This window comes from Chenopodium album, chromosome 15 (assembly GCF_948465745.1).
Source record: "Chenopodium album chromosome 15, dcCheAlbu1.1, whole genome shotgun sequence".
Lineage (NCBI taxonomy): Eukaryota > Viridiplantae > Streptophyta > Magnoliopsida > Caryophyllales > Amaranthaceae > Chenopodium > Chenopodium album.
The window spans coordinates 4,307,286-4,379,061 of NC_137848.1; the positions used below are offsets into that span (position 1 = coordinate 4,307,286).

Consider the following 71,776-nt stretch of genomic DNA (forward strand, 5'->3'; position numbering starts at 1 on the left):
TTTATAATAGTCCGTATTTCTTCTCGATACTTCATTGCTTCATAAGCCAAGAATTCAGCCTGCCCACGCTTAATAAAAGTCAATGATAAAAATATAATATTTATTAAAATACGGCCGCTAAAATAAGTGTAACACTTATTAAAATACAAATACAAAGAGGATAAACTAGGTCGCCCAACTACTCATAATAAAAGTCCATGACCAAACCCGGGAAAATTCACAATTAAACATCGTCACACTTTAACTACCTCTTCGGAACTTCCAAGGCCCTGCTATTACTACATTTCTGAAATATCTACCCATTTTCTTTCAGCAATTTCGTCGAACACTTTGTGTGCATTGGAGAAAGAAATGGCCACCATTTCTGGAGCTGTTTTCAATTCATTGAGCTCTCCCTGCGACCAAAAGATCTCTCTTTTCAGACAATGCAACCCCATTTCTCGTAAATTGGAATCTTCCCAGCTTAACAATTGTGTGGGTTATCAATGTAGATCACTCCGTTCTTTTACTTCTTCAGGTAATTGGTTTCTTCAATTGTTGTTGCTTTTTTTAAAATTAATTTTTCTTTTTAGGATTTGGGTTTTTTCTGTTGAGGTTGATTCTTTCTTCTGTGTTGTTTATAATCTAACACATGATTTTAGTTTGATTTGAAACTGTTATACAGATCATAATCATATAATTAAACGTATGATTTGAAATTGTTATACATATAAGTTGATGATTATAGTATAATTTAACATATGATCGATCCCTCTAGTAGGTGTAAGAGCTCAAGTTGCCACAGTAAAACAACCAAATATTGAAGTGGTACAAAATGTGGAAGCTCCTGTTGCTATTGTCACTGGAGCATCTAGGGGTATTGGTAAAGCAACTGCACTAGCCTTGGGCAAAGCTGGTTGCAAGGTACTTGCATTTCATTCTTCTTAATGTATGCCCTGTTGCTCTTTTTTTCTTTCAATGATCATCATACTTTTCTGTGTTACAGGTCCTGGTTAATTATGCAAGGTCATCTAAGGAAGCTGAACAAGTCGCGAAGGAGGTACAGTTGTTTTATAGATTTTTCAGCATACTTTCATGGAAGAAGTTGTTCTTTTTGTGATTTATATTCACAAGTGTCTTACACTATGGTTAATTTACTCTCTCTACTGCTAGATAAGGGTCTATAATGCCTCCTCTTTCTTTCCTTCTCTATTTATATAGACTTTGTGATTCCCATTTCCCTCTAACTTATTTCTCCTGCTTGTTTCCTCAAGCTTCCTAACTGATATAATGTGCATTTCCGATACCCTTCTATGGTTGGTTCATTACCATGTTATTTAATGCTCAAAACTTAGATAACCTATTTAATGGAAGAAAGGTAATCAAAAGTGAAGAATCTATCTTTCAAAAAAAAAAAAGTGAAGAATCTATCTTTCAAAAAAAAAAAAAAGTGAAGAATCTAGTACTGTGCTATTGATAATTCCACAATAAAAACCTTGTTGTTGAAGGGCTTTCTTGTTAACTGTGTTATGGTTCTGTGCCTATTGATGTCAGATGATGTCAATGATATTGTGTCTTATAATGCCTTACAAACTTATAGTTGAATCCTAAACTATTCCTAGATTGAGGCTTGTGGTGGGCAAGCTATTACTTTTGGAGGTGATGTATCCCAAGAATCAGACGTGGAGTCCATGATAAAAGCTGTGAGTATATTTTGCTCTTGTCAATTCTCTGTCTTCCCCCTCTGTTGTTTCCTTCCCTTTTGAGTAATCATCTAGTCATCTACTCTATATTACTTAATTACTGTTTTTTATGTTGTACATACAGGCGACTGATGCTTGGGGAACTGTTGACATCTTAGTAAACAATGCAGGTACTGATGTTCATTTGCATATGCCAGGTCAAATTTGCACTAAAGTTATATTTGCTCCTCTTAACAAATTTGTTACTTTCAGGAATTACAAGGGATGGTCTTCTGATGAGAATGAAGAGATCTCAGTGGCAGGATGTCATTGATCTGAATCTTACTGGTGTTTTTCTCTGTACACAGGTAGCCTGTAACTCTAATGAGTTTTGACTTTTCTCATGTCTATGCTTGAAAACTTTCAATTTATTCATGTCTGGGTGTCTTTGCAGGCTGCAGCAAAAATTATGATGAAAAAGAAGAAGGTATCATAACGTACCTGACTTCTTTCACCTCTTTTCCTGATCAGGATTCTGCATGTTTCCTGATTAAAGTTTACTGCTTGTTTCACAGGGCAGGATAATCAATATAACCTCTGTCGTTGGCCTGATAGGAAATGCAGGACAGGCCAATTACAGTGCTGCGAAAGCCGGAGTAATTGGCCTCACTAAGTCAGTCGCAAAGGAATATGCAAGCAGGGGAATCAATGTATATTTTTCATAGTAGTTTTTGAAACTGTTAGTTGATACTTTCTTTGGCAGTTAGTGGTTTAGTAAAATCTCAAATTTTTGTTGACACTTCTGTTATTGCAGGTTAATGCTATAGCACCAGGGTTCATTGCATCAGACATGACTTCAAATCTCGGGGAAGATATTGAGAAAAAACTCATGGCTGCCATCCCGTTAGGTATTGCAAAACATATACTATGTGATATTTTGCAAAACATTTACTACATGATTTTCTTTACCCCCCCCCCCCAATATTTCCCCTCTTGTTGCCTGACATTGTAATATGTTATCTTGTTTTTACTTTCCATGAAACATTCTCTTATCTTTGCCTGATGATTATGTAGAAAACTGTCGTTAACTTGCGTATCCACTGTTCTAGATTTTTCTTGCCGACCATGTTGGATGACACTTTTTTTGTCTGATTTAATTTTCATTAAACAAGGCAAGGACCTTGTCTCCAAAAGATTCGAAGAGACCAATCTAAGATTCATGCTTTTTGCACGAGTCTTTGAATGTTTATATCTCCAGTCTCATCTTTATGCTATTCTTTGCTATGATATTATTTCAAGATAGGTAACAGGGAGTATTTTAAAGTTCTAAGAAGCATGTACAAAATGGAAACTTTATTCTTGGTATGAGAAGTTTGATGAGATCCTTACACTTGCTTCTTTTTGTTGGAAGTTGAAATCTTTATTCTCCGAAAAAGTATCCTACATTTTGGTCTAGTGCTTTTTATGATATGATCAATTTGATTTCTGATCATAAAAATATACCTTCATCTCTTCCTTCAACAAGTTCAGCAGCAAGCGTAACATCCTTGCTTTGACTATGGAGAGAACTTGCAATTAGCTTAAAATACTTTGGGTTGGGGAGATATATATTCTTTACTCTGGTAAGCTATATGGATATATTGGATCATTGATGATCTTATTGATTTTTGGGAAAGATCTTTGACAAGGTGCCCATTAGGACTAGGTTATCCATCATTTTTCATGTATTGTCTTTCTTCAGTACTCAGTGAGACAATGTCAAACATTTGCGGTTAAACTGGTAAAATTGTCAATTGGAACTCTCATAGTTCCATCAGAAGGTATCTTTAAGGGTGGGAGTTGGCAGAGCTTGCTAATCTAGTAGCATGTTCTTCATTCAATTTCGAAACAAGCTTATTTATCTATTTTAGCGGTGTGGTTTGTACTTTTCTAGCTCTTTTTATACTCGTAAAATTTTCTACAAGGAACTTCAAGTCCACATCCTTGTCTGGAAATATAGGGTCTTAATGTGAATCAAGATTTTATGAATAGCTGTGATAGAGAAACTTTAAGGTTTGGAAAGGGTTGATAAATGATTCCACACTTTGATGTTGAGTTTTAAGCTTTACTGGAAAATGTACCTAGTATCTCCTTGGGGACTTGCTCTCTAGACTATCGGCTTTCCAAAAGTTTTTTCTTCAGATGTACAATGACAAGACATGAACATGGGTGCTCTCTTTGTGTTTTCCTGGATTGTGGAGGGTTACTGTTTGTTTTCCCCTTGATCTGAAAAAAGAGAAACAACCAACTATTCCAACTTACTAAATTTTTCTATAAGAATTTGAAATTTTCTTAAATAAAAAAAGGAAAGATAGATTTTGGCTTTCCATGTAGTGGGAAACACTTTGTTAAATTCTTAGTTCATACAAAGTACTAGGTTAGGCTGGCTTTTTCTTTCAAAGTTTCTCAAAACTAGATAATCTTCTTCTTAAGTTTCTTTTGAAAGTCCTCTATGTGTCTTTTTGTTCAAAGATGTTACTTTTACTACTACTGTGCCAACCATTATTGAAAATTTCTTGATCTGTATAAATGCCTCTAAGCTGATCCATGTATTTGGATGCGAAATTGCATTAATATTCTGGCCTGGCATGTCCCTTATCTCTAGTGTCTTGCAGTATATACTGTTAACATTCAAAGCTGTTATGAAGGCTTCCCTGAATTAATTGCAGTATTGCCGTCAAATAATTATCAATTCACGATTGAAATTAAATTTAGTATTGTGAAGAAACCCTGTGTGATTTATATACATCTTGTTTGTGGGTTCAGGGAGGTATGGTCAACCAGAAGAAGTTGCTGGATTAGTGGAGTTTTTAGCCCTTGATCCGGCAGCCAGTTATATAACTGGACAGGTTTGTGGATCTTATGTTTCCCTGTTTGTTTCTAAAGAGTTTCCCCTAATAACTTCCTGCTCTATAATATGTATGAAGTACATTTCTTTGTATCAGTTGCATTTTATTTGCGCCTTGTCTTTAGCCTTTGATTAAAATTCCAAGTTTGCTCTTTTATTTTTGGGGTTTCTCTCTGTCATACAGGTGGTAACAATAGATGGAGGAATGGTTATGTAAAGTGCTTAGTGATCCCAGCATCGAGGCAGAAGGCGTTTCAGAACTCTCGTTAGTGCTCGTATACTTTATAATGCTCTAGCCTGAATTGAATTAACTTCATCCATTGCAATCTGCAACGATATCAGGACCATATTCGTCCTGATGATCAGATGATTAAATAAATCCAGGTGTTACGGGCCATGATTGAAGTTCAGTGAATTTTTTTGTTTTTTGGTTGCAGTTGTTATCACTTACCCGCTAGTAATAGTATAGCTGTATTTGATATTGGTGTTGAAAACTAATTGACAGCTTTTCACTGTATTGTTTGAAAATGACGAGTAATTAAACCTTCAGACAAGTATAATAAAGTCTTTACAATTTAGTTCAACATCAACGAGTACTAAGGCACTGTATTGTTTGAATATGATGAAATGATATTGAGAATGATTAGGAGTTGATGTGCAAAAAAACTCGTCATATTTCTGTACGTATCTTTGTAACTAATGGAAATAGTGCGATAAGTGCATCCCAATCCACAAGTTGAAGACTGCTAATAGACCAGCAGAAATTCAAATTTGATAGATAGCGAAATTCAACTCAACACCATTACATATAATTTTATTTTATTTTATTTATTTATTTATTTTTTTTTTTTTTTTTTTTTTATCGGTCTATTAGCCTTCCGCTGGTACCTGATAGATAATCCACCTTGATTAGCCTGATAGGTAAATGTAGCTATCTCTGTACTTTGGTGTTATGTAAAACATCTCATTCAATAATCGAACATCTCCGACTCGGATAATATTTTTCTTAATTATGTGGCTGAAGACAAACAAGGAAGGAATATCCCCTTAATAAAAAAAAATCCATCACAAAATTTTTAAAATACAAAATGAAAGTGATTGCAATTTGCAAATCTAAAGGTGTTTACTTGACGCAATCACAGTATGAAGACAAACAACCAAGGACTCTTTGATTTTTTCCTAAAATGATTCTCAGGAATCTGACTTTTTATGCGCACCCTTATAAAATTTTACAATTCATTGTCACATCTAATTTCATATTAATTCGACCTTTACCAATTATAACAAGCTAACTTAAACCCCCAAAAGTCAAAATATATCATAGCAGTCCATTTTTTCATTATCTAATCATTGTATTATATCAATTTTTTTTATCATCTACAAAAATTTATTCTTAACTATTTCTCTTGTAAAATTATTCAAGCTTTAATTTTTAATTAGTTTGCATTATTATCATGGATATTACAGCTCAATTATCCTCTTGTTATGACCTTAAACTTCCTCAATTCTTGCTTTTTTTTACATCAATCTATGTTTTTGCACACAAAATCTTCCAAAATTGGGGTCCAAAGCATCGTTATGATGCATGTAGTTGCTTCTTATCATTATCTCATGGAACCCCATCAGTTATTTTAGCAGTTTTTGCGTTGTTTTTGGTTAAAAATACAAATAACCAAGAAATCCCATCAACAATTTTTGTATCAAAAAACACCCCATTTCAAAATTTAGTGCTTGAATTTAGCTCAAGTTATTTTATAATGGATCTTATTCATTACTTTGTTTTTAACCCAAGAAATGTGCTTTTTATTGCTCATCATTTGGCTAGTCTATTTGGTCTTCTAACTTGCAGGTTTGTGGCTAATCATGGGGCTTTTGCTATATTGGTAATCCTGGTTCTTGCTGAGGTAACTAGTCCAGTGCAGAATGTATGGTCATTGGCAAGATTACGAAAGGCCGATTTTCGTGTAGCGAAACAAGTGTATGATTACTTGTCACCAAGGTTTTACACATTCTATACTGCTGTTAGAGGTGTGTTTGCACCTCTGTTTGTGATCAAGATGGGTTTTGTGTATGCTAGTGGCGCGACGAATAGCGTGATGCCAAGATGGGTTTGGTGTTCTTGGATGTTGTTGACTGTGTCTGGTATCATGGGTAGCTTGTTGTGGATTTTGAATCATTGGATTGAGTTTTACAAAGAAAGTTTGTGCAAGAAAGAGAAGTTGAAATGATAAATGATATAATCTACTTGTATTATTTGTGGTGTATATTGTTTTTTTTTGACAAAATGTTATTTATAGTGTATTCTAGTTTATTAGCAAGTGTGTATAATTTACCAATATTTGGTTAGTGTTGACTAGTGTGATTGTACTTTCTGGGTTGTATTAATGAATCTGTAAATATTGTAAACAGATGATTAAATATCGTTAGGTTTTCTTTGGTTATTTAATGTACAGTATGAATAACTCTGCAACTTATATAATCCAAATTATTTTCATTGTTTACATTTATACATTATTGAGAGAAGACTACCCTATCCTTCCCATGTATTTCTTTTTTAACAAAAAAACCACAAAAAAAAAAAAAAAAGTTTATCATTAATTAATTTATTTATTTTTTAACATTACAGGTAGAAGAAGCCTAGGTGTTAAAAGAATTCATTAATGATATAGGAAGACAATAATGAAGTCAGAAGGTTCTAAGGAACTGTATTTGTCTCATAATTTATAAAGCATATTATGATTGAAACATGCCATTAAAGGTTCTTGTTTCTAAATGATAGTACAGAAAGAAACATTAGTACTACCATACAAAGTACATTTATAAGCTAATTCCTAACCCAAAATAATAAATAAAAATGTAGCAGTATATACATAGACTGAAATTTGGGAATTGGACTCGAATTTCAAGTCCAAATCCAGTACCAATATTTTTCGTGTCCAGTCCAATCGACTGGGGTTATACCTCTGTTTTCAACTTCTACATTGGGAGATCTATATGCGGATGATTGAACCGTATGCTGTCTCTGGACTTCCATTGTAGTAAATTTCTACAAATGTACCACCTCCTATACCCTTGGCCAGTCTACCAGGATTTACACATAGGCATTTTACGTGCTCCTGTTCTTTAACTTCTTCATTGAGCGAAAGCACCTGTGTTTTTACAAAAAATATTTTGAGTTGATTACATTCTGATACTCATTGAACTCAAACAAGAAATTTGGGGATATATACCCCTTGGAATCAATACCTATATACTAAAGTAATCCCTAACATTATCCCCTAATACACGTGTCACCCTCCGAGTAAAAATTTTCCCGCCCAAACTTTTTTTTTTTTTGTTATCTTCTAAAAAAGTTTGTTACAAGAGATAAATTCAAAAAAGAAAATTTTCCCACAATACATCTTATTTTATTTTTTGTTATCTTCTAATATCTCTTTGTTAATTTTCTAGCTAGGAGCCATTGGTGTTTCAAGCACACTGTTTGCAACTAAACTTCTTATTAATGAGTTTTTTTTTTTTCTTTTTTTTTTGCAACATGCGTATATTTATTGACATACATCTTATGGTATATCACATACATGAATATGTTTTTTTTTAAGTTTTTTTACTTCCAATGATTATGTTTTGTATGTAACTTTTCTAATAAATAAATTAACAAAATACTACTGTAAAAACTGTGCAGGGCACGAGGTTTGAACTAGTATCCTATTGAAAGACCCTTCCAAAATCCAATCTTACTCCCAGTCAAGTAACGAAGGAACCAAAAAATGAGCAAGAAATGAAAAACCTGCACTTGCACATGAAACTTGGGCATGGAAGCAAGAAAAAAGCTGTTTCTTACATTATTACCTTTACAAAAGGAGCCAAATCAGACGGTAGAATGAGCATATGTGGGATTGAAGAAAGATCTAAAGCTTCAGGAGCAATAGAGAAGTCCAACGGAACACTCTCAGCTGGTGGATATAAAGGGTAGAAGCTGTTATACATAGAAAAAAAAAATGAATAAGGAAACATGAAACATCCATTCCAACTATTTAAGAACACAAAATAAATTAAGTAAAAATTCTTCCAGCAAAGAGAGGCCATATCATGCCTGCGTTGGTTGATAATATGAGTGGCCAATTTGCTCAAACGAGCCCCTGATGTCAGATTCTTGGATATCTCTTCTCCACCCAGATGCTTTATGACATCTACAGAACAGCATCCTACCTTCACCTGCAAATCAGACCATTAACTGATTAACCATCATCCAGAATTGTTTGTTACATAAATTAATATCAAGTCTTGGACCCTAGTTCAATATTATAGAAAGATAATTGACCAATAACACGAAAGATAAATGCAAGACAAGACATTTCTCATCATGGCTCCAGTTTGGTCAGCGATACAGAACCAAAAAGATTAGTGCAAGACAAGACTTTTCTCATCATCACAATGAAGCTTAGGATAAAAGGTGTGAACTCTTTTCAAGAAACTTAATGAATGTGCAATATTAGACAGCAGACAACTAAAACTAACCTCATTCGCATCAAATATTCCTGGATTGGCGAGACACGTAATCTGGAATAAATAAAAAGGAAATCAGGATCTATTTGATGTCAGAGTTAAAAGGGAAGTTCATGGCACACGTTCTGAGAATCTTTATTTACCTGGTCTTTCATCTCAGGGTTCAAGTCAAAAGGAGGCTGCAAGCCAATGTAGGAATTAATATTAATGTTAATACTCACCTAATCATGAATATACGAAGTGATAAAGTACAATAGAAATTTACCTGAGGGAAAACATGATCATGGTTAGCGTCTCGTATAGATGGCACCAAAAGCACACGAGTGGAAGAACCCATGTATTCAACATGATCTCGCAACTGAAAAGAAAAAAATGATCTCACATTGATTACTAGTGCTTATGAATGATTGCTCAGCTCCTCTGGCTGCAGAAACAACAAATTCTGGCATCAGAGGAAAATACCCTTATGATGATTTCATGTTGAAATACTTCATCAAAGCTCCGGTTAAAGGTTGGTTTCTGGATCTCAGGGTGTTCAGAATCAACAAAAGGTCCCAACTGATGAATAGGCCAAATAATGTCATACAAACATTTTTCAACTTCTAAAGAAACCACCAGGACATAAGTACTAATGCTCTTTATTTTTTTGATGGAAACTAATGCTCTTACCAATATAAGCAACTGTGGCTGCTTTCGAGTTGCATATGCAAGAAGCTCTTTTAAAGGCTCGAATAACAAGTTGTCTGTCGTGGTGAAAGGTCCTGCTGCCACAATCTGATAAAATTCCATATAGTAAGCAAAAGGCTGAATAAGTGTCCAACAAGCTTGAAAATCGAACATGATACACCAGATGGAATAACATCTTATGTCCAAATTGACAAAATGGTGACCACATACTGCTAATAGTTCACATTTTTCTTCACGTTCCTTTAGCAACATTTGAAATTTACTCAATTGAGAGATGTGGTAATTTTCAGCTGGTCTCATTAAGATCATGCTCACACAACAATTACCAGAATTTGGTTTAAGGAAAGCAAACTATCGAAGGTGCTTGCAGCACAACAGAGTGATTTGATGTATTTGGTTGTAGCAAACCCATGTAAATTCTAAGAACCAAGCAGGCAAGCATTAATGTATGGAAGTTGGGATATCAGGCATTGCTTGAGTTCATATCAATTATGATCTCAGTCCTTGCTTTAACTCAGTTAAATTTAAAAAATATGGATTTTATGACATCTTGGGATGATGGCTGATTATCCTTGTAAACCATTACTTATAAGTTAATAACTTCATTTTCTCATGAACTTCACAACTGAGGCATAATAAATTTTCTATGTATTACGATATATTATAATCATAAAGGTATTCCATGCTCTTTTTTTACTAAGCAAGATGCTAGAAGCAAATAATACCAATACAAATTGCAGCACACATTTTTCATATGTAAGGTCTGATATTTTAAAGACAGCAATAGTATTCTGTTGCAAGCTTGGAATTGCCCAATCAACATTTTCTTACCACTGATAGTTCAGCCAGTGCAGGTGATTGAAAGTTGGAAAGACCCTCTTCATTCAGAGCTAATTTCTTTGCAGGATGAAGATTAATATCAGAGGAGGGTAACAGAGGAATAGCATCCACTAATTTCGAAGCAACTAAGCAGTGGCCACTGGGGTTGGTTCCAACAACGCCCACCACCTGAAAAACATTTTCATCAATTCAGAAAATCCAAAAATACATGTTAAGAATACACGTCATAACATATTCCATCAATACCTGTCCTGGAAAAATGGAATATTGGTTCACTTTTTCTAATTCAAGGCGTACATGTTCTCCTCCTGAATGCTCAATGCTGACAGAAAGATAAAACAGCCAAATTATATGGAGAAAGTCAGAATTCAAAATTGTACTCAGGCTGCAAAATGTTACATGAACTCACAGAAAATTGAATGCTTGAATTGTCGCATATCAAAATTCTCTTTACCATTTCATTAAAATTTTTAAGCACTAGTATGACAATAAAGAGAATATGAAAGTACCTGCTTTGTAATAAGACTGATTTTTCATTAAGACGGCCTTCTCCGTCACAACAGATCATTCCAACAGCAAACATGCTTTTCTGATAAATGATCCAATAAGATGAGTAGGTGTTCGGAAGACTGTGTGATAAAGAAGTAGAGGAGCCACCGTATTATACATGAAGCTATCTAAAAAACTACAATACCTGAGAGGCTACTGTAGGATCTGTAGGTTCTTCATATTGTCCATAAGCAAGAAATGATGATGTATGCTTTTTGATGCGGTTCACAAGATAAATAAACTGCATCACCAAATAAACATGAATTCAGCTTGATAAAGTATTTAGGTTTTATAATGTTACATTTCACTACAAGAAGCATTAAGTACCCTGTCTTCAATTTTATCATACATAAATCTACAACCAGGTTCTGGCTTGGATCCATGAATCACTAAAGAGCACCTATTCTTTGGTCGAGCCTTTCGAATAAATTCATCTCCCATATCTTCATCTTCAGTTTCTTTGTTTCCCTTTTCCGTGATAGGCTCAGTCTTGGTATGGTACTGAACCACAAATTTGTTGGTTCTCTGTCCAAAGGGTGTCAGAATGCTTGACTGCTTACTGGATGAAACAGGGCTTCCATTTGTTCCATGCCCTAAGTCACCTAACTCTTCATATCGAGCCAAGGGTTTGTCAGTTGGAGTGTCTAAAATACCTTCTTTCGTATCTATTGGTTCATCGTTCAATATCCTGTACAAAAGACTTGACTTCAATATCACATACGTAGACAGATATATTATGCTTGTGAAACAAGATTACAAAGATTAAATGACAAATTATAATCCGGGAGACTTTACGTTTACATATGGAGTAGTTCACTTGAGCTAGTCAATCTTTTAAACAATAATATGAATTTGGATGAAATATTCAAGTGACCATTGATGGCTGTAAAGTGTAAACTGTCATAAGGAGTAGAAAAGGCATCGATCTGTTCAACAAATTAAGTGACCCATGATTTGATTCATATCTTCAAAATTTCTGGTATTTATAACATGTACTATCCTCTTTCAAATAATTAATGTGAACTTGGAAGATATGTTCATGTGACCATTGATGGCTGTAAATAAGTCATACCGATTAGAAAAGACATCAATCTGTTCAATATTAAGCACATAGATGATCCATGATCTGATTTATATGTACATCAAAACAAATGGACAGCAGTCACAGCACCAGAAATCTAGGGATGCCAACATAGCTTGTGCAAGAGAAGGCATAGCAAAATAAACTTTACAAAACTAGGTACAGAGTACAAATAGATCATTATAGTCCAGATACTCACATATCTACATCACGAAAGGAGTATGCATGCCAACCAGGCTCCTCTTTTATAAATGCTTCTTTCTGCTCGTTTTGCAGGTGCAACAAAAATCCATCCATTTCAGCATTTTGTACAGTGGACTCATTCAATTGCCTGTGACACATCAATTTAGTTAGATGTGGCTACACGACATACAAGCTTGCAAAAAATTTGGCATAAAGTACAAATAGCTACTATGTTCACTTTAACTCCCTAATCCAATGAAGCAGTCCAATATTCAATCCATCAAAAGAACAAACATATCAATCCGAGCTCAAGTTGTTACTGCTCCTTTCCACTGATCTCAAGGTCGAGTAATTCATTGATAACTACTGTACGTCCATAAGTCCTCAACAGTGACAACACTAATACTCTGCGAGTTCAACAAGTGTAAAAGGCAGTAGCTCCTCCTACTCTCCTCCCTCCTGTGCTCTTCCCTTGGAAATTACGGGAATACTCATCTTAACTTGATTGCCATCTCAATTTCAAGTTATGTTTTCTTTCCTTAACATTTGACTCATTGACTCCACACTCTTTATACTTAAGATATGCACAAAAAACATATCTTGAAGATAATAGGAAGTTCCTGCTGGCAATACACCACAAGAATATCCATTTACCGGGCACAATTGCAGTCCTCCTTAGTCCTTAGACTACATTCAATAGGAGAGCCACACACTTGTTATAACTAAGTTTCACATAAATATAAAAACCCATAGTTTCTTTAGGCAATACTCCTAGACCACACCAAATTTTCGAAAAAAGTATATAGATAACTTCAAAGAATGATGATTATTCCAAGGAAGTTATAGCTATCAATATTCATTAAGCAAATCAGCTGAAATCATAGCTATCTAATAGTATCACTAAGCCAATTTATAAGTCTTGCATTCCGAATGCGAAACCATTAACTTGGAGCTCAACCAACAATAGAATTAATTCACTGAATCCATTAAATCCCAATAGAAATACGAAGTATAAATTAAAATTTAAAACACTACAAGATTAAAATGGGGTGACCTGTTGAGATAGTAAAGTTCCCAACTTGACACTAGATCTGAAGGGGAAAGCTTGTACTCTGTACAAAATGTAAGACCTGCAACCCAAATAGTAAAAATTAAGGAAAAATAACTTTAAAATCAGCATAATTATGAAAAAAAAAAAAAAAATCCCAGAAAAAATGGGGGGATCGATGAGAAATTGATTACATTTGTTGAGGACGGCATCTTCATCGGCGATATTGAAACCACTTTTATTGAATTCTGCTTTAATTTCAGCTTCCATTGCTAGATTTATTTTTGGGAATTTAGGGTTTGCAAAGTTTAGGGTTTTGGAGTTGAATGAATGAGTGACAAAAAGAGAGAGATTTTGCAAATGGCGGGAAACTTCAGCGGGTAACCGGGTCTATTCCTTTTTATTCTACTCCGTAATATTTATTTTATTTTGGCAAAATTGGCATCAACACTCTGAATTATGGCTTAGGTGCACGTAGCACCCTTTACTTTGCTTAGTGGCCAAAACACCACAAACTAATGACTTAGGTGTAAAGCGTACCTTTAGTAAGTTTTCCGGCTACCATTCTCACCGGAGCTGGCGAATTAAATTTTTATTTTTCGATTTGCGTGCCGAAAAATGTCCAATAAGGTTTCGGGGGTCATTTTGATTCTTAAAGGACATAAATTGAGCTCGAAACAAGCAAAAAAAATAGCGTACATGATTCGTTTAGCGTGTTATAGACTATCTCGATTTGCGTGTCATTGTTTTTAAGCCGAATTGAGTCATTTACACTATTTTTTTTTTTTGCTTGTTTCGAGCTCAATTTAGATCCTTGAGGATCAAAATGACCCACTAAACCTTTACGAGACACTTTTCAGCACATAAATAAAAAAAATTCACCGACTCCGGTGAGAATGGTGGCCGGAAAACTCACTAAAGGTGCGCTTTGCACCCAAGTCATTGGTTTGTGGAATTGTGGTGTTTTGACTATTAATCAAAGTACATAGTGCTGGGTGCAACCAAGCCATAGTTTAGAGTGCTGAGGCCAATTTTGTCTTTTATTTTTATTTCATACCAAGTATTTTTAACAATACTTTTTTTTTATTCTTTTTTTAACAAGAACAATACGATATTAAAGAGTAGAGACTTAAGACTTGTTCTGTTCAGCTTAATTTCAGTTCAGTTCAGTTCAATTTTTAATTTTCTTCTCTCATAAACAATTCAGTTTAGCCCCAATCAATTCAGTAAATCGGAACAGGCCCTTATAGACTTGTAGTTGGGTAGCTATTCAACCCACGATGCCCAAATGACAAACCAAATAAAGCATGGTTTAGCAGTAAGGTTTGCATCTCCCAACTATGAGAGTGTGGGATTAAAAAAAAAAAAACCCTAACATAATTCAATTAGTAATAAAGGACTCATTTTCACTAACAAGTTAATTATGTCATTTGTATTTAATTAATTTATTTTATTCCCTTTTTTATTATAGTGTTATTCTTTTAATTTAAAAATAAATGAATTATATTCCACATAACTATGTAAGAGAAATAGACTAAGGGCATGTTCACATTTACTGAACTGAGCTGAGCTGAATTGAGTTGAGCTGAACTAAACTAAACTGAACTGATTGGAGCTGAACTGAACTGAATAGAGCTAAAATGAATATTTTATGAGAGAAAAATTAGGAGCTGAATTGAACGGATTGGAACTGAACTAATAAAAGCTGAACTGAACTGAAATTAAGCTGAAGTGAATAGGCCCTAAATCATTTCCTACCTCCCGTAGATTAAAACTAAAATTTTCTTACCATACCATTCACTTCAGCAGCTATACAATCGAATATTTGCTTTACCCGTCGTATTCACCAAATATTTAGACACAATAATAACCTTATGTATATTTGACCCACCACTACATACATTTTCCTAAGCAAGACATTGTGTCAAAAACAATTAAAAAATATCCATATAACCAATCAACAACTGATAGAATATACAACACAAATATATAGATATGGATATTGGTTAATTTTTATATGAATGAAAGATATTTATTAAAATTTTTAAAAATAAAAGACAATGCAAATTTCATCAACTACTCTATCATGTATGTAATATATTTTTTTACGGACATGTATTCTTATACTGTAATTATTTAAATTTTGAATATTAGCATTACATTAGTAAGGAAATATGAAAATTTAATGGTTATAGAAATGAGAATATTCTTTATATAAATTTCATTAGAAATCTATGTTAATAAAAATAAAAATAAAAAAAAAATTAAAAAATTGTACGGAATCTTTAATTATTATGTATGCTAGTATGCTAGCGACAAAGACAACTTCCCAAAATATAATCCTAATACTTTCTTTTTATTTGAGAAATAATATTGCTATACTTTTCTATAATACTTTATGTAGTTATTTAGAATAAGATATATAGAATATTTTTTTATATGAAAACTTTCTATAATAAAATTAAAAAAATAAAATACAGCGAATCATAAAAAGACATTTGTCTGTTTCACATTGAGGCGATTGTCTTTTAGTATAATACATATAGATATAGATAGATAATATATTTAGAATATTTATATATATATATATATATATATATATATATATATATATATATATATATATATATATATATATATATATATATATATATATGGAAACATAAATGTATAATAAAAAATTAAAAAAAAATTAAAAAAAGACAACGAATCATAAAGAGACATTTGTGAGTCTCACATTGAGGCGCTTGTCTTTTAGTATAATATATATAGATAGATAGATAAAGAAATAGGAGGAGAAAGTGGATAAAGTACATTAATAAAAGTGAAAAGTGGATAAGGTACATTAATAAAAGTGAAAAGTACAATTATAGACAAAAGTTAGAGAGAGAAAGTGGAAAAAAGTACATGTGCAAAATTCAAGAGTAAATGAGGAAATACAATGAATAAATTTAAAAAAGTGAGGGTATAATAGTCTTTACATACCATCCAGAAATAGAAATAAGAATAATATTTTGGATTTCCAAAATAGGAAATCAGGAACTATATTATGGGACGGAGGGAGTATACGATACTAGTATGTGACTTGTTTTTATGGTTTCATTTTCAAAGTAGCTACTCTACCCCCCTTCAGCAAAATTTTGCCCTAGAATTATTTTTTTCCTGAAGAATTTGCTCTAAAATTTTTAATTATAGTATATTCATATTATTTTAGTAATAAAAATCTTGTTTGTTTGATATAAATGACCAATTTTATACACATGTAAAGTTTTCATAGGTCCAATAAAGTCCAATAATTTCAATAAAATCCAACAAATTGTCCATCTCTTTGGTAAAAATATATTTTATCCATTTAATTAGCTTTATTCACTTTTTTAGGTGCATGATAGAATTGAGAAGATGGAAAACCCGTTTTCATCTTATATTCCAATTTTCAACTTTGTTCAGAGAATTTGCTCTAGAATTTTTATTTACAGTATATTCACATTATTTTAGTGATAAAATCTTGTTTGTTTGATATAAATGACCAATTTTATATACATGTAAAGTTTTCATAGGTCCAATAAAGTCCATTAATTTTCAATAAAATCCAACAAATTGTCCATCTCTTTGGTAAAAATATATTTCATCCATTTAATTAGGTTTTATCACTTTTTTAGGTGTATGATAGAATTGAGAAGATTGAAAACTCGTTTTGATTTTATTGAAGCAATTAAATTCTCCGTATTGATTTCATTGAAGAAATGAAGTTCTTCGCATACATATGTTCACAAGGGTTGGCTGTGGAAGATTAAAGTTATAAATTGACAAATGTGACAAAACATGTCAAGTTTAAAAAAGAAAAAAAAAATTGAAAGTGTTTGAAGTATTATGATGAATTAATGATTGATTAACCACATTATCAACGAAATTGGATTGAGGGAAAGATAAAGATTTCCAAAGATAACTTCATCTTTTTCAACTCTATTAAAATTATAAAGGAAAAGTATAAAGTAGGAAGAATTCCCTAACTAAAATCATAACATCACCTAACCAGCTAACCCTAATGTGTTTCAGAAGACAAGCCTTCTGCAACTGCTGTTCGTTCTTTTGACTGTAAGTGAATCTTCCACAGCCAACCCTTGAGCCCCAAAGCAGAAGTACTGATTCATCAAACTCTTGTTGAAAGAGCTTACCCTTCTATGCTTCTCGCCCACCAATGGCTTTCCACCACTTAAAGGCCCGCTGAAAAATGAGGATCTTCCAGGACTTTTTCTGTCATAGTCGCCTCTCAGCTTATCTACTGCAGTAGGGGAAGATGTCAATGATTCAGTGATTGAGCTTGAAGGAGAATATCGAGCCAACGATAAACAAGATCTGGGCGGTGTTGCTTGCACCACTCCTTGCATTAGGCTTGCTGTGAATTTCTCCCGGGCAGAAGGGCTTGGAGCTGCCCTTGAGAATTTTTGCCTGAGTGGAGTTATACTTTCATCTACATTTCTGCACACCTTAAACATTCCAACATCATTGTGCTCCTCCACCTTAGTACTTGCTAATTTGTGGTGTGGGTTGGGTGTAATCGAGCACATGGCAGTTTTGTCGGGTCTTCGAAGAAACTTTAGCCATCTTGAAGCTTTCTTGTTGCTCTCTAAGCCAAAATGGCTTGCTACTTCGCTAGAGCAAGAGCTGAACCTACTACTAGGCAGTTCACAACTAACCTCAGAGTCATTCCCATCTCCTGCATATGGGAATAACTCGGCATCTGGTAATCTGAAAGAAGTCCCAGGACTAGTTCCAATGCCCTGAATTCTCAACTGTCTAGCCAGAGCACTTCTTGTAGAATAATCTTGACAATCAGAAATCCCTCCAGCTGATGTAAATTGCTTGATTAGAATATTAGATGACGCTGTATTAGGGCATTGCTTGAGGAGATCAAGAGGGGTTAATTCATCAATATCACGAATATTCAAATCGATTGAAGGTACCCTCATTAGGAGCTCCACAACACTGCACTGAATGTTCTCAGCAACAGCTACATGCATTGCAGTTCTACCTTCTTTGTTTCTAATATTGATGATGTCTTCCAAACTGACAATTTCTCTACTTGCTAGGCATTTGATGAGCTGAAGCTGCTGGTCGATTCGATGGAAACCAGGGGACCGGAATCCAGCCACTGCCATGTGTAGAAATGTGTTACCATCATTGTTTCTCGATGTGGTTAATGAGGGTGCTTCAAGGACTAAAATCTTCACTACAGCAGTGTATCCTCTGTATGCAGCAGTATGTAATGCTGTATTCCCTTGATTATCAATTGAGCTAATGATACTACTATATGTTGCTATTAAATCCTTAACCACCTGCATCCCAGAATGATAGGTCAGCGAGATAATTAACCACAAGCAATGCAGCAATTATTAAGTATAAAAAATACTTTATACTCCGTATTTGTTTTTGGTGTGGAGGGAAAATTGTACAAGGAAAGCTCCATGGAATATTTTTTTTTTTTTTTTTTTTTTTATAACCACAGTATAGTACTTTATCCAACCCATACTATTTTCCACGTTTTCCTTTATTGAATTTCCCAAATCATTTTCACACTGGCCTTTTCAAGTAAACTCTTGTACTTTTCTCTCTAAGGTTCCCCCCCACCCCCTCTGTCTATCCACAATTCTTAATCTTCATGCCACGGATAAGATACAATATGATGTGAGACTTCCTAAAAAAATGCTCTAAGAGGATTTTCGAAAAAACCGTTCTACTCCGTACTAAAGAAGGTTAGACAAAGGTAAGATTGTACAAGACAACAGGAGAGATCCATACTAGGCGGTGGTTGTAAATGGGAATGCAGTAAACAAAAGGCAACATGTAATTTATTAGATCTATAACAAAATTGTTCACAAATTCAAGAACCAAAGATAATCCAATAAATCTAAATCTAGTAAAACAGAGAATAATCATGATCAATTAGACTAATTTTTTAGAATTAAACAAAAAGTTTTCACCTCAAGTTGGCCTCTTCCAGAAGCAGAATGCAAAATGGTGGATCCTTGACCATCTCTATAACCCGAAACATCAGAACAATCCAACAAAAGTTCCTTAAGAATCTCTAAGTTCCCTCCTCTAGCAGCAGCATGAACTGCCCTATTCATCATCTCCCCTACAAAATCCTCTCCTAATTCGCCACTACCTTGATTCACATTCATAGCAGATTCAAGCAAGAGCCTAAAAACCTCGGAATTCTTGCTCCGAGCAGCAGCGTAGAGAATATCAGTGACACCATATTCGCCTTCTCCAACAACAAGAAGCGGATCTCTCTCAAGCAAGTCCTTAACAAACTCCATATCTCCTGCTGACGCTGCGGTGTAGAGGAGCCATCCACCATAGCCAGCCCTCATCAGAGAGTTACGCTGCAGTCCTTCACCATGACTGGGTTCACAATCCATGAGGAGAGCCCGGGCCACACGAGCCCTACAATGGGCAACCTCATCATGTGGGCTGGCTTCTGCATCGAGGCTGTCCTCCCAGACAGTCTCAAGGCGGCGTGTTCGGCGGAGGGAGGTTAGCTTGATGAGAAGGTTAGGGTCAATGCGGAGGAGTTCTTTAACTAAGTCACAAAGGCCATTGGCTGCTGCCCAATCAATGGGGGTTGCATACCACCATTGGTCTCCTGTGCTCTCCCAACTAAGAGGGAAGTATGGGGTGCACATTTTTTTATCTACCAAGAAAGAGCTAAAATTCAGAGACAAAACACCAACAAGAAATGAAGGGAGTTACAACTAGAAATATAAGCAATATATAAAACGAGAAAAACAGATACAGTACATTGTAATTTACATTGTACAGGCATTTTCTTGCAGAAACTTTATTCCAAAAACAGAATAAGGATAGTTTTAAAGATTCTCTAATGCCTGTAGATAGTACATAAAGGGTCCAACTATGAAAATGACAGTAAACTGTGAGAGTAAAAGAAAATGAAATATAGTTGGTCCCACTAATATGACTCTCTATTAGATCACGAGGAAAAAATTGTTAAGGGGCCAAGGGTAGTTGTGTCATTCATCAACATTATTTATTTTTAAAGTGAAAAGTGGCATGAAAAATACTGGAATACTATTCCAAAGAAGTACTATAATTTAAATATTACCTGCACATTCAGAGAATAGCAGAACTGAAATCCCATTTACAAAGGTTTCTAGGAGCTTGTCCTAATGGAGTTTCGTTATATATAGAGAAATGCAGATAAGGGATAAAAGTGTAATTACATGTATATACATATTCTGAATTAAGAGTAGGACCATTGGGTGATTAATACTACCATTGGATGATCAAATATTACCATTGAACATTTAGTGGTACAATATATGTATATATTAGTACTATATATGCATTCAGTGATACTAATTACGTGTAGGAATAATATCACTAAATAGACAATGGTATTATATAAGCTTTTATTGAGTGATCCCACTAATCTATCTCTCTCCTTTTTCTCTCTTTCATGTACTTTTTAATATTTTTATATTTGTTATGCATTTATAAATGCATACCAAAACTGTATTAGTTCTTCCTCGGTTTCTGGCTTCATCTTGTTTATTAAAAGGGAGGGGGCAAGAGGCAGATCTAAATTTTCTCCCTTTATCATCAGACATTTTCCTTTCATTAAAAATTGATTGTGGAGTACTAATCTATTAAAGGATAAGGACTAACAAAAATTTACCATTTCCCATTTCAAATTTGAGATATCCCAAAAAAGTATTATACTACGTATACGAAATTACGAACATTTGAATAAATTTAGTCTGATAAAAATCTCCAGCTTCATTTTCTCCTTAGTGAAATTCCGCACAGCACAAAATCACATACAAACATTTTTAGGCGAAGAAGTTTAACATATCAAATAACAGGGAATTCAATGTACCACCAGTAAAAATAAGTATGAAAAAAAAAAAAAAAAAAGAAACTAAGTGAAATACATGTCAAGGGTCAACAAATGCGGCAGATCCACACTAATTGCAATATGATATAAATATGATGATAAATTAATAATACTACTTGTATTATAAATCTAGCGGAAACTGTTAAAATTTTGTCCGACATAGGAGCAAGTTTAGCCCTAAGTCGACTAGAGGTGACATCATCATTTTGAGTCTTAACACTTTTCCCATTTTTTTTCTTAAATTTCAAGCAAATCTCAAATTGAGTCTTGAAATTCCAAGACTCAAATTAAGATTTGAGATTGGGATCCACCTCACTTTTATTTTTATTATCTTTTTTTTTTTTTTTTCTTTTTTACACTTTTCTACATATAATATATCATATATTTGAGTTTTAGGGCTAAAGTGATAAATTTCTACAAGTCTTAGTGAGCTTTTAACAAGAATTTGATAACATTATTTTTAATGGGGACCACCAAAAATAATATCACATTCAAATATTAAAACTTGAAGCTAAACTTGCTCGAACGAGAATCTAATATGGAAGAGCAATTATTTTGGTAGGAAAAAGTAATAATTAAAGGATTTTAATTATCATTATGCTCATCCAATAAAAGACCCCATCTTGGATCAACTACGTTGGGCCCACACTGCACATGGCAGCTTGGCAGAAGAGAGAGAAAAAGAAGTTTCATGGAACTAAGCTAATTTCAACAATCCCTTTGTCTCTACCTTAGTGTCCTATCATTTGGTAGATTATGAAGTGCCCTTAAATCAGAGCAAGAGAATTGATTCTTCATCTTTTTCTTTTTCTTTGTTTGATTACCTTACCAAACAAGCCTCATGTCATGTGACAAAACAAGCCCTGAACAATATGAAAAAAAATGCAGGTATCCTATGCAAAAAAAAAAAACAAAAAGAGATCTGAGTATGACAACACTTGCGTAAAGCTCCATCCAAAGTAATAGATTCGGTTGCGCAATGTAACGAATCTTTGGGCTTACAACATTGATCGCGATTGCATCCGAGATATAAAACCCTGGTTAAGTCATGCCAGAGTTTAGGCAGGTCAAAATAAATGTAACTGTATATTTGTAATTAAAAGCACTTTGGGAAGAAAAAGGAAATAATGGATCTCATTAGACCTAGAAAATCAGAAGTCTGACAATAAGCCACCGACTAAAATCGAAATTTTCAGGCCATACCTAAAAATTTAATAGTAAAAATGTAGTACTAGGAAAGAAGAATGACAGATGTCCAGATACTCCACACCACAAATCCTTTGACTCTGCCGAAAATTTAGTCATTTAGGGCCTACATATATTTTTTAAAAGAAAAATGAGATATATCAGAAACTGAATGTGTTAAGAATAGAAACTGATGATAATTAGTAGCAAACACTTAGGAATTAACAACCGATGTTATAAATCAAACTAATACATTTTTTTATTTTTAGGATGCCCACCCGGTTTACCGGATCTTAACTCCGACTACATCCGGTTTTGACTCGAGTAGCACACTTAGCTTATGGTGGACGAGTCTCCCGACAAGAGTTTCTGCATACGGCGAGGCTCAAACCCGAGACCTCCCTTAAGCGACATCAAGTTGCTTACCACTTGAGCCAACTCTTGTTGGTAAATTAAACTAATACTGTATATAGACTTGTGATCTTGAGAGTTGAAAGAATCACTGGATTGACAAAACTGAAGACTGATACAAGAAACAATAAATAGTTTGAGGGATTGGATGATATTGGCTTCATTGATAAGAACAGACAACAAAGTTTAAGCATTGAAGTATTGGTGAATGGATTATCCAGAGCCTAACAAATGGAAGATTAGCAGAATACTTACTGTTGGGGGGAGTGGCAATTGCTAGAGCATATGTGTTTTAGTGCCAAACTTATCTATCAATTAGATAAGAGAAAGAATTAAAAAGACATGCAATGTCTTAAAAATTTGGTGCCTAAGTTCCAATCAAAATATCATCCAAAAAGGCCCTGCATACATCATTTGGGTGTACACTGTACAGAAATTGAAATCGCAACATTTTGCTACAAATTAAGGCCACACTTCACGAATAAGAAAATATAGAAGGGGCAATTTTTTTATTTTATTTATTTATTTATTTATTTATAATCATAAATCTAATTAGTATATTAGGAAGAAGTGTTCAAGTACTCTCACATCAGCTAATTTTTTTTTTATCTCATCCATCAAATAAAGCAGACAAATCTAATAAGCTACGAGTTTAATTCTTAATTAGGTGGAAAACATAATTTTTGGAGAAGAAAACGTGCCATGAAACAGAGAAAGATGTTAAATATCTTTAAGGCAACAATTATGCTACACTTAAAGAGGTTCATCTATGATTATCTACTATGAACTGGAAGACATATCATTAAAAACAACATGCATTCAAATCAAAAAGTTCGAATGAATTTTCAAGAATACCTTTTGCAGTAATTTCAAGGCGTGTCTGCTGCATGACTATTCTTGCAGTCAGCTTAACACTGTCATTGGAATCATTTGAATTCTCCTCTCTTAAATTTAGCGTGTTTTAATAGCTGTAACAAAAAAATGAGGATGCACAAATAACAAAGAAGATTCCCTGTGTCTCTCAAGAGCAAGCAGTTCAGCTTCCCAGAACCCTTTATTTCTTTCAGACAACATGTATTGTTTCAGAAGTTGAGATTATAAGCAACTTCTACATTCCATTCTACTGCATCAGCTCTGCAAGTTTGCGCTCATTTCATCAATAGGGAGTTGGAGTCCTGGAAGTCCAAAAAATAACAATATAAAGCTTTGAAAACATTTTCCTGTGAATAAAAACAGACTTATTCCTAAATTCTATAGTTGGTAGTTTGTATAAATATTCATGGAAGAATTACTACTAGAAACATACATAAATTTGAGGAAGTGAAGCTCAGGTCAGACATCAGAAATCAGTGACATAAGGCACCAGGCACATACAGTGATGCAATCTACTACATGGCTCTTAATGTAGTTAGCAATACACAGGGGAATCTTATAAGGGATTGTTGGCATCGATTGTATCATCTCCATCACCAAGACTGACAAAGGGCTATTACAGCCTTGTACTACATGGTGGGCATCAGTGTCCAGGGACTCCTGGCAGCTATTATTTTTAAATAGATACATTGCTTTCTCTAGAACCTGCTGAGTAATGAAAAGAATATTAAACAGCGTCCAACTTTAGAAATTTTGCGCGGAATTTAAGATTGCAGCACTAGAGATGATTAACAAAATTACAAGCTAAAATAGGGCAAAATGTACTTCCTTAAAGACAGCCTATATACGATATAAATACACTAACTAGGGCAAAACGTATTCCTCACAGGTCTTAGGTGAGTTTTATCGAGAATTCAGGTGCAGTGCCATCCATCAGTTCATGATTTGAGTGTTGAGTGAAGACTAAAGACCCCATGTGACCTAAGAAGTTGCTTAGAGAACTAGGAAACTTTGCTCCACATTCTTTTCAGAATTTCAAGTTTTCTCCATATTACGTACAAGGTCTCATGGACAAGACAATCAATCATGGGACATCATTACATAATATTCAGGGACATTGGATAATGAACAGAGTCTGAAACCTGCACATTCTAGTCTCCTATCAACATGGCCTACAAACAATTTCATTGGAAATTTTTACTTCCATTCAGAAACAGTCAAGAACCCACACAAGTATGCATGAAAGGATTAATACACCGTATAAATTTTGAAGGCTGTGATTCTCAAGTAGGATACAGAAGCAACAACATACAGCATGCGATCCACTAACAGGAGAATATCACGGAGAATTATATAGTATCACCAAGCCAGAAAGCAAATCCCACTACAATTGCCCCAAGAACTGAAACCAATATTATCTTGACAGCCTTAAATTGAAAACATTCTTGCTTTCTGAAACTAAACTTCACCACAAATCACCTAATCATAGGAATCTGAATACTTACACATATAATAGAAGAAAGCAGCACTTCGGAAACAAGAAAGAAACTGTACTACCTGAAACAGAGCAAGAGTTCCATGATAAAACCTAACAAGCAAAAGTGCTGGACTTATGAACTTCCTCATGGGCAATTGACTAATTGATTTAGGATATACTGTTATCCAATATCTATGGTCTATTTGACATTGAAAGACCAAAGGAGGCTTCCATATAGCTATAGCCAAGTTCAAGACTCCAAAATAGTCACAGAATTATAGCCTTTTGCATGGCAGATGATTTCTTATCAGTTGTCATCAGTAGTTTAAGCAATCCAAGGAGGCTGTTTCAGATTCTAGGAGACATCCTTCCACTACTGTCAAAATATTTCAACATCTTCTAAATTACATATTGCAATTATAGAATTTGTTAAAGATAATCAACATTCACTCAGAGTCTTTTCTTTTACTTGTGCCTTGGTGCTATTAGAAGATTGATAAAACTTCTGTAATGTGCAATCCAAGTTTCATACAATGTTTCTTAGAATTGCCATCAAGCAACAAAAAATTTAACAAGCATAAACGCTTCAAATTAGGAATTAAAAGGAGCCCCTTTAGTATGGTGTGACTTTGGGGATTGAGCAGCTTGGTACTTTGGGAGACTTTCCTCTAGTACTTGGCCCTTAATGGTTTTTGGTAACTTCTCCAAGATTTAGTCAAAAATTTCCCTAAGTCTATGGGCTAGTGGGCTACAACCTAAGTCAAAGATATCTAAGAGTAAGACCCATTATATTAGTTGAGTGCAACAATCTTAGGTCTAAAGTTATATGGTCTTGATGGCCTTTTCTAAAATTTCATTTCAGATTAATCAAACACTCTTGGTCATAGGCATGACCGCATGAGGTAAAATATTCACGATATTTCTGAATTTGGGTACAATGTGTGAATAACTTACATTATTATTCTTCTAAATTACCATAAGAGTATTTGTAATCTCAATTTAGGTCAAGTTTCATCTATCATCCTAAATTTTGGAATAATTAGAAACCAAGGACCACCTGAAGAATGGAACCCTAGGAAGTGGGAGACAGATACATCCCTCCGAATCAAATTTACAACTAGAACAGGATTTCAGGGGCATATATTTTGGGTTGCACCATATGGCCATTGCAGCCATTAGTGGATCTGAAGAGGATCCCCTGGTGCTTCATTAAGATCTTTTGTGGCTTCCTAGATGATTTTACATGGATGGGTTGTAAGCTTGTAGCCTACAAAATTGAATTCACCTTGCCAAATATGCATAATAATTCTTACTAAAATTGACAGCATCCATATCATAGGGAGCACACATCATAATATATTGATGTCTAAAACCAATTCTCTATCAGTCTATCCCAAAAAGACCAATCAGTCACCTCGATTTTCTCATAAAACGCCTCACATAAAAATATAGGTTGAATATAAAAAGTCTAGTAATTTACACAGGAAATTGTACTCGTCACAAACTCGAAGATATATAAAGGACATCTATTAACAGTGAACCAAAAAAAAGTGTTAACAAGATATATGTTGCCATTAGTGATGATTCTGACCTGGAAAACTCTGCCTAAAAGAAGCTTTGAATTTATCAAAATGAAGCTCAACTCTTTCAGCAGCATCATACATGTTCTTTTGTCTAACTTCATCTAGAAGCTGACGATATGTTTGATACCTTGGTACCAGCTCCTTACAAATCATCTCCTCGAATAATTGGAAAGCCCAATCACATCTGTCCACTCTACAAAGACCATGAATCAAAAGTGAATATGTTGAATCATCAAGACTAAGTTGATGCTTGACAGTCATATCATCCAGTAGTCTGCTCAAGCAATTATCTGGCATCCTCAATCTGAAGCACGATTTAAGCAATGGATAGAATGTCTGAAGGTCCGGCTTACAAAGTGCTGCTTTTTCCATGTCTTCCAAAACATTGAAAGCCATCTCTTCTTGGCCATGCCGACAAAACATGCCAATTAATGTATTGTAGGTACACGTATTAGGATGAACATCATTCATTGGCATCTCTACTTTAAAGATATCAAAGGCTTCCGTTATGCGTTGAGCTTTCCCAAGGGTATGAATCAACGCATTATAAAATTGAATGTCAAATTCACATCCAGCTGATTTTGCTTGGTTAGCTATTTGTAGAGCATCTTCAAGTTTATCAGCCTTTGACAACAAAGACATCATAGTTGTGTAAGTAACAACACTAGGTTGACAGCCCTGAGATTCCATCATCTCAAGTAACTCATAAGCCTTATTCCAATTAGAAAGTCGGCAGTATGACTGAATTATAATTGAATAGCTTATAACACAAGGAGTGAAACCATGGCCTTTCATCTCCTGAAGCGTCTAGTAGGCTTCTTCAACCCGCTTAATTTTGCACCAACCATGTATGAATATATTAAAGGTGTGCACCGTAGGAGGAATATGGGATTTAAGGTCCAAATAGATGCCACGAGCCATCTGTACTTGACCCTCTTTGCAAAGAGTATCAAGCAACAAATTCATGGACTCGGCATTCTTCTCCAAACCATAAGTAGGCAACTCATCAAATGTCCTCACAGCATCATTCCATCTACGAGCACCAGCAAACCTTCTCATTATTTTAGCCATAGTTCTAAGAGTGACCAATTTCCTCTCAAGCATTTCACCCTTCAACTCACTCATCTTATCAAACTGCCTCGCCTTTCCTAGTATGTCTACCATTAAATCATATGCTCCAGGCAAATGCTCAAAACAAGACCGCAAATCAGCCCACCTAAAAATGGCATAGGCCGATTTCCAATCGTCTCTAAACCGATGAAGCAACATATCAACAAGGGCATGACTAACACGGATTCCCTCACAAATTTGATCATTTAACAATGAACTCAAAATCTCCTCCTCACTACTACCAACACGAACCTTGTTTACAACTAATTGAATCTGCATAGATAAACCTTCTGCTAGATTATCAAATTCCCCAGTTGATGTCGAAAATTTTGCATAATCATAACCCTTAACACAACTATCATTATGCAAATGCAAATGCAAAGGTACTAATGCAATCACATGTTTTGAAACTCTTTCACTCAAATAATATCTAACTAGGGTTTTCAACAGCAAATTCTGCATTCTAATTAGAGACATATTCAAGCAAATTTGAATTCGAATGAATTAAGCAATCAAAGAAATTGAGGAAACCCAGAGATTGGCTTACCAAAGTACGAAAGAACTATAGAATCTGGAGTTGTTGAATTCTGGAAAATTTTAATCCTCAAATTGAATTGTAGTTGGTAAAACTTTGATTGTATTTGTAGTTCTTTGTGATTGTTGGGGAATAGACGAAGAAGACGCAGAGGAGAGTTACTGTTTCCTATTTAGGGTCTGTTTTCATTGACCGAAATGAGTTGAATTGAACTGAATTGAACTTATTAGAGCTGAAGTGAACTGAATATTTTACTTCCTCCATTATTTTATTATTACACCACTTGCCTTTTTAGGAAGTTTCACAAATATTGCACCATTTCCTCTTTAGGAAAAAAATTATTTGCGTTCACACTATAAATACCCAACATTCCTTGCTTTTTCACACTTACTTTTTAGTTTATCAATATGTCACATGGGCAATTTTATATTTTTACCTTTCTCTCTCTCTTACTTTTTTCCACTACCAAAATATTTGTACCCAACTCCTATGGTGCAATAATAAAAAACCGGAGGAAGTATGAGATAAGGAAATTAGGAGCTGAACTGAACTGAACTGAACTTTATTAGAGCTGAATTGAACTGAACTGAAAATAATCCGATGAGGACAGGCCCTTAAGCCCAATAGCTTTAAAATAAACTCTGAGAAGCCGTGTCGTGTTAACGGGTCGTGTTCGTGTTTGGTTTGTTTTTGTGCTACTTTTTTTTTTGTTTTTGTGCTACTTGTATATTGGGAATTTTTCTAAATTTAGACCCCATTCACTACACCTTAAAAAAAATATTTAGTAAAAATAATTTCAGTTTAGTAAAAATCAGTAAACTTAAAGAAGAAATATAATAGAAAATCAGTAAAAATAATTATAATTCAGCAAAAATAATTTCAGTTCAGTAAATTTAATTTCAATTCAGGTAAAATAATTTAATTTCAGCAAAAATAATTTCAATTCAGTAAAAATAAAGTGAAATAAACCGCGCCTAAGTGCGAGTATACACCCTGTCAAAAAAAAAAAAAAAACGAGTATACACTAATAATTTGACGGAAACAGATTATTGGACTTGATAAAGTACAATAATATAATGTCTTGCTATTGAGTTCGTATGCTATACATTGTTTTTCCTTAGATAAATAAGTGAAGAGACTAATGATTAATGATTGAATTTATTGTGAATGATCAATGGGTTCCTGGTTTATCTGTTCGGTTCAAGAATACAGTTTCATCTCTTGACCAGCCTTCCTTTGTGTCCGATCTTATTAATCCCAATTCCCAGTATTGGGATAGTTCGACTATCCATCGTCTCTTTCCTTCTTCCACTGCTTCTCTGATTTTGGCCTTGGGTAGGCCGAAGGAAAAGATGGATGATTTTGTTTACTGGAAATTCACCCGGGATGGAGTCTTTTCTACGAAATCTGCCTATGCCTTCCTGCTACAGCAGGGCTGTTCGAGTTCTTCTTCGCCAGTTCTTCCTTGCTGGTGGAAAAAGTTTTGGGGTTTCCCTATTCTCCCTAAGTGGAAACTCTTTATTTGGAGAATTATTCACCAGGCTCTTCCCACAGCTGATATTTTATTTCTTAAGGGGATTCCAGTGGAGTCTACTTGTGGGTTTTGCTACCAGTTTCCGGAGACGGCTGCTCATCTATTCCATTACTGTCCTTTTATTTGTTCGGTCTGGCCGTTATTTCATCTAAAGGCTTTGGCAAGTTTGCCTTTGACTGACAATTTCGTTTCCTGGTTGACTACTACTATTACTCACTTTGGGTCGGCTAAAAACTGGCAGGGTTTGGATGCTTTTACGGCATTCCTGTGGGCTGTCTGGTTAACTAGGAATAATTTTCGTTTTCGCTCAGAGGTTTATTCTCCGGGCGGGATTATAGCAATGGCTAATGATTGGATCGCCCGCTGTTCTCATGCTAGAGACTTCTTATATCTCTCTGCTCCTGCCTGTCCTCCAGGATTTGGTCTATTTCCATCTCCTCCTTTACAGGAAACTCCTCCTGGTTCCTATGATATTTTCCTTTCGTTTGATGGGGCTTGGAATGCTTCGGATCTTCGTGCAGGCATGGGTTGGTATCTTTCCTCCGCCTTTTCTTCATCCATTATTAGAGGTGGGGCCCAGGCGGGGTTTGCTTCCTCTGCTCTTCATTCTGAATTGTTGGCTTGCTTGCTTGGTTTGCGTCAGGTGAAGGATACAGGCTATTCTACTGTTCAGATTTATACTGACTGTGCTTTGGTTCAATCTTTTCTTAAGGATCAAGTTCCGGATGCTATTTCCATTTTCTGGATTCTGACGGAGATCCGCAAGCTCATCTTGTCTTTCAGGAAGTTTGATATTCAGAAGGTGCCTCGGCAAGATATAAGTTATGCTCACTTTTTAGCAGGGTTAGCTCGTCGTAGAATGTTACTTTGTTTCCGTTTTTAGCTTTTGTTAGTTCCTTTTGTCAAAAAAAAAAAATGATTGGCAATTATATACTAATAAAACTATTTTCCCGATTTCGGATGGACATACAAAGAAACTTCACACACACAATACAAAATCTTATTAAAAACAATGATATGAATAGTTTCATAGATTTCAAGTTTTTAATGCAATTTTTTGGCTCAACTCTTTCACAAACTTAGGGCCTGTTCTGATTTACTAAACTAAACTGAACTGAACTAAATTGATTGGAGCTGAACTAAACTGAAGTGAACTGAACTGAATATTTTATGAGAGAAGGAAATTAGGAACTGAACTAATTGAAGCTGAGCTGAACTGAACTGAAGTGAAAATAAGCTAAAGAGAACAGGCCCTTAATCACATTAGATGATGAGCTGCCACCAAGTTTCACTACCTCTAATGCCTTTTGTCTCATCACCTTAGCATTCTCCTTCGCTGGTACATTCTCGTCGATCGACTCACTAATGATCCGAGCCAATTCATCCGACTCGGGTATCGTGTGTTCTCTTTCACATAGATGAACATCCAATCTTGTGTACTCTACAAACTGCTTGACATTGTGGAACTGATGAGCTACCATTGGCCAAGCTAAAAGCATCACTCCTGCTATTATACTCTCTAATAACGAGTTTCATCCACAATGACTCATGAACCCACCCACTGCTTTGTGGTTCAGTATCTCAACTTGTGGTGCCCACCCTTTAATCACTAAACCTTGATTAGAGACTCACTCCTCGAACCCTTCTAGTACCAATTGGCTACCCTCTGCCTTGATCACCCACACAAATCGTGTCTTGCTTCGTTCAAACCCTAATGCAAGAGCTTCTATTTGGGGGTTTGTCAGTAATTTTTGACTCCCAAAACATATATACAAAACACTCTCATCCGGGCATCTATCAAGCCACTTGAGCACGCCATAACCAGCATCATAATCCGGGTTAACCCTCTTCGGTCCATTTATTGACCTTAATGGGCCTACACTGATCACCCGGTCATGGCCCAAATCTTTTTTCACTTGATCTATATACTCCCCTTCTATGGAATAGAAAGAATTGAAAACACAACACCAACTTTTAGGATTTGTAAGAAAACGTTCTTTGTCAATCCTCCAATCAAAGTCATCCTCCCTATAGTTTCTAAATATAGAAGGTTGTTGCTCCTTATGTAAGAAAGGAGATCTAGGAATGTCTTGCATTTGTATAATGTCTAAATTACGAAACTTGGCCATGTTTGTCATTAGTCGTTGAATAAAACAAGTAAAGAATGCTCCTCAAGTGAAGAAAGCAATTGTTGGTATGTTGAGTTTTTCTGCCCAACGTTGGGTGTACCCAAAGAAAAAGTCATAGATAATTGCATGAGGAGGAGAAGGGTGGGATTGAAACCATTGTATAACCTCTCCTTCTATCTAGTTTGCTGAAAGCTGCAATAATAGGAGCAAGTCCGTCATTTCCTATATCTTTTATATTTTCAACACTTAAAGGGAGTTTGGTGTGAGCGGGGAGGGGTAAGACTAATGTATGAATTGAATTTATGCCATGGTCTGTACTAGACCTGATCTAGCATATGTTGTGAGCATGGTAAGCAGGTATATGCACAACCCTGGTAAAGAGCATTGGAATGCTGTAAAATGGATATTTTGGTACCTAAAAGGTAATGTAGATACGGGGTTTGTAATACCCCGTATTTTTAATGTATTTTATAAATTATTTATTTATTTTAAAATATAATTTTGGGTCAAATTATTTTTATTATGGGATTTAAATAATACAAGGTTTAATTTTTGGGTTAATAAGTATTCAATCTGAATATAGTCCATCTTCATAATAAACCCAATCATTCTATTTTTACATTTGGGCTACCTATTCTATTATTCAAGTCCACAATTTTTATAAAGCCCAAACCTACCCTAAACAACCCTACACTATAAATACTCATTCAATATCCAAAATTTTTCCACTCAAAGAGGCTCAAAGAAATCAAATTTTCTGACGTAAGTTTTCTTTTATTTCTTTTTCCTATTTTCTTTCTTTTTTCCTTTTCTTAATTTTCTTTTTCTTTCCTTGTATTTTGGGGATTCATGCGTGAAATTTCTTCACGCATGGCATGCCTCCATGCATGCCCCCAAATTGCAGCCACCTCACCCCACGTTACAGCCACCTTGAGGCCACGTCACCGCCGGCCGCTGCCGCCGCCCAGCCGTCGGCCGCCACCCACGGTTGTCCCCTTTTCTCTCCTCTTTTATCTTGTTTTATTTAATACAATTTATATACTTTGGGTTTTGATTTTTGATTGATAAATTATATTACTATATTGTATAATTGTGTTTTAATGATTAAAGAGTATAAATTTCAGATTTTGTATTGTTTTAAATTATGATTTTAGAAGTAACTAAAAGTTAGGGTTTTAATTATTAAAGTGTTGATTTTTAGGGTTATAACTTACAATTGATTTGGGGGTTTTATATACCCATTGATTGTAAGGGATAATAAAGCTTAAAGATTGAATCTTTATAGAGTTTTGATGAGTTTTTAATTAAATTATATTGCTGAAATTTCTACTTAAGCACTACTTTTGTGTTTTAATAAAAAGGGGTTGATTACCCATAAGTAGATAATGTTCTTATTAGTTTTAATGAAATTTTCAGATTTATTTGAGGGGTTTAAACCTTAAAAAGTGTGTTGGAAATTTTATATAAGCACTATAATTATGTTTTTACTTTGGGGTTTTAATTACCCACTTAAAGGAAGGGTTTTAAACGTTTTAAACCAAAATTTCAGCTTATTAGAGAGGTTTTGAAGTGTTTAAAAGTTGCTGGAAATTTGTGTAATCAAGGGATTAATTGATTTTATATACTTAGTATTGTAGGAGACTTTAAATTGAGTAATTTCTAGCATTTTGGCTAGTTGGAAAGACGAAATAAGGTACGTACGCGTACTCGAAAATTTATTAAGCGTGTAAAAACATGCTAGGATTTATTTGAGTGATTCCAAGTTAGTGTCATGCTAGGAATTGGTTGGAATGATTGAATTGAAATGAGATTAGTGATTTGAATCGGATTGGTTGAATTGAGAATGGTTTTTGGTGAATTATTTGTGAAGCATGATTGGTTGAAATAAATTAATTATTGGAATTGGTGATATTGGAATATTGTCATTGAACCATATTTTTTTGTATTGGCACGTTTGAAGGTTTATTTAAATAAACTAAATATTTAATTTGGTTTGGAATGTTGAGAAGGAATTTTATTATGGTTCATATAATTTTTATTGATGCTTTAAGTATGAGGAAAAAACTATTTAAGTGTCTTTGTACACGAGGATTAAATCATATTTTGGTGCCTTAGTATACTTAAGGTGTTTTTAACACTGAGGGATAAGAATTGTGGCGCATTATGCGTTTAAGGTGTCTTTGACACCGAGGTAGCTTAAAAAAGGATTCAACATTAAATATTATGTGGTCAATAATTATTCAAGAAATAAATTGGTATATTGAGTTGTTTGAATAATTATAATGATTGAATTGTGTTATGGTTTGAGAGTCATCACCAAGTCTAATAATATGTAAACAACGTAAAGTGAAAGAGATTACGCACCAAAACTCTTGGAACGTATACACCTCGAATATGAACATATGAGGGGAGTTATGCAACTTTATATTTGACCATAACTTCTACTGGGGGTACAGGATGCTGTACTTTCCATTTTATTATGCTCAGGAATTTCGTCACTTACGAGTGGTTCTTTTATAATGGCACGGTTAGCTCCCGTGTTAGTACCCTTTTATTGGGGCAGGTTAAGGGGGGAAACCCGTTCGATGCATAATCAAGCTAAATAAATTATTTAGTTATTTATTTATAGAGTCATGATGAATGTTCTATATATGCTTGTAAACAGGTGCAACAAGGTAAGTTGTGTGATGATAGGATGAAAGCATGTTAGTGTGTTTTATTTAAGCTTATGTACTCAGCATTGTTGACTGTGTGTTTGTATGTTTGTTTGGCCTTGTCTTTACTTTGGCCCTACGACGACCTATTTCTAATGGCGAGTAGTGGGGACAAGTAGAGAGGAACTTTTCAGGTGATGAAGCATATTCATGGTGGGATGAGTGAAGAGTGAATTATGTTTAGTTTTCATAAACTTATGATGTCATTTATTGCTTTATTGATTATAATATTATTATGCTTGTGAGACTAACGCAAAGGTTTTCAAGACTTATTTGGTTTTAATAAGGGCCTACAATGGTTCTAAGTTGTAGATTATTTTCGTTTGACTTTACTTTCGTTTGGTTGACTTTTAAGTTGACTTATTTTGAATGGTTTTAAAGATAGTCTTCCGTTGTGTGTCTTTGATAATTGCCTTAGCCGTTTTCACGGTGGCGGTAATATCTTAGATTTTCCTATTTTGAGTTTTAAAAAGGGAAAAACGAGTATTTTAAAGGAAAGGAATTTCTAGGGTGTTACAGGGTTGATATTTGATAAGAACTTAACAACTTCTACTGATGTTGTTGGGTTTGTTGACTCTGACTATGGTGGTGATATTGACCGTCGAAGGTCTCTCTCCAGTTATATCTTCACTCTTTGTTCGGGAGCATTGGAGCAATAAGTTAGAAGGCTCAATTGCAACCATAGCTGCTCTTTTTACCACTGAAGCAGAGTATGTCGCAGCAACTGAGGGTATAAAGGAGGCTACATGGTTGCGAGGTCTTGTTATGGATCTTGGCATACCACAAGGAGTCATTGTGGTATACTCAAATAGCCAAAGTGCTATCTTTTTCACCAAGAATGATGCTTACCATTTCAAGACCAAGCAAATCTCCGTCAAATACCACAATATCAGAGATACTATGATTAAGGTGAAATCGCGGTTAATAAGGTTCATACTTCAGAAAATCCTGCGGATATGCTCACAAAGCCACTTTCTTCTGCTAAGTTCGATCATTGCTTGGATTTAGTCGGAGTTTATCCTTGCTAGATTCAAACTCACATGACAAGTACTTAAGGTTTGGTCCAAGGTGGAGATTGTTGGGTATTAAGTGGCCCAAATCCATGAAAAGCCCAAAAGCATTCTTAATTATGCTTCTAAGGAGTATATGTCAGTGGACACACTCAAGCAAGTCTCTTGATTTTTCTAGAAAGTCAACTTGCAATATTTTGTAAGGAAGTCTAGAGAATTCTTTCAAAATATCACTACACTCCACCGACCTCAAACAACTATAAATAGTTGAGGTATTGCTGATTTTTCACCAATCTACTCACAAAATTGCTCATTACCAAATACATAGCTATACTACATAAAAAGCCTTTCTACTAAATCCACTTTCTTATTCATACTTCTTCCTTTGTATAAGTCCACTATTATTTTTAATACTCCCTAACGAGTTTTTATTTGTGAGAGTTATACCTTATAATATTTCTCACCCTATTAACTTAGGGTCTTTGTACTCTGTCAAATTAGAGAGAAGAGTGAATAGAATGGCTTTGTATTGCTTGCTCATTATTCATCAATAGGTTGAGTATTTATACAAAACCTAAGAACATAAGATAGGGGGAAATTTTTTATGAACGGTCCCAAGATTTAACCTGCTCTTGATACCATGTCAAATTAGAGAGAAGAGTGAATAGAATGGCTTTGTATTGCTTGCTCATTATTCATCAATAGGTTGAGTATTTATACAAAACCTAAGAACATAAGATAGGAAACAATCTTCCTAAAAGATATACTTAAATAATATCTTAACATAAATATCCTAAATATATTATTCTCTTAAATGATATATACGGAAAATATATCACACATATATTTTCCGATATCTCTAACATACTCTCATTTTAATATAGTGCGTGGATTTAATTCGTTGGGTGTTATTTTCTTAACAGCTTTTTCTTGCCATTTATACTTTATCAATTTCTCGATTAATTACGTTTTCCCTAGCGCTCCTACCCTACATTCTGTCCTGCTGGAATGATGATGTCAATGCTTGAACTTTCACTGCTGTGATCATTCCCTCCGGGAGACATTTTGAGAAAATTAACCTGAAATATCAAACCATTTATGTAGTTCCTCGATATAATTTTTAGAGTAAAATGTCACCTCAAACTGAGGGCAAAATATTTCTAGTAACTACATTTCTAAATCAAGATTTGTGCGGAATCCGACTTTCAATCAAATTGGGTTAGTCGAATATCCATACTTAACCTTATTAAATCAGAATTAAATCTAATAAAAACACTTGTTTTATCCGATATAAAATTCTTTAATCATTATCTTTTCAAAAACAGGATAATTAGAATTTCAAACAACCTTCTCGAACAAATTACGTAAAACTTATTCATTAATTTACAAATTACGTAAAACTTGTTTGATGTTTATTATACTCATTGTTTACTAAATAACAACTTTATTAATTAAAAATAAAAATTAAATAAATCAAGTAAAGAAATTAACCTTTCAAAAAACCCAGAATAGGAGAGAGAAAATCCACAGCTACTTCCGTGCTGGTGAAGAGAGGAGTGGAGTTAGGGTGCAAGAGAGAGGAGAAGTATGTATAAGGTAAAAACAAAAATGAATAGTGCAGTGAATCACACAATCAGTAATAAGCTAGAAAAATATCCGTGCAATTACACTATTTAATAATCTTACTACTACGTAGAGGTGTCAAAACCGAACCTACCCGAAAAAAACCATCCGTTTCGAGCTATAACCGATCCGATTTGATCCGAGAAATGCAACATTCAAACCCAATCTGTAACCGACCTAAACTCAATTCGAATTTGACTCGATTTGAACGTAACCCGTCATTGATTTGACCCGACTTGAACTCAAACTGAACCTATTTGACCAGACTTGGACTCAATCCAAACCGAAATTCACCCGACAAATACCCGATTCAATCTGATCTGTTTTGATCCGAACTGATATTAAACCAACCTATTTTAACCCGACCTGATTTTGACTTGACATGATTTCAAACCAACCTAACCCAACTTATTATGTACCTTTTTGTTAGGAAAAATACACTTTAATAATCTTAACTTTCGATTATTCTGCAATAAGCCTACTTTCAACTCCGTTTTCCTCCAACAATCCCAAACTAGTCAACAACTTATTATTGTAGGTTACTTGACACGTGTCGATACGTGAGTTGTTCAAAAATAAATAAAAATAAAATAAAATAAAATAAATAAAAAAAGGGAAAAAAAAACTCCCAAACCACAAGCCCCTAACGATGGCTTTCTTCCCGGCCTACCCCAGAACCAACCAACCACAAGCCGCCAGCCACCGATTTTCTTCGCTAAACCACCTCATACATCGAAAATTGGCCCCCACCCTAACCCCACCTCGAAAATCGCCATCACCCTTCACAACGCCGCCAGCCCGCTACTGTACCAATTCCCTCCCCAACGCAACCCCCTAAATGAACCTTTTCCCTTCCCACACCGCCAAAATCGGCACCTCCTGCCCCCCTCCCTTCCCACACCACCGAAATCGGTCGTTCCCCCTTTCCTCAACCTAGAAACCGATCTTCTCCCTTCCCCACTTACTTTAGCTTCGAAGTCTATCCCAAGCTCCCAACGTTGCTTATAGTTTCGGGGCTAAGTTAATCGGGGTGGAGATGTCGGAAATTGGTGGTGGGCGTCAGAAAACAAAAATTTGGGTTCGAAATTGGGCTGGGTTAAGGAGGCTGTGGCCATCGACGGTGGTCATGGCAGGCTTAGGGTTTGATTTTTTTTTCTTTTTAAAAAAATTTATTTTTAAAAAACTTATTATTTTTTTAAAACCAGTAAACAAGTGACACGTGGCAATTAAATTTTATACAAAACTTTAACCCTTTATCCAGGTCATCGGTAATCGGAATTGAAGAAAGAAAACACAGGTGAATGTTAGGATTATTGCAGAATAATCTAAAGTTGGGATTAATTAAAGTAAATTAGACAAAATTGGGATTATTAAATTGTATTTTTCCTTTACAATATATATTTCACATGACCTTTTTTCTCTATGAATTAGTGATTAATTATGATCAAACTTTCTAAAATATGACTCAAAAATTTTCACTAGGACAATTTAAAAGGATGAAGAGAGTATTATACAAAGAATTGTGATGTAGTTTGTTATGAGTAATATTAATGGTAATTAATTAGAATATATAGTCATCAATTAAATACCTCAATTCTTAATTAATTATCCCATACATTTGCACATGAGCAATTTATATTCTATATATTTGGTTGAGCATTTTTATCCTATCTTAAAAATCATAAATCTAATAAGTCGTATACCATGTGTATTTTTTTGAGAAAAGGCAAATTTATACCATGTGTATTGTTAATTTGTTATTCATTATTAACTAGCCTTTTGGCTCGTACGTACAATGCACGAGTTGTTCATAAAATATTGCATTGAGTGATGAGTGAGAAAATACCTATATATATACTAGGGGAGCTCACGCGCGCGACATGGCTAGCCATCACGGGGATGTTATGTATTAGAATCTCAGAGTTTACAGACTTTTAGTTACCTTTGAATTACGTTATAATTTTTTTTAGTATGTGAAAGATTAGTAATGTATCGAATAAAACTATAAAATCATACATAATCCAAAAAAAATCTAATCTGTCAAGTTTATACCCAATTGTCATGTATGTGGTGTGACACTTGGCGAGAAGCTTTTTTTTTTCTTGAACGAACACTTGGCGAGAAGTGAAAAGCCAATATCATTGTCTTGTGATCTGATTGCGTGACTTCACTTAATTTATTACTCGTAGTGATTAATGAATTAGTGATATAATATGATATATCTAGATTTAATTTTTCTAATCAAGTCTGCTAAAGCATTAATTGATTTACAAGTTCAAAGAAAGTTCAAAGTCTAAGCAAAGAACCAAATTAAAAAGTTTATCAAAATCACGAATTCTATTCACAAAAACAAAACAACAATTACAGCAATTCTTCAATATCTGTAGCAAATTGCTCAAAGTCGCCGTTGTCTACATTGATGTATCGATTTAACATCTAATGCAACTTATACTAATCCATTGCCGCAAAATACGATCTCATGGACCCAACAATATATACGGTGCACGCTCGCTAATCAAAGCCCATACAATTAGGGCTGGCAAAAAGTGACCCGACCCGAAAACCCGACCCGAACCCAACCTGAAAAAGCGGGTTTGGGTTGAGATTTTTGACCCGAAAACTTAAATGGGTCGACACGAACCCGAACCCGAAATTAAATGGGTTAGGTTAAGGTTGAAAATCTCAACCCGAAATAAGTTAAATACCCAAAAAAAAAAAAAAAAACAAAATACCAAAGTTAACCAGCCCAAGCCCATATTTAGATTCTAATAAAAACTAAAACCCTAAAATCCTCTCACACTCTCACTCCTCAGCTTCACGGCCCTCACTTCTCACAGCCATAAGAAGCTCTTTCTGTCTCCTAGCTATTTCAGTTTTCTCTCTCTTCAACCGTGGAGATCCATTTGCAATTCAAGAATAGGCAGCGGCAGGCAGTTCCTTGACTTCCTAGTTCCTACGCATCAAATTTATGAAGAATGAGAGGTGGCGGCAGCGGTTTTATTGATAGTAGCAAACTATCAACTAGCAACACCTAAGTTCTAATTAGTGAAATTAAAGGATTTAAGGGTGTGAGGAAGCTGATGTTTGATGATGTTAACAGTACTATTCTCATTTTTTGTTATATATCCTCTAATTTATGATTTGTAAGGTATGGTTTTTAATTAAAAGAAAAAAAATTGGGTTGTAATCATTAATTAGGAATTTAGGATGTTACCTTGTTGTTTATTTTGGTTTGAAATGAAAACTTATGAACTTTTTTTTTACAAAAATCAGTTACAGGACAAAGAAACTTGATATAGACCACAAAAAAAAAAAAAAAAAAAAAAAAAAAAAAAATATCAGGTCAATTTCGGGTTGACCCGAACCCGAAATTATCAGGTTCGGGTCAGGATTTCCAACCCGAAAAAGTTAAATGGATCAGGTCAGGTTGGGGGGTTGCTGACCCGAATTTAGGTGACCCGAACACGAACCCGACTCGACCTGATCCATTTGCCAGCCCTACATACAATTACATTATTAAAGGCAATAATCCATCCATCTTGTCAAAAATAGTCCTACTGATTAATGGTTTTCTTTAAATATTAATTGAAGTTGAGCACTTGAATATTACATGGAAATAATCAAATTAACAGACTAATGTACATGGGGTAGGTGGGTGGTAATGGATGTATTATTAATTGTTTGTGGGAGAGAACCAATTAAGAATTTATACATGTGGGATTAGTGAAATATTAAATTAATAGTGCTCGACCAATCCCAAGCTAGAATAGGAAGCGTATGTTGTACTTGTAATTAATAAGGGATGAAAGAGGCAGGTGTTGTAAGTATTTACAAACAAAGGAGTATTATGAAGTATATACCGTGTACTTATAGAGGTGATCATTGGGTGATTCGGGCTGGGCCTAAGCCTAAAAATCCAAACCATCAAATCGGGTCAGGCTAAGGTTCAGGCCGAATATGCTTGTCCAAATCCATAAATTTTGACCGGCCCTAACATGCACGGCTTTTTGAGCCAGACCAAAAAAAAAATGTGTAGAATGCTTCGGGCTGAATTATTTTAAGTCCATGGCTCGCCAAATCGGGCTAGGCCAGCAGGCCGGGCCCATCTTGAACAGGTTTAATATCGAGTGATACTTTAATTACTTACTGGGGATTTCGACATACGCGATGTGGCTAGTGGCTTGGAAAGAGTTTTCATAATTGTCCTTAATATCCTATCATTCCTATGTATATTTGCATGGTATTTTATTACAATTATTTGAATATAGGCGATAAATGTGTTTTTTTTGTTGTGTAATTGTGCAATTTTTGAAACTTTTATAGAGTTAATTTACATTTATTGAGGAAGCAACAAATTAAAAAAAAAAGTTTTAGAAATATAATTGTTTGATATATTTAAAGAAGTTATTAGGAAGAATCAACTAAATGAGACATCGCACAAAGTAAAAGACATATGGAGTAGCTTTCAATATAATTGAAATGAACACAACTTTTTATTTAAGAATAATCACTCAAATTAGCCTTAATTGAGCTTTTAATTTTTTTTAAAAAAACATAATAGGAAAACATAAAAGAGCTTCTCAAGCTTTTAAATGGGGGCAAATATGTAAAGAAATATTTTTAGGGGGACATATATCCGCACGCACACTATTTATAAGAGTTCTCTCAAACTTTTTTTATCAGTAGGGAAGTAATAGGAAATAAATATTTTTTAGGGTATAAATATTCCCATGCTATTCATCAAAGCACTCTCAAATATTTTAAAAGGTAGTTATTCTTAAATAATAAATCAAGATCGTATGACTAAACCCACAAAATTTTTTAATCCAAAATCTATAATTATAATTAAGAGAATTTGATCATGTGACCTTAAATTTTCAGGACTGCACAAACATGGATACATTGCTGCCATAATTTTGGCTTCAGCTCATCAGCTGCAATGTTCATTTTCCTTTCCTTCTCTACTTATTTGGCCTTTATCAGATACTCCAAATGGAAAAAAGGTACCCACCAAATCAAGATATACTAATCTGTTGCAATCCAATAATCAGATTATCATTCTTTTTACAGTGACTAGGTCCTCATAAAAACTGTTTTTCATACATTTGACAGAAGAAAATGAAGTCAGCAGAAGATTAGCAAAACTTGGTCTAAAATTCAACTATCAAGTCCTTGAGGAAGCAACAAATTTCGAATAAACTCGGCTAAGGTGGAGCAGGAATACTTGTATTCAAGGGGACACTCCCAAATGGTCAAGCAATCGCTGTTAAACGACTGTACGTTTTTCAACACAACACAGTGGGCAAATGAATTCTTCAACGAAGTAAACTTAAATTAAATCAGAGACATTCAACACAAGAATCTTGTTAAGCTGCTAGGATGTAGCATTGAAGGGCCTGAAAGTCTCCTGGTCTACGAGTTCATGCCTAAGAAGAGCCTTGATCACTATCTCTTTGGTATTGCTTATTTTTATTCCCATCCATGTTGGGCTTCTAAGAAAGAGCATATTAAAAAGATGGAGGTTACGGAAATGCGCATGTTAAGGTGGATGTGTGGAAACACTTTAAGAGATAGAATCAGAAATGAGGTTATTCGCAAGAAAGTAGGTGTGGCGGGCATTGTAGATAAATTAAGGGAAAATCGTCTGCGTTGGTTTGGACATGTAAGACGGAGACCCGAGGGTGCACCGGTGCGAAGAGTGGAAGAGTGGGACCATGGAGGGATTAAACGAGGAAGAGGGAGACCAAAGATGACTTGGTTGGAAGGAGTGAGGAAGGATATGAAGTGCATGGATTTACGTGAGGATGAAGTTTTGGATCGTAAGGGATGGAGGAGAAAGATTTATGTTGATGACTACACGGAATAATCAAATTTGGTTCATGTTAGCCGACCCCACTTTTGGGATTAAGGCTTTGATTGATTGATTGATTGATTGATTCCAAATACAGGTACTTGCATGAGATTTTTGGTTCATATATAAATTGTTTATTCTGTAAAAAGGGGGTCAGAATCTGAATTGGAAGCAAAGAGTACAAATAATTGTGGGAACAGCTCAAGGTTTAGCTTATCTGCATGGTGGTACTCAAACGCAAATAATTCATAGGGACATAAAATGCAGTAATATTCTTCTAGGCGAAGATTTTACTCCAAAGATTGCAGATTTTGGTTTGGTAAGGTCTATTGCTTCAGGTAGGAGTCATCTGAGCACCGGAATTGCTGGCACACTGTAAATCATCAAAAACCAATCTATTGTGTAATTTTGTTGATTGAAAAGTTACTTCCTGCTATAACTCCAAAGGAGCCATTTACTTCACTTGCTGATATATCCGGCTTGGTTTCCTTCTCCTTTTACTGAACTGAAATTGTTTTAACAAATTATAATTGATTTTTACCAATAAAAACTAGTTCTTATTGATTCACTAGTGCTTTTTGTTATATGCAATTACTGAGTAAAACTGATTTTTTTACTGAAGTTTTGTTCTAAGTTGGAGAGAATGAGGCCTAAATTCTGCAATTATAAATCTTAAGACATGACTAGCTAGGGATTTTGTACTGTTGATGCTGCAGCGGATACATGGCCCCAGAGTATTTGGTTCGAGGACAACTTACTGAGAAAGCAGATGTTAACAGTTTTGGGGTACTTGTTCTCGAGATAATATGTAGTAGGAAGAACGTTTTCATACAGGATTCACAATCCCTTCTACAATGTATATGCTTCAAATCACCATAAATTGTGTATGAAAGTAATGAAACTATTATAATCATCACTGTTTCTTCATCTTGAACATTGCTGAGACTTCTTGTTGTTTTACAGGTTTGGAATCTCTACAGATTAGACGGACAATATGAATGTGTTGACCCTTACTTGGGCACCGAGTTTCAGAAGGAGGTATTAAAAGTGCTTCAGGTAGGTCTTCTCTGCACTCAAGCTTCAGTCCCTTTTAGACCATCCATGGCTCAGGTGGTTGACATGCTAACTAGTGGAAATTGCGAGATACCAACACCGAATCAACCTCCATTCCTCAATACCAATTTGTTTGAAAGTATCGGCCATTTTAGTGGAAAGCGTCACATTAGCACTAGCTTAGACTCACTTCCCCTCATTCAAAACCAAGATGAGAAAAAATAAATGCAAGTTTCATATTTTTAAACCAAAAGCTTCTGCTATATTTGCTGTCTACTCCTGTATTATTCTTAAAGGTGTTACTATTACGAGTATTAGGGACAGTAGTGTACAGTTTAGGAAAATACAATTCTCTTAAGAATCTTATAAGGATCAAATCCAAGATGTTTATAGAAGGTTTTTAGGAGGATGAAGGTTATTATAGTATACTTCAACATATAATAATAAAAGGTCGTAAAGAATAGGGCATAAACAAGAAAAGAGATGTGTCAACCATATATAATGTAAATAATACAGGAAATATTGTCCTAAATCAGCAGATATGCAAATTGCTAAATGCATACAGAGGGGGTGAGTTATTTGCTAAGCTGCTCATTACTTTGGTTAATCCTGGCAGCTGCCACCACAGAGCCGCAACTCCACCAGGGTATGTGCTTATGATAGGGTTGTTTCTGAGTTCAGCACCAATCACACCTTCTGCATCTTGCCGTGTCACTGGCCTATCTTTCGGTAATTTTGCTACTGCTTCCTGTCATAGCAAAACATGTTTTATACGTCAGATGATCATGAATAGTGAGATTATATGAGGCCTAAATTCTCAGCAAGTTCATCCACTTTTTATCTTTAACCACATATCAATTTCTGTTTACAATGAAGCTAAATGAGATTCATTAGAGAAAGGGTGGATATATAAGGCTGAGGAAAATATAGTAGAGAAAAACAATGCAAATGAAAGTGAAGAGAAACGGGGAAATCCATGTTAAAAACAATGCAAATGGAAGTGAAGAGAAACCCATCATCTGCTTAAAAATCTGATAAATTTTTTAAAAAAACTAAAACCATCATCCAAAAATCTTAGGTTTGAATGGATTAGCCACTGCTCACCTATACGTACATATCGGCATCAAAGGCGTCCACATAAAAAGAAGATCTGATGTCACTAACGACCTCATCACACAGGCGGCCATCATCACATGGAAAACCATCGGGCCCGTATGAATCTAGAATGGCTTCTGCTCTTGATGAAATTATCTTGCCATCCTTACCAAATGCAAAGGCAGCAGGCCAACAATTGTTCAACTTGTGCAATAAAAAATCTACGTGTTCGGGGTCAAAAGGGCATGTTAGCCAATGCATTGGAAGTTGTTTATAATTATCCCTGTCCTTCGGGCGTTTTGATAAGTTAACAAATACCACTTCTAGATCAGGATCTGTTGCTCTCTTAGTACGGTTATACCACTCATAAATCGGACGATAGATTGCAAAACAAAGAAGAACAGTCTTACCTCGTAGTTCTGCCACTGACACTTTCTCAACATTATCACTATTGATATTCCTACGAAGTACATAGTCCTGTGGCCCGTAAACCAGGAAAGACTCTAAGGTGAATGCACTTAGCTCTTCCAATAATCTCCGAACAACAGCCTTCCGACTGAAGGGGTATCCAAGCATACCATACAACTCAATAACACGTTTTCCAGAGAGTTCAGGAAAATTCTGACGGGGATCCAGAATGATTAGCTGATCCTCGTCGAAATCACCAAGCATGGTGCTTACAAAATCATCGAATGGTGAGACCCACCAAGAAGTAGATACATTCAGCTCGTGTAACACATAATTGATTGCCTCCTGGAACAACTGTGGATTCACACTCGAATCCTTACGGATGGGTATATAGACCAGGACAATCTCAAACTCCAGATTTCGAGCTTTACATTCTTGATGAATCAGACTGAGTGTCCGAATAAAGCCTCCATCATAGCAAAGGTATAAGCCCACAAGCTTCTCTTTCAGCTCCGAAATGGACATCTTTTCTACGTCTCCAACCCCTTTAGGACTAATCTTGTAAACAAAATCAGAGGGCTTGCAATCCAAAAGTGCATCAAGCTGGAAATGAATTCCGTGCCCCCACAAATGATGAGTATTAAGACCCAAAAATCCCCGATAATATTGAAATATTGATTGGTGCAACACAACCTTTTGAGTGGTATCAACAAGTAGAGCCATTGCGTCAGAAACAAGTCCAAGGGACTTGCATACATAGTCACGACGCAACGTGTCAGAGAACGGGATTGCAAGGCAGGAGGAAGCTGGGAAGCCTGATAAGAAGTGGTTAAATGCATCCTGATCATCAACCCAATTATTTCTCATTTTTAACACCATAACTATCTCATAATTATTTTTCCCAAAAAGCCTAGAACAAGAAGTCGGTATCCCTTGGATCTGGCTTGCCTCACTTGAAAGCCAGAAAACCGGCACGAAAACACAACAAACTGCGATGTTCTTTCCCTTAAGACTATCAACTGGAACCACTTCGCCATTAGACCGGACCAGGTCACAACCCGAAATCAACGATATAACATCAAAACCCTTGCCTTCCTCAATACTTTTTTTGTTTGTGGAATCAGGATGATATTCCGGAATCTGACTCCTTAGAAAATCTTTGACAGAATAATGATTTTCATAACACCACAAATAACCTCCCATCTCAAAACGATCACGTTTTGTTAATGCAAAAGGAGATTTAATTTTTAAACGATCTGCATTTAAGTGTAGATAGGCGTTGTAAAGATCCTCTTCAGTAGTTTGTTTATAAATAGCCTTGATTTCTTCCGTATATTCAAATGGAATCTTAAGAGGAGACAATATACATCTTTTCGACCTCTCATCTTGTTCGTGTTTAAATGTTAATGCCGTACATCTACACCAAGACGACGGAATACCAGGAAAGCAGAATTTCTTCCCAATTTTAAAACTTGGCCTAAACATTATAATTCCAATTCACAACAAATACGATAATAAGTATAAATATTCACTATAAAAAGAGTGTATGTCTAACCTTTTCACCAGTTTGGTGAATCACAAAAACAATGATGTAGACGAGATCGGATTCGCACGAAATTCTGGAGAGAGGTCTAGGGTTTGGTTTTGTGGAGATGACAGAGGGAGTCAGCTAGTGCTTATCAAACTCAGTCTAGGATTCTAAATTTAGGTTGGAGAACACAGAGCACATCGGCTCTGTTTTGAGACTATGTATTTCTAGAGACGAGACAAGAGGGTTTAATCATCTGAAGGGTTTTTAAAAAAAGGGTTTTGCTATACATAGCCCTAAGGGCTATGCATAAAAAACAGCAATTTCATAGATTTAATGTTTGTTTTCTTATTCCAATGGAATCTAACATTATTATTGAATTAAAAAAAATAATCATTTAATGTAGTGTTGTTGATAGAATAAATTGTCATGACACTACATTTAATAATGCATTGAAACTAAGTATTTTTGGAAGACAATAAAAAACCACTAACATAATATTGTAAAACTGATTATAAACTCCACATAATTTGTTTTCCACTTTCTTAAAAAAAAAACATTTCTGGTCTAATCCCCGGCTACAACCGTCCAAAAAAAAAAATATAAAAAACAAAGTTCCGTCTTCATGACACATCTTGATGTCCAAAATTTTTGTAGACGTCTTTTGTCATAATTTTTCAATGAGACCACCTGTCAAAGAACAAAAGAGAAATCTCTACATTATAAAAGAAGAATAATAGGTAAAAAACAATCTGAAAATTTTTAAAAGTAAAGAATTGAAATATGGAATACCTAAAACTTCAAAGTAAAAATAGGATTTAATCCTAAATCAGCTGCCATCTTCTTTTGTTTTTTTTGTGTTGCAGAAGAAGTACCTTCATTCGTATCATTCAAAGAAAATATATTTTCCTTATTAGGACAGGTTGGTTTAGTATGACCGGGTTGCTTGCATATAGAACAACATTTAGTTTTCTTCTTTCCGGACTCTTTTCCACCCCTCTCACGCTTCTTTGGTGGACGTCCCTTTGTTTTGGATTTAGGGGGACACAGTACATCATCTCCACCGACTCCAATGTCATTGTGTAAAGTTTCGGATTCTTCCTCCAATATCATGGCTTCACTTATTATTTCTTGATTTTCAACTGTAGGTTGCAACCTATCACAATGCCATCGTAGAGGTAGGTAGGAGGAAGGGATCTTGAAACAATCATTATGCAACAACACTCGAAATATATGACGACAAATTATACCCCAAAATTCGAAATTTTTGCAACTGCATGACATTGTTATTCCATCCAAAAAAACTCTACGATTTATACCCTTTTCCCCTTCATAATATCTTACGGTACATACATTACCTTCTATTTGGATTATAGAATATTGACTTGCTTTTATTAATTCATCTTGGAACTTTTTGAAAGCAAATGAAGTGAAGACTTCAAAAGCCTGACCTTCCAATGGTGACTTTGTTTTCATGCTAATGGGTCTGAGAGTAGCAACCATATTGCTATGTGATTGTCCTTGGCAAATTTCTTGAACAGCAAGGGCTACCTAAAAATGACAAGTTGTAACATGAACATTAGAAATAGTTAAAATAGTATTGAAATATAATTTAAAGAAGAAGAATATGAACCTGTTTCACAAAGTCTGTCAAAGATACATGAGAGGAAACAAATCTCTTAATAAAAGCGTTTATGCTCTCTGATCTTCCGGTGGTTATCATGCCTCCAAAAAAATAATCTCTGAGATAAGCCGGGGCCCAAAAATATCTCACATTATACAAGCCTTGAACATGTTTATTCTCTTGCAAATTATACTTCGCAATCATCAAAGTCCAACTACGCTCAAATTCTTCTGTGATAGTCATCTTATAAAGATTGTAAAAATCAGCACACCATTTTTGATAATTCTCTCGTAAAAGTGTTGCAAACCAACAACTGAATTTCGATGTGATATGCCATATACAATAACTATGTTTTGTGGTTGGCATTTCATTTTCAATTGCTTTAGACATCCAAGGATCTTGATCAGTGATGATAGTCTTTGGGGCACTCTTCATTATACGAACAAAAGTCTATTTTACACATGATAAAAAATATAATTGAAGTCAAATAAGTAATACTATTTGTCAATATGAACTACATAGTATAAGATAGACATTGGCAAAATAATACATAGATAGACATTATTATCTTTAAGCAATTATACATGCAAATAATATATACAGATGAATCCAAGTTATTATACCAGCTTAACAATAATAATTAAGATTGTAAGCTAATTAAACTACATATATTAAGTTCATACCTTCATTAACCATGAAAAAGTAGAAGTTGTTTCATTGCGGAGGAGTGCACACCCAAATAAAATAGTCCTTCCATGATTGTCCACTCCAACAAAAATTCCACAAGGCATGTCATATGCATTAACTTTGTAAGTGGTGTCAAACACGACTACATCACCATATTTTTGATACCAATCAAAACTTTCAGCCGAACACCAAAATATGTTTTCTAACCTCCTTTCTCCATCAACTGTATAAGCATATTGAAACTTATTATTTTCCTCATTGGCAGATTTCATATACTCTAAAAGACTCTTGGAATCATTAGCTCCAAGCAACCTCTTAAATCGACCAAACAAATTGCGAACATCTTTCTGAATAAATGGTAGTTCACCATGTCCAACATTTTTTTCTAGCTCCAAGACTCGTATTATCTGTCTAACTGATAGTCCTGCCTCTTTTAATAACAAAATTTTCTTCTCATCTTCACCACTAATGTTCCTGTTTGACGGGAGAAAACGCATCGCTTCGGGTGGCAACATTACATGATTGTGTTGCTTGGAATACTTAGTGACATGCCATTCTTCTGGAAATATATCAAAGCATTTTTTCAATGTAATTCGCATATGAGCTTTGCAATCACATTTTGATGATTCCTTATTTCTTTGAGGTTTAGAAAAATCAACTACCTTCAAAGGTTTTTTCCCTCCACAATGACAGTAAAAATCACGTCTGATAGTCCTACCATGCCTAGTGTCCGAACGATCTTTACGAACAACAAAACCATGTTGTTTAGCATACTTGTTATAAAAGACGTATGCCTCTTCTTGACTCTCAAAGGTTTGGCCAATAAAAGGTTCATCATCATTATTTTCCTCTTCAATCAAAGGTTCATTCAAATCAACATCAAGCATTGTAAATTCTGTAAACATGAAAATAAGTAGTCTTTTATTAAAAAAAAAGCTTATTGTATATTAATTAGAAAAATCTCAAACAAAAGCTACAGAATCTTCTTAAAAATCATCACAATAGCATACATAGTATATAGGAAAGTATATATTACTACCCAAATTTTACAGTACTACCCAAATTGATAAACCTTATAAAATTCGTCAAAAAAATTAGGGCAAATTTCATGTTATCACATGGGTATTATTCAATATGGCAGAAGTTAATTCAATGTGTATTTTCATTAAAATTCAACTCTCAAATCAATCACTTCTCATCCAAACCTCATGATATGGATTACATTGAATTGGGATTATGCAGAAACAAATTCAAACAAATTCTATAACCTTGAGTTATACAATTATGCAAAAGAAGATTAAAAAAAAAAAAAAAAAATTAGACTTTTGGCAAAAGTAATACCTTGGATTGAAGGGGAAACACGAGCAGTTGTCGAAACACCATAGATAAAATGTTATGCGGTATTGTTTTGTACATAATATAGCTGTTCTGGGAAGCTAAACTGAGGCAGGATGATTGAGTTTTTTTTATTGGGAACATGTATTTTCAATGTAATTATTAGTATTCTTGTGAATAGCATTTATTATGTAATTGGGTAAATCAATTGATCAGTTATATTAAGTATTTTCTAGAAACTATAAGAGAATCAAATATGTAATTAATGCTTATATATAGCCCTTAGGGCTATATATAGCATTTGCCTTAAAAAAAATTCCAGTTTTGAAAAAGACTATTTTTACCTTGCAAAAGATCTTGAGTGGACCTGATCCACAATAAATTTATTATAGACCTTATGGTGTCACGTGCTGCAACCCATTCCAACAACAGTCCACCCACAAAATAGTCTACCCAGTTGTACTTTCAAAAATAACGGTAATAAAAAAAAAAACTAGTTGTACTCGATCTATTTCCTCTGCGAAGAAGATGATGGATTAGGGAAGGGGGAAGGTCCACGGCTGGGATGGTTGAGGAGCGACGGCCCAGTGAGATTAAGTTGGGCGGTGGAGGTGCTAATGGAGGGAAGGGCGAAGGGCCGGTGTTTTGGGTTATCTTTTTTTTAAAAAAAAATCTTATTAACTTTTTTTTTATTTAATTTTAATTTTTTAACTTTTTCTTTTATTTTTCTAGACCAATAGAAATGCGACATATGTAATTAATTTTTTTTAAAAAAAATTAACCTGCTTATCAGGTTACTGGTTATCCGGGACTACTAGTGGCAAACTGACCTCATAGTTAGAATTATTAAAAAATAAATATTAGTTGGGATTATTAGAAGTAAGTTGCTCACAGTTGAAATTATTAAAGTTTATTTTTCTTTTTTTTTTAAAATTAGGCCAATCATGTGCTGACATGTGGCTTTTAAAAAATAATAATTTACCCTTTGTTTTTAGGACCATTGGAGGCAAAGTCAGGACATAGTTTTAAAAGTAAACCTTAGTTGGGATTATTAGAAATAAATGGGCGATCGTTGGGATTATTAAAGTGTATTTTTCCTATTTTTAAATTGGGGTTCAAAAATTTTTAAACTTATATAATCCAAAAAGGGGATATTATTTACGTTGATTGATATTATTAATGTTCAATATTGTGTAATACTTTTACTTTTTAATTCATATTTAGTCTGTAAGTCTACATACATCCTCCGTTCATTTACAATGCAATATGGTGGTAATTACATTTCTCAATTCACAATTTAAGCCTTTTTTTTTTAGAAATTTTATAATTATATAATTTAAACCTCTGGTTTTTATTTTTTAAGGAAATTAACTTTTCGGAATAGGAGAGCAAAAGCTAGAATATGAAATACATTTTTTTCACTTACCTTGAAACCTACCTTGAATTTCATAAATTTTTGCAAAACGGATGCAAGTGCTCCCCTTCATAGCCATATATATCCAATTATCCACCCATGCATACAACTTGTCTTTTCCTAGAAATAAAATTAGATGGGGGTCTGGTTTAAATTTTTATTTTTGATTTTAGCCTTTGTATTTTGGATATCGGATAATCAATATCCAAATCCGTATTCGATATCCGCTTTTTTCAGATCGGTTATCCTATTCGAAATAAAAATCGGATCGTATACCCAAAAATTCGGATCAGTTGTGGATCGAATTTTCGGATTCTTGGATAGTTTTGTACAGGCCTAGGTAGGCGAAGGCAAACTGACAGACTAAAGTCGTATCACCTAATCAAAAGTATTACCTAAGTCCTCTAACTAAAGTAGATAGGGAAGTAGGGTCGAATCCATAGGGAAACTAGTCTTTCTATTCCTAATTAATTATTATAATCTAAATTATTAAATAACCAATTTATTTTTGTGAAAGGAATTAAACTAAGGAGATAAAGATTAGGGAAAAATCAATAATAAGGAAGCCTAGGGTCACAGGTTCACCAATAATTAATATTCCGGGATAAAACATAACAATCGATAATTAATATTGCACATATAACATGATTAACATGCTCTCGCAATTTATTAATCAACATAAATCTAACAGGCTCTCGCAATTTACTAGATCTAAGTTCCTATTGAAAATAGCCTTTAATATCAAATTAACATTTGCTCGATTCATCAATTCAATATTGCTAAACTTCTACAAGTGACAGGGTAAATTCGTATCCCCTAATCAAAAGTAATTCCTAAAACCACTAACTAACAATAGATAGGGAAGTAGGGTCGAATCCATAGGGAAACTAGTCTTTCTATTCCTAATTAATTAAAGCAATCTAAATTATTAAGTAACCAAATTATTATTATAAAAAGGGAACTATACTACGGAGGTTAAGGATAGGGAAGAAATTAATAATAAGAAAGCCAAGGGTCACAGGTTCACCAATAATTAATATTCCAGGATAAAGCATAACAATTGATAACTAACATTGCACAATTAACATGATTAACAGGCTCTCGCAATTTACTAATCAACATAGATCTAACAGGCTCTCGCAATTTACTAGATCTAAGTTCCTATTGAAAATAGCCTTTAATATCAAATTAACATCTGTTCGATTCATCAATTCAATATTGCTATACTTCTACAAGCGATCACATCTACTCGATTCATGATTCGGTTGTAAAGCGTTAAAACAATTCAATAAGATATTATCATGCAATGTCAATAATCAATAGTAACAAATTATCCCTTCATATTAATTATGGATCCCCATAAACCCTAGAAAGAAAACTACTCAGACATAATAAAAACTAAACTAAACAAAACAATTAAATAAAGCATAATAGAAGAAAGAAATTAAAGTAAGAGAGAGAAATAGTTACCAAAGTAAAGGAGATAAAGTATGGAATTAAACCAAGAGTTGTAGAGAGAGAGAGAAAAGTTAGAGAGAGAAAGAGTAAGGGAGAAAAAAGATGGTCTAAGGACGATCGTCTCACGCAATGGTCCAAGACTCCCAAAACTAGCTTAACAAAAGTCTATTTATACTAATCTAGAAATCCTAAGCTAAAGCAAATTAAATCTAACGCTTAAGCTTCCTCCAGAGACACGCGCCCGATCGGGCGCGCCTTTTTGCTTGTCTTCATAATCTGGGCATTCGCCCGATCGGGCCCACCTTTTCTTAGAGCCTTGGACTTCGATTGGGCTTCCTTCTTAGCCCACTCCGGATTTCCACTTTGGGGCTTGAATATTCGGTGTCCGTTGCTCATATTTCATGTGTCGAGCCCTTAATCATCGGCTTGATGACTCTAACCGGTCTTGGGCTACGGAAAGTGGTCGTGCTCCTCCAATGCTCGTAGTCGCTTTAAAAAAACACGGGAAAATGCTTCAAAAGTGCAATTCCCTACAAAACTCAACCAAAACTATGAAAACACTAAAAAACACCAATTAGTAATAAAAGTGGCTCTAAAGAGCCAAGAACACTACCAATTATGACCAAGGGACGGGGGTAAAATACTATATAAAATAGACTTATCAAACTCCCTCAAGCCAAACCTTTGCTTGTCCCTAAGCAAAGAGCTCATCAATGAATAAATAAAACATGCCTCACCCCAAATAGTCAAAATCAAGAGCAACCAACTCAAGGCAAATCTAACAAGCATGGATCAACATCAACCAATCTCATCCATCCAATCACTCATCCTCCCTAACAATTGTCAAATAGAGCAAACCACAAGAGCATATAGAATTCAAAACTAGTGCTCACACACTCAACTCTCATTAATGTGGCGAGTAAAAGATGTACTCAATCGCTCTCCATCCCAACCCCTTTAAATGTGAACAATGCCCTCCCAACTCACACTCTTGTGCGTTTAAAAAGACATACACTCAACCTAGTAGTCGACTCGGAATATTTCAAGTCATTCTTTGCATTGATAAACAACTAAATTCACATTCACACAACTCTATGCACAAAGGTCGGAAGGTCTTTAAAGCTTGTAATGTAAGGCTAGGGTAAAAGGTAGGATAAATTTGGGAAAATATGAGTGTAAAGCCATGCTTAAAGGAGCCAAATCCTAATAAAACCAAGGTCAGAAATAATTGATGACCAAACAACTCCAACATACTCAACTCCACCAAAAATTCACCAAACAACCAAATCATAACAATAATTCTGACTCTTACAATAAATAATCACTCATACAAATATGTGATAATTGATTTATTTGACCACTTATTGTGTTAATTTAAACCCGGTTTTGCTTTCATTTCCCCTTTTTCTAACCCGTTTTTGAATGAAAATGTTTTGTCTCGGCCTTGCCCCCTCTTGGTTTGTGTTTGTCCAAGTTTTGCAGGTCTATTTACTCAATTTGGCAAGCATTCGATGCATGGATTGTGTTCAAGGCAAGGAAATTAAAGAATGGAGAGCCCGCTCCAGCAGGAGCGGGCGCGCACACCTCAGGAGTGGGCGCTCCAAACTTTCTGCCAAGTTTCTGCCAAAGTGCACCCTGTAGGAGTTTATAGGTACTACGCAGCGGAAAAACCATGAATCATATTCATAAAAGTACCTAATCCCAAGAACACATGCATAACACACAAGACACATAATCATACCTTTGAAGCGTGAATTCCACGTAGCAATTTGATAGGCAAATCAGGGAGATAACAGAGCCCCAAGCGTTGCTCCTCTACTTAGTCCACGGGATAGGATTGAACCTCCACTACTGCTAGGTAGTTGGGCACGAACACTTCGAACCACCTTCTACGGAGAGGGGAGGAGAAGACCAACCACGAACACCACCACACCACCACCGTGCACCACCTAGCACGGTGCGGCCGTACGGTTGTACGGACGTGGGGAAGGGAATGAGAAGAGAGAGTTTGAGAGGGCTTGGTCTCGTGTTTGCTAATTCGGGTTTTTGATCTTACTGATCAAATGAATTACTTACTTACTGCAAACCCTAGGCAAGGCCTCTATATATACATCATATGTATAATTAGAGTCCAAACCAAGCCCACAATACTCTCCCTTTAATCCCACATGGCCGGTCACTCCATGAGGGCCAATAATGGGCTTCTTTCTGTTGTTCAATCCAGCACCCTTTTGTGTGACCTTATAGGATCCATTCTATTGGGCTTTAGACTATTTGACTAGCCCAAAGATCATTGATCACGTCTAGCAACAGATAATGACGACCCAAAAGAACGAACTTAATTATCTCCATAATTTGATCCATTGATATATCTAGTAATTGCACATGACGAAGACATAAATCCTTCAATCTCCCACTTGTCTGAGACAAGTGTGCAATATTCAAATTCCTTAAGTCAATATGTGTCGATTTGATAATATGATTGCATCACATGTCGAGATCATATTAATCTACAAATCGTTTCTTGAAATCTGAGTTAGAATTACAAAACCAAATGATTACTGAGTAATGCATTTGAACGCGGCCACGTATTTTCTGAATTCTCCCTCTTCAAGCGGCCATGACACATTTCCTAATTTAATAGGTAGACTCAATCCAATCTTGTGGCAACCAAAGCTCCCACTCAACTTCTGAAATGACCGGGAAACATCCTTTATAATCTCCAGTTACGGGAAGACGTTTGACTGTACCACAGTCATAACATCCATTGAATGAAATCAATGTTCCACTCATGTCAAAGGAATCCACTAATACATCCGGAAGCTCTATACTTGAACTTCAAAGTAGGTCAATAGTTCGATCATGCATCATTCATGCATATCCAAGTGATTGATCGAGCATCACTATGCCCCTATAGCCCATGAAACCGAGCTATCCAATAAATCTTACATGCTAGTCCATTCATTGAAATCATTTATGTCCACTTTAATGATTTCGAACTAGGAACATAAATAATATATGGATTTTGTTCACCTGTGGGGTTTCATACACCAGGTCTCTAAAATAGATAACCTGATGAGCCCATCAATCCATAATTATTTTGGACATTTTATTTAATTTCCAAAACCATAATTAAATAAGAGAAATAATAATTTCTGTTTTAAACATAATTCTGCAAATTGATGCATTTCTTATGTAATATGTTTTCTCAAAACATACACAACTTAAATTACATAACTTGCTTCAATCCAAGACTTTAATATGACTCTCATATCTTAGTCTATGGAAGGGGTTTAGTGATTTCTCACTCATAATAAAACTTTGCAGATCACGACATCCCGCTTGTCATTGATCTCATAACTGAGGTGATATCTCATATCTATCCGTTTGGATTTTGTAATGTGACCCCGGCTCCTTTGTTTTTGACAAAGGCATCCTTTTAGTCACAAGACAATTTGATCCATACTTCCTCCTTAACTACTCTTACTGTAGTTGAATACACATATTTTGATATTGAGTATGCAACAGTATTCTGCTTTGAACTCTTCAAGCTTACTGTTCTTCTCCATCCAGACACAAATATGTATCTAGATCAACATCTAGAACCATCTTATCTAGATCAACATCTAGAACCTTCTTTCCTGTTTGGAAAACTTGCATCCGTATAACCTTTTGACTACTTGTTTACCTTTAACACCATAAAACTAGAAACATTCCTTTAGTCATTCTCAAGCACTCAAGGATTTGCTCTAGGCAACTTTCAGTATGCTTGTTCTGAATTTACTTGAAATCTGCTACATATGCACAAGTCATATGTAACATCTTACTATGTACATATCATGGCATGTATAATGGACCTTTTGCATAAGCATGGGGCACACTATACATACAACTCAACTCTACTAGCTTTTGAAAGCACTGAGTTTTACTGAGTGTAATAATACCATGAAACATGGGAAGACATCCTCTCTTAGAGTCTTGCTTCATGAACTTGTCAAGATCCTTATCAACATAAGTCTCTCGATGTTGTCCAACCATTCTTCAAGATTCACTTCATGGATCTTGATTCCCAATTTGTACTCAACATCTCCTAAGTCTTTCATATAGAAACAACTACTTAACCACTACTTGATTGACTCAAGCATTGATATGTCATTTCATATGAACTGTATGTCATATACATACATGACTAAGAAGATCAATTGCTCCCACTAAACTTCTTGTCTCTACAAGATTCCTTTTCGTTCTTTCAAGGAAATCAAACTGTTTGATTGCCTAATCGAAAACGAATGTTCCAACTCCTTCATGCTTACTTCAATCCATTAAATGAATTTCTGAATTTTGCAAAACTTTCTAGGATTTCTGGATTTCAAAATTCTTAGGGTTTGTATCATATACATGTCCTCCATCAAGAACATTTCAAGAAGGTGATTTTGATCTCCATTGCTAAAACTTTAGCACTCATTAGAAGAATCCGAATAGGCTTACATAACTAATAGGTTTGTCCCTATTTGTAAGACTATCATGAACTAACACATCTTTACAGACATGGAGTCCACTCTGGATTTCATGGCATTAAGCCACTTCTTGAGTTGGCACTTGTCCAAAGCTTGCTTGTAGGTGTGGGTTCCAACCATTCCAATAGGAAACTTTTAGAATCCACCTTTTACTAGAATTTCAACAAACTCTTTGTTTCGATCCTAAGTAACCTACAATAGGTATGAGCAACAATAGAATTATTCTCTTCAACTCTTTGAAGCCTTTCATTCATGTGGGACGATAGAAGACTTGCTAGTTGAATTAGCTTGCTTCGACATATGGTTTTATCAAATTAGCTGATTTCATATGCCTTCGTCTCTGATGTGGTGTTATTCACATCCTTTTGTTGCTCGTCTCAAATCTTATCGAGATCTAACTTTACTCCCACTTGGCTTTGTAGAAAGAGACTTCTTTCTATAAAGACACTATCGCGAGCAACAAACACTTTGTTTTCTACGCGATTGTAGGAATAATACCTTTTAGTTTCTATGGGAAAACCCATAAAGAACTATTTATGTTGATTTAGGGTCTATTATGTCATGTTTGTAAACATTTTACATTGATTCCATAACCCTTAATCCTGTTTGAAAAGATAACTTTTGGAACATTTCCAAATCACAACTCTTATGACATCTTTTCTACTGCTTTGGTTAAGTTTTCTGTTTAGTATATTCGCAATTGTTGTTGTAATGCATATCCTCAAAACGATATGTGTAAATCATTAAAGCTAAGCTAGGATCAAACCATGGCAAGCAAAGTTTGATTCCTTCTGTTAACATACAATTTAATTGTAATGTCCCTGAATTGTGAATTAATTCAACAATTCCCTTTAGATAATCATTGATTTTGAGTTAAATATTTATCACAACAATCATATTGTGGTGTTAAATTGTTTATCTCAAACTGATTTTACATTTCATTTTGAAATTCTTGAACATTTCAAAAACTCCAACCTTTTACTTCATTAAGTAATTATCGATATATTTACTTAATTCGTTAGTAAAAGAAATGAAATTGTTAAATATCTTGCTAATTCTTGAATTTATTGGTCCAGACACATCATATGTATGAGTTCCAAAAGGTCATTAGCTCCTTCACCTTTTCAACGAAAAGGCGACTTGGTCATCTTACCTTATCAAGCATGACTTTTAATTCTCAAATGATTCATAATCAAATTAGAATAAGAGTCCATCCAATTGTTACTTTGGATGTGCATATTGGTTATGTGACCTAATCTTACTTTGTTATAAGTAAGTTTATTTTGAATCATCTAATTTTGCTTTTGTGATCTACTTATATCAATGTCATAAAACAAAATAACTCATATCTAGCATAAATGAAAAGCAATTTATTACCTTAGTCATGTATCAACAGTTGTCCATGCCAAGTAAAACCAATCAGTATTGAAAACAAAACTGAAATATTGTCTCATCAAAAACTGGAAATCGTTCTAATGTCATGATAAAATAATCAGAAATTAAAACTTTGAAGCTATCTCTGGCCACTCGAACACTTCTAGTGCACCTTCAAGCTCCATTTCCATGCTAGCCTCACTTGTTTGCAGTTCCTGCCAACATTGATAATGTTAAGCACTGCAACTTGGTATCACATACCCAAGTGAAAGTTAAAATGTTTATAACATAATACCTGAGGCTGATGCTCCATTCTTCTTGAGGAAGTCAAGGTATTTCTGGCAATTGCGCTTCCAATGCCCCTTTTTCTTGCAGTAAAAGCATTCACTTTCACTTGCAGCCTTGGGTTTTGGATTCGCCTTAGGCTTCTCAGGAGCCTTGGCAACTTGCTTGCCCTTGCTCTTGGCACTAGCCTTTTTCCCTTTCTTCTTGAACCCCTTTCCCTTTTGGATCATAAGAACCTCTTTCTTAGGGTCCTTAGGGATTTGCTTTTCAGCACTAACCAGCATTGCATGCAATTGATTCATAGTCTTTGCAGTGGCAGTCATGTTAAAGTTCATGATAAACTGGTTAAAACTTTCTGGAAGTGAGTGGAGTATGATGTCTGTTGCCATCTCATCACTGTATGGGTGCCCCAGTTTCTCCATATTTTGAATAAGGCCGATCATTTTGAAAACATGATCATGAACTGTGGTACCCTTCTCCATCCTACAATCCAGAATCTCACGATGGAGCTCGTACCTTTCAACTCTAGCTTGTTTCTTAAACAAAGCTTTGAGTTCTTGCATGATTGTGTACGCATCCTGATCCTCAAAACGCTTTTGAAGACTAGGTTCCATGGTAGCAATCATTAAGAAAGTGATAGGCACAGCTCTATCATGAGCTTCCTTGTGCTTTTTGACTTCTGCCGCAGTTGCATTTTCTGGCAGAGGTCCTGGCAATGGGGTGTCAATGACATCCTCTCTACCTTCAGACTTCAGAACGAGTCTTAGCATTCTTTCCCAAGTGGAAAAGTTTTCTCCTGTCAACCTATCCTTCTCAAGGAATGGTCGTAAATTGTAAATGTTGTTGTCATTGTGATTACGGCTACCCATCTATGTCAAAATAAGGCAAAGTTTAATAATTATGTTTAATTAAAATTTAAAGTACCATTAAAGAATTAATTAGGTAACTTTAAAACACTTTATTCAATAATTAAATGATCCCAATTGAATTTTAAGTGATTCCAAGATCCTTTATTTGTGTAATAATTGACTGAACTGAGGCTCACCATCAACCATTACATTTTCAAGGTGAGTAAACTCTTTACTGATTACAACTCTTGTAATTCTTGGTTGAATAATTAATCATCACATGTTTAATTATTACCCTTAGCTTCAAGGTTCTAAACGTTTTAGGTAACCTTGTTGAGTACAACCAATTAAATATGTAGAACGTGATCTACCCCAAAAAGCCCAAGATTACAAGTGACACTCTGCTGAGGCCGACCATCACTTATGATCAAAGGTTAGTTTGGGTATCCAATTGGAAAAGCAACCTCAATATTACCGGGATCTAGATTTATTATGTTGTGATTATATAGTGAACTCTAGCGCATCATCAATCAACATAAATAAAATCTAACATGCATAATCTACTAATGCAATAAAACATGACATAGTATGGCCCCTTAGTCCTAAGAAAACTAGAAATAAAAAGCTCCCACTTGAATCATCATGGATCTCCATCCACCTTGCTCCTTTGGGTCTTCACTTCATGGGCTTCTTTGGACTAACACTATTTTAAATAACGAATTTATTTACTTTAAATAAAAGTTACAAAAAATACTTAACGGTATGCAGACCGTATTTAGATTACAAAAATACAAACGATGCGCAGATCGTATTTTAGAATCTATGGGCCATACTAGTCTATATATAGCAACATAATATCATATATTATAAAAGTGCCATATAATAAATCACTCAACATGCTTGTCTAAACTACAACATCGAATGTTCATAATTAAGGCAACGCATTTCCTAAAATATCATATATTTTAAATCATAATTAGATAATATCATATATTATTCATGACCAATCATAAAATATCATATTTTTTAATTCTACCGCCTCCTCTTCTTTATTCTCTCTCTTAATAATACCGCTTCTCTTCTTCCATTGAAATTCATTTGTTTGTTTTGTAAATTTATTTCTAAAATTTACACCATTGATCCTCCTTATGCTTCCTTAATCCCCTCGTGCCAAGGAATTGCCGCAGATGACTTCGAAAACGAAAATGACATCGTTGACGAAATTGACATCGTAAGTTCTATTACTTGGAGATTCTGTAAGTTCCTCAAATTTGCTACTACTTGGACATATCTACTATTTGTTTAAATATCTATTTGATTTCGATTTATAGGCTTTAACAAATTAATTTATGTTTCTAATTTTTATTAGATGGATGCATAATTGGTATCCTGTTGATTCATTTAAAAAGACAAAAAATTGGTGTCCTTGTTGAATCTTAATATAACTTATGATTACGAGCAATACACAAATTCATTCTAGTATACTCAATTTTGATTTGAGATTTAATTGTAATTTAATTGATTTGTATTTTATTTTAGGGATGATATTATTTTTTGTTAGATCTGTGCGGCTTTCATTATATTATTGGGGGATTTAGTTTTTTTGTTAGGTGATTCTAGATTTAAAAATTAATATGCATATGAAATTTTGCTACTCGTATATTATACAATCGTTCAGAAAATTTTCAACGATGGAGAAATTTTATAATTTCAAAATTACCAATCAAATCTGTTTGCATGTATAGTTAAATAAACCTTGAAATTTAACATTATATTATATATTTTATTATAAAAACATATTTTGTGTTTCAATGATTTTTTATTACGATGTATTTTTAAAGAGAACCCAGAGCTATTATTTCATAAGTTTGGAACTTTATATATCATTCCATGACTATAGTAGAAGGGTTATGGGGAGGTGTTGTCTCTCACAAATCAATGGAAATTTAGATAGTGTGAATGAGGTAATTATCAAAAGCACCCCTTTCTAGATATTCTTCTAGTTTAACAAGTGCAGAAATACAAGACTTAAGGATTAATGGCGAAGCCTAGTCACTATGTACGATATGATATAGAATCCCTCAAATTCGATTTCGAGTAATACAGTGAGTTGTTCAGTCAAAGTTGACTAAATTAAATCATTTATTTTTAGAGGGGAAACCACAAGGCTATGTATTATTGAAACTTTTGAAAGCTAAATAAAATTCAAAGATACAAATTCCTCAATAAACACAAGGTTATGTAAAGAAATATATTTACTTGCAATTAGATAGTCTTTGGACCATATGATGGAGGAGATAGTAGATATAAAAATAGTGCCTTTCATGGGATTAAATCAGGACAGTAACACAAAAAGTAAAGCAAAATATATCTTCAAACCTCTTTATCCAAATACATTAGACTATAATACATTTGTGAGACATAATAACCGTGGGCCAAAGAACACTCATCTACAAAGTTGCTTCGTTTGACTCCCCTATAAACCCGACTAAAAGAAACTATATTAAAATTACTACAATAACACCAACATAAGACCCCTTTAACGACTTATCCTTGATCATTTTAATGGTTTTCAAGCAATTACTCTGATCTACTTTACTCTCCACCACCACGGAAGTAGCATTGTAAATTGTATCGCATTGACATTTACAACCTAAAAGACAATTTATTTCACCTTTGCTATGCTAGCGCTCCTTGCATTTCTTACCTGACAACTGGTAGCCCACAAATCTTACAACGTAACCACACTTCGGCCAACACCATTATTACCCTAAATTGCAGCATTAATATCAACATCCTGGTTCCCTGTGTAATCTTGTGGAACATCCTAGTTCCTAGCAAGTTTTTCCAAGATTTTGACATATATAGGAATACAACTCTAGTATGCATCATAATTATTCGACACTAAAGCAACCATTAGGCTCATAGTAGCTGTTAGAACACTTAAATTGAGTTTCCAAAATTTCATCATCACTATTACTACCACAACTACAGATAATACGAAAAGACCCAAAAACGAAATATACACGAGAAAAAAAAAGGATGCAGTGCATTAATACTACTACAACAACTATTTTCTCTCTCTTATACTATAGAAGGAACTAAACTATTTATTAGTTGGTTTTTACAGTATATAATAACAATACTATATAATTAAAAACACCAAAGGCCACCATTGCACCAAATAACTCATCAAATATTAGAAACTATACAAAAATGGACAGACAATTGCTTTTCCTCTTTCTGAAATTAGTCACATGCATTCTATCAAAGTTCCATTAAGATATATAGTTCTCTTACATGTAAGAAACACAAAGTTTAGATCTATGACTTCTACATTTCTTATTCTAAAAAAAAATTAAAATTCAGCTGGTCTTAAAAGATCGAGTTGGATTTCATGTATATTGCCAACTACCATATCCCTGAACCGAACAATAATCATTTTCAATGTATGTCTTCACACCTTGAAAGCAGAGAAATAAATAACAAACTTAATATCTTGTAAAAACCTAGAGTTATTGTAAATTCAACATTGTATTTATTAAATTGGTTTATGGAAATGTCATGATTGCCAAGCAAACAAATCTAAGAGGTAAACACTATAATTTACATTGCCGTGCAATAAAAAGTCTTAAAGAAGCAGGGGTTACTTTAGTTATGATCAGGTCAATTGGATTTTTCTGGCACATATATTCACTTGAACTATCAGCCTATAAGAAACTTTAGCAGCAAATGAACTCTAGGCATAGATAATATAACTTCCCACTTGTTACCCAGAGCCAACAAATATTGATTTTTATTCTTCCTCATACTATGACTCTAATACTCCTTCAGCCCATATTTGGTCTAGAAGGTGAGATTAAAGACTCATTACCAGCAAGGGCAGCCCACAAAAAGATGTCAGCAATTGACACATCATGGCCAACCAATAAGGTATTAGTAGTCTATAAGTAGGTATCCAGATAGTTGCAGCCTGCTTCAAACTAAGATCCATCCTTCTCAAGAATAGGTAGATACTCCAATAATTGATCAATCTGTACAGAAAAGCATACAACATCAGAACCACAGTTTAGGTTAAAGCATCTGAGCTGTTAAGACCAAATTGTATAGAGAATATAAGGAAAAAAAAACTTTCCAGTTTAATATAAATCTTTTGCATATAGAGTCAGTTTATCCGCAACTCTGCCAATATATCGTAGAAGGGCCAAGGTTCCACGGAGTTTTGACCTATGAGACCAAAAGACAGATATGAACAAGGCTTTAGTAGTCTGATATATAAAGTTTTCGTCAATGATAAATTTGTAACATGGCTGTGAGGCATGTCTTGGCAGAAGAACCCATGTTTGATATTAATTCCAATAACCCATAGAAAAAGTCACATACCAAATTCAAGTATAAGCAATGGGCATGTATAGGGTAAGCTAAAAGATAGATGCCACGATTCCCTCCCCCCAATGGCTTTTAGTTTGGTTGGATACATAGAGAAAAACATGAAACTATACTAATCCTTCCAATTAAAAATAAGTTCAATTAAACTCGGCATACATTCTGTTTTAGCAAAATCACATAACTAAACATGAAATCTAATTAGTTTTAATATATATGTAGATCAAGTTACTCTGCCGCACTTCAAAATGGTTAAGGGAAACATCTTAAAACAATAGATCAAATTCAATACCAAACTCACATTAACCAAGTTTTCTTATGAAGAGCACGAGAATATATTTATTCAGCAAAAGAACGGGTTTTAGTCTATGATGATAGCCCAAATTCCACTTGCTTACCCACAACACCACCGGGGGAGAAGCCTGCTTAGCTGGGGGAAAAAAAAAAGCAAGACTACTATAATCAATTCGTCTCAATTCAATTGATAGACTAAATAAGGGTTGTGAAATTCTATCAATCGATTATTCAATCTAACCAAAGGAGAGAAATTGTGAAGAATGAAAGCAGAAAATATGAAATTTAAAGTGCGATTATCAGCATAATTAAACGCCAATTTAGAGATACATGCTTTGATTCAGCATAATCTATCAATTGATTCAGATGCATGCATTTCAATTTTTTTCGCTACTCAAATTGATGAAACAAAAACATAGACGAGAAGCTTACTAATAAATCCAGATTGTGAAAGTGATACTCAATAATTTTTTTACAAAAATTACCTCACGTTATAAACTGATTTAATGGAAGAGAAATAGTTATGTACGCACTTCAATGGAGAACTCATAGGTGGCCTCAATAGAGCACAGACGTTGAGGAGGGGAGAAAGAAAAAGAAAGGGGCGTTTAAAGAAAAAGAAGATTAAAATAACTCTAGGCATATTAATGGAGGATAAAAATGTAAATAAACTTTTTGAAGGGCAAAATTGGAGTCACACTATTTATAAGAATAACTTTATACTTTTTATAAGGTAGGGATATATATATATATATGGGCGTACTGGGTAATCAAAAACATGATTAAAGAATTTAATTTTTGAGACTTTAACTCAAAATTAGGCTTGATAAAAAAGAAGGTGGAAGGACTAAAATTAAAGAGAGAGAGAAAAGAAAAAGGTTGAATTGAAGAGAGCAGATGAATATGAAGATGAAGTGTTTATTAAAAGAGTTAACAAAAATAATGTTATTAAAAAATTTAAAAATGTAAGATGACATGTGACACATTGGGTTGGAAAAGAAGATTGAGAAGTGTAATAGAATGGAGATATGTGTTTTTTATAGGTTTGAGTTTTTAAATACTAAGCATAGATATGATTTCATCTCTATCATATTGTTGTTGTTTTTCCTTAGAGCATGAGCAATGATGGGTAACTCACAAGTTACAACCATTACAAGTCACCTTATTTATTTCTCTCTCTTCCAAATCATTTCCCACCTCACTTTCCACTATTTACTATTATGAGTCACCTTATTTTTTAATCTACAACGGTAAGGTTACTCACCACTCTCTCTCCTAATCATATTTTGCTTTGTAAGTGACACTTGTCATCTTTTAATTGGATAATAGCAAAATCAAAAAAAAAAAAATGAACAATAAAAGATTTTCCAAAGAAAAAAGAAAGTTAAAAGATTCACTTTCGGTTGTAACTATTTAGATGCAAGATTTTCTTTTTTTTTTTGGAAAAAAGATGCAAGATTTTCTAAATGATTGTCTATTTTTTTAGTCAATAACTTGTTGTGGGCACACCGCGCGCGTCCCCCCAATTTGACAAAACTAAATTGAGGAAAATGCATATGATGATTACTTAGCACATTTCAAAGTGTACAACGCTTAAAAGATTAACGCATTATGAGTAACATTACTAAATACGGAGTAACCATCTTTATTTGATGCTAGACTGACATTGACGAGGCAAAGTCAATCATAAGTTTTGCTCTCTCGTCGACACATTGTCGTTTCTCATCGATGCTAGTGTGTGAGTGTCAATGTAACACCCCGACCCCAAACAAATTAGGGAGGGGCCAACAACTGTCCCCACAAACCAACACAAGTCCTTCCGACGCATTTTGTCCTTACTCATGCGCATTTCGGGGAAACTTCCCAAGAGTTCACCCATCCCAAGACTACTCCCAGCCAAGCACGCTTAACTATGGGGTGTCTTTGCATATTATCTTCCTAAAAGGAAGATGCATCTTGATGGTATGAGTAGTATATCAAACTCCTTTAAAGCAATCATGAGGGGTATTGCAGTCAGTGCAGACGATAGAGGTAAATTTTACATTTGTTTCACGTACATGCAAGAATTGGATTTTTTATATCTAGCTAAAATAAACCTAATTTAGAGAGCCTCAAGGGCTGGTGATGAAAATCGATTCCAAGATCTCTTAGAATCAGGAGGGGAGCTTTAATCACTTGAGCTATCCTTCACTCAATATATTAGTATACTTAACCGTACCTAATAGTAAATTATACCATTGTATTTGGAGTCTTAAGGGTCTAAACTGATTTACTAAGCCGAACTGAACTGATTAGAGCTGAATTGAATTGTTTATGAGAGAAAGAAATTAGGAACTGATTAGAGCCGAACTGAACTAAACTGAAATTAAGCTGAATAGAACAGACCCTAAGTTTCAACCTTCTATATATTTAGGCTTGTCTGTCTCAAAATTTGATGTGTACACTCTTTCTATTCTTAACCCTAAGTTATAACGAAGTTATCATTGTGAGTCATCGCGAGAAGAAAGAAGATTATTAAGAGTTATGGTGTGAATAATTTTTTTCAAACCAAATTAAAAATGAAGTACTATATTTTGAATCTTAAAAAAGGTATGGATAGCCCTTAAATCATCTTCCAGAAGTAACATAACTATGTAAGTTGCCTCATATGCTTCATATATATAACAGTGCCAAAATCACAACCGAATATAAATTGAACAAAAACTGAAAGACACTAATAAGCAAAAGTGCAATTGCAATTTATATATATCAAACTAAGTTCATAAGCTTCCATCAAAACATATGTAAGATATATGTGAACTAGCATTCCATCCATCTCCTATGGAAATAGGGCAAAAGCCTCGAGATTATTCTGCATTTCACTCCAAAACTCGAACAAACATCAACGCAAAAACAAAACAGTTCCAGTCCATTTACTTATGATAAAGCTAAGCCAGAAAAGGAGATCAAGCTTGGACAGAAGCCATGTACACGATCAAGTCGACCACTCTAGAGCTGCAAGATATAATAAGCACAAATTTTAGTGTAAGTTTCAGTCATAAATAAAGAAAATCAACCACTTTTGTAATGACCAATGAGCCTTGAATTACCTGTATCCCCATTCATTGTCATACCAAGAAACTAACTTAACAAAGTTCTTGTTCAAAGCAATACCAGCTTTTGCATCAAAGATGCTAGACCTACATTTACAAATTAAACAATCCGTAACAAAGTTAAATAATCAATAATCAAACAATGTGTTACAGCTGAGAGATAACTTGAAACTACAAGTTTGTCAAAGAAATGTTGAGGTATAAATTACCTGCTATCACCTACAAAATCCGTGGATACAACATCATCTTCGGTGTAGCCCAAGATACCTTTGAGGTTGCCCTCGGATGCCTCCCTGTTAATTTAAGGTAAGAACATGAACATATTCAGTCAAGCATCAACACAAGCAGAAATAATATATTCAACCAATTAAAACCTCTAATCTGTTTTTACTCACTTGATAGCAGCTTTTATTTCATCATAAGAAGCATCCTTTTCGAGCCTGACAGTGAGATCAACAACCGAAACATCAACAGTTGGAACACGGAATGACATTCCTGTTAGTTTGCCATTCAATGACGGAAGCACCTTGCCCACAGCCTGTTATAGTCAATGTTCATTAGGAATCTAAACTACGAAACAAGCTAAGGGTATCTAACAATCCTGATAATTTGTAATTAGCTTTTATTAACTCAATTGATCAGAAGAGTAATGTACTACCTTAGCAGCTCCAGTGCTGCTAGGAATGATGTTGAAGGAAGCCGCTCTTCCACCCCTCCAATCTTTAGCAGATGGCCCATCAACCGTTTTCTGTGTAGCTAAATACATTCACACAAAAATAACAAGAAAACAATGATTTTAAAAAAATCTGTTACAATGATCAAAGCTAGAGTAGCAAATGAGAACAAGTGAACAACACTACTAGACAAAATGTCGAAAACTTGAGATTTTCGACATTTTGCCCTGTGTTAATAGCCTAACTAGCTAAGTTAAGAGACATATTCACAGGAAAATTTTAATGTTTACCAGTGATGGAATGGACAGTAGTCATAAGTCCCTCTACAATGCCAAATCTGTCATTGATAACCTGTATTTTTTGAACAAACTCGATATTATTTACCAAAGAAACAGCATATTATGACAGGGGACTCAATCAAATTATAAGCTTCAGAACTGTTAGTGATCAAACCTTGGCTAAGGGAGCAAGGCAGTTAGTAGTGCAGCTAGCATTCGAAACAATGTCGATTTCGGGTGTGTATTCCTTCTCATTGACACCAACAACAAACATTGGTGCATCTTTGCTTGGAGCAGAGATTACCACTTTCTTAGCTCCACCCTTAATTCATAACATTTACATCAGATCAAAAACCATATATTAATACTATAATGAGCATATTTGAATTAAGAAAAAAATGTCAACCCCATTTGATTTTAGTTTGCTTTACAAATCACCATATTATATACATCCTCTACCACCAAAATTACAACAACAAAACAAAAAACAAATACTAATATAAAATTTAAAATGTATAAGGTGGGATAAATTATATACCTTCAAATGTGCAGCAGCTTTTTCTTTATCAGTGAAAACTCCAGTTGACTCAACAACATATTCAGCTCCTGTTTCACCCCAAGGGATCTCTTCTGGGTTCCTATAATCAAATTTATTAACCCCAACAAAATTATTTGTAATTTCTAAAAATTCCACACAAAAAAATTCGTACTTTGCTTAAATAATCATGTTCTTAGTCTTATCGTGAGACCGTCTGGTACAAGAATTTGCATAAATAAAACGGGTCACAGAAAAGTTACCGAGAGGCAAAAACAGTGACAGATTTTTCACCAAAAAGAAGGGTATTTGAATCCTGAACCTTCAATTCATGGTGCTTCCATTGTCCATGTACAGAGTCATACTTGAACATGTATGTCTGAACCAAAAATCACATCAAATTCAATAAATAAAGTGTTCAAAATTTGATTATATTAAGAAAAATTTTGACTGTAAAATTTGATGAGAAAAATTACCATGTAATCAGTGGAAATGAAAGGATCATTAATAGCAACAAGCTCAACATCATCTCTTTGAAGAACAATTCTGGCAACCAATCTACCAATTCTTCCAAATCCTATCATATAAAATTCCCCAAAAAAGTTGAACATATTCAACCCATGATAATTATCAAACAACTACTTCGTCAACGTTGTCACGTTACAACTTTTCAATGCATGATGTGAGTAATAATTTGGAAAGAAAAGAATATATCAACAATATCATTAACCAATAACTTCCATCGATTTAGTGTCACGTTACTATTTCAATGTACATTGTAACTATTAATTTGGGATAGAGAGAGTAGATCATAATCAATAACTGAATAGCAACCATTAATTTAGTTGTCACGTAACTAATTCAATACAGACTTCAAAATAAAGAGTGTAAATCATTAATCAATAACCATACATACTTACCATTAATTCCAATCTTGATCTTGTTTGACCCTGTTACAAAATCAACATCATAAAAATATAATCATTTTAAAATAAGAACAAGAAACAAAATGAAAAGAATACAAAAATGTAATCAAAATTGACTCAAATGAAAAAATTTAAAGAATTACCCATGATTTCAAATGACAAATGGGATGAATATTGAATAGAAGAAAAAGATTTTTTTTTAAGAGAAGGGGTTTATTTTTTTTTAAGATAATGCGATGAATTATGTTTTTCAAAGGGTGTTATTTATAACATTGAGATTTAACAGCGGTTTTGAGAAGCTGCTGATTTGGACGATACCAAGAGCCAAAAAAGGTGTATTTCTTGAAAAAAAAAAAAAAAGAAAATGTCTTTCTTGGACCAAAAGACACTTTTTTAATTCTAGAACTTTATTGCGTTAATTAATTAATTATATTTGAAAAAAGTGACTAAAGTACATTATAAACCATTAACTCAACCAGGTCAATTTACGACCAGTGTTCTGATGAGCCAAATGTTTTATAAAATTACCACCTTGGGAGAATATGCCAAAAGCCCAAAAGGTTGAAAGACTGA

At 34.5% G+C, this 71,776-nt stretch overlaps 5 protein-coding genes, 1 long non-coding RNA gene and 5 pseudogenes across 8 annotated transcripts; 4 read left to right on the forward strand and 7 right to left on the reverse strand.

The window, feature by feature from the left end:
- The first annotated feature begins 227 nt into the window (after window positions 1-227).
- Window positions 228-5,132, forward strand: LOC145581651 (3-oxoacyl-[acyl-carrier-protein] reductase 4-like). Its single transcript, XM_081638673.1, has 11 exons — window positions 228-517; window positions 761-903; window positions 986-1,039; window positions 1,602-1,682; window positions 1,807-1,852; window positions 1,935-2,029; window positions 2,116-2,148; window positions 2,237-2,371; window positions 2,476-2,569; window positions 4,467-4,549; window positions 4,733-5,132. Exons 1-11 carry the CDS (start codon window positions 352-354, stop codon window positions 4,763-4,765), a joined length of 963 nt encoding a protein of 320 aa, XP_081494799.1. The 5' UTR covers window positions 228-351; the 3' UTR covers window positions 4,766-5,132.
- Window positions 5,133-5,751: 619 nt separating this feature from the next.
- On the forward strand, window positions 5,752-6,916 carry LOC145581652 (TLC domain-containing protein At5g14285 pseudogene; annotated as a pseudogene).
- Window positions 6,917-7,315: 399 nt separating this feature from the next.
- Window positions 7,316-13,831, reverse strand: LOC145581653 (uncharacterized). The gene is made up of 16 exons (XM_081638674.1): window positions 13,637-13,831; window positions 13,449-13,524; window positions 12,411-12,542; window positions 11,458-11,818; window positions 11,276-11,371; window positions 11,091-11,170; window positions 10,828-10,903; window positions 10,573-10,749; window positions 9,724-9,828; window positions 9,517-9,612; window positions 9,320-9,412; window positions 9,198-9,233; window positions 9,067-9,108; window positions 8,642-8,763; window positions 8,398-8,524; window positions 7,316-7,697 (listed from the first exon to the last, which is right to left on the reverse strand). The coding sequence occupies exons 1-16, from the start codon at window positions 13,710-13,712 to the stop codon at window positions 7,539-7,541; spliced, it is 1,854 nt and encodes a 617-aa protein (XP_081494800.1). The 5' UTR covers window positions 13,713-13,831; the 3' UTR covers window positions 7,316-7,538.
- Window positions 13,832-17,360: 3,529 nt separating this feature from the next.
- On the reverse strand, window positions 17,361-20,634 carry LOC145581654 (uncharacterized). The gene is made up of 2 exons (XM_081638675.1): window positions 19,424-20,634; window positions 17,361-18,778 (listed from the first exon to the last, which is right to left on the reverse strand). Exons 1-2 carry the CDS (start codon window positions 20,126-20,128, stop codon window positions 17,495-17,497), a joined length of 1,989 nt encoding a protein of 662 aa, XP_081494801.1. The 5' UTR covers window positions 20,129-20,634; the 3' UTR covers window positions 17,361-17,494.
- A 2,994-nt stretch (window positions 20,635-23,628) lies between these two features.
- LOC145581655 (pentatricopeptide repeat-containing protein At3g04130, mitochondrial-like) lies at window positions 23,629-28,643 on the reverse strand (annotated as a pseudogene). Its single transcript, XR_014099658.1, has 2 exons — window positions 26,895-28,643; window positions 23,629-24,128 (listed from the first exon to the last, which is right to left on the reverse strand). The product of XR_014099658.1 is annotated as a pentatricopeptide repeat-containing protein At3g04130, mitochondrial-like (transcript).
- Window positions 28,644-29,679: 1,036 nt separating this feature from the next.
- On the forward strand, window positions 29,680-30,948 carry LOC145580636 (uncharacterized). The gene has a single exon (XM_081637769.1). The coding sequence runs from the start codon at window positions 29,680-29,682 to the stop codon at window positions 30,946-30,948; it is 1,269 nt and encodes a 422-aa protein (XP_081493895.1).
- A 313-nt stretch (window positions 30,949-31,261) lies between these two features.
- Window positions 31,262-33,079, reverse strand: LOC145580637 (UDP-glycosyltransferase 89A2 pseudogene; annotated as a pseudogene).
- Window positions 33,080-35,490: 2,411 nt separating this feature from the next.
- Window positions 35,491-44,670, forward strand: LOC145580638 (cysteine-rich receptor-like protein kinase 42; annotated as a pseudogene).
- A 3,125-nt stretch (window positions 44,671-47,795) lies between these two features.
- On the reverse strand, window positions 47,796-50,674 carry LOC145580639 (protein FAR1-RELATED SEQUENCE 11 pseudogene; annotated as a pseudogene). The gene is made up of 4 exons (XR_014099589.1): window positions 49,784-50,674; window positions 49,110-49,529; window positions 48,269-49,027; window positions 47,796-48,166 (listed from the first exon to the last, which is right to left on the reverse strand). The product of XR_014099589.1 is annotated as a protein FAR1-RELATED SEQUENCE 11 pseudogene (transcript).
- A 13,859-nt stretch (window positions 50,675-64,533) lies between these two features.
- Window positions 64,534-66,289, reverse strand: LOC145582746 (uncharacterized). The gene is made up of 3 exons (XR_014099930.1): window positions 66,184-66,289; window positions 65,706-65,834; window positions 64,534-65,245 (listed from the first exon to the last, which is right to left on the reverse strand). It is a non-coding gene; the product is annotated as an uncharacterized LOC145582746 (long non-coding RNA).
- Window positions 66,290-68,555: 2,266 nt separating this feature from the next.
- Window positions 68,556-71,468, reverse strand: LOC145582745 (glyceraldehyde-3-phosphate dehydrogenase, cytosolic-like). Its single transcript, XM_081639754.1, has 12 exons — window positions 71,347-71,468; window positions 71,198-71,227; window positions 70,754-70,854; window positions 70,541-70,656; window positions 70,281-70,380; window positions 69,918-70,064; window positions 69,755-69,815; window positions 69,449-69,546; window positions 69,186-69,328; window positions 69,000-69,083; window positions 68,788-68,877; window positions 68,556-68,692 (listed from the first exon to the last, which is right to left on the reverse strand). Exons 1-12 carry the CDS (start codon window positions 71,348-71,350, stop codon window positions 68,644-68,646), a joined length of 1,023 nt encoding a protein of 340 aa, XP_081495880.1. The 5' UTR covers window positions 71,351-71,468; the 3' UTR covers window positions 68,556-68,643.
- Between the last annotated feature and the right edge of the window lie 308 nt (window positions 71,469-71,776).

What these genes read in the sequence shown, in the direction of transcription:
- LOC145581651 (XM_081638673.1), top strand. Translation starts at nt 352, where the DNA reads ATGGCCACCATTTCTGGAGCTGTTTTCAATTCATTGAGCTCTCCCTGC. An exon ending in GTGTTTTTCTCTGTACACAG is followed by an intron (nt 2,030 to 2,115) that starts GTAGCCTGTAAC and finishes GTGTCTTTGCAG; the next exon opens with GCTGCAGCAAAAATTATGAT. An exon ending in CATGGCTGCCATCCCGTTAG is followed by an intron (nt 2,570 to 4,466) that starts GTATTGCAAAAC and finishes TTGTGGGTTCAG; the next exon opens with GGAGGTATGGTCAACCAGAA.
- LOC145581653 (XM_081638674.1), bottom strand. Translation starts at nt 13,712, where the DNA reads ATGGAAGCTGAAATTAAAGCAGAATTCAATAAAAGTGGTTTCAATATC. An exon ending in AACATGAAATCATCATAAGG is followed by an intron (nt 9,413 to 9,516) that starts GTATTTTCCTCT and finishes TTTTCTTTTCAG; the next exon opens with TTGCGAGATCATGTTGAATA. An exon ending in ACCCTGAGATGAAAGACCAG is followed by an intron (nt 9,109 to 9,197) that starts GTAAATAAAGAT and finishes TATTTATTCCAG; the next exon opens with ATTACGTGTCTCGCCAATCC.
- LOC145581654 (XM_081638675.1), bottom strand. Translation starts at nt 20,128, where the DNA reads ATGTGCACCCCATACTTCCCTCTTAGTTGGGAGAGCACAGGAGACCAA. An exon ending in CTGGAAGAGGCCAACTTGAG is followed by an intron (nt 18,779 to 19,423) that starts GTGAAAACTTTT and finishes TCTGGGATGCAG; the next exon opens with GTGGTTAAGGATTTAATAGC.
- LOC145580636 (XM_081637769.1), top strand. Translation starts at nt 29,680, where the DNA reads ATGATTGAATTTATTGTGAATGATCAATGGGTTCCTGGTTTATCTGTT.
- LOC145582745 (XM_081639754.1), bottom strand. An exon ending in GCAGCACTGGAGCTGCTAAG is followed by an intron (nt 69,329 to 69,448) that starts GTAGTACATTAC and finishes TGACTATAACAG; the next exon opens with GCTGTGGGCAAGGTGCTTCC. An exon ending in GATTTTGTAGGTGATAGCAG is followed by an intron (nt 68,878 to 68,999) that starts GTAATTTATACC and finishes TTGTAAATGTAG; the next exon opens with GTCTAGCATCTTTGATGCAA.